Raw genomic sequence first — 72,089 nt, 5'->3', positions numbered from 1 at the left:
TATGCCTACTTATGATCACTGGGAATTGTCTTGTTGACTCGTTATGTTGTTTCTTTAAGAGGTTTTCTTCTTGTTAAATTAGTGTTTTTCATCAGCATATGGCCATTGTTTCTGCATTTGATGCTCCTTTCAGTTCAATCTCTTATTCCCCTATTAATGTTTGATTTGCGTTTAATGCCATTATATTCAAAAGCCTTATATCCACCCAATCAGCATCTGTCACCTTACATTATCTTTTCTGTTAGTCGATTAAATGTGTGTAACAGTCTTGTCATTTAACTAATCTTCTAATTATGTTTTGTTCGTTGTAATATGTTCATCTTATCACATTTTCGTTCCTGTGCATCTTCTTGATCACATATTAACGTGATTATTCATCGCAGGTTTTTTTTTTCTTAGTACAACTTTCATGTAGAAATTTGGAGCAAATTTACCTTCAGTCTATTCTTGTTTACTTTTTTTTTGTGTTGGATGGAGTTATATATTTTTTCTTCTTCTTTCAAAATATCTTAGTAGCAAGATGATAAGTCGTTGGTGCTTGGAAGGACATAGGTACCAAGAAAGAGTAACCTGAGCCCAAATTTGGATGACTTTGCTAAGTGGGCAGGTAATCCCTGGTTCTGCAAAATTTAACGCTTTACCCACAGGAGGCTGAAGACGTTGATCATCCTCTCAGGCATATCATCTAATGGAATGATCAATCCACCAGTCTTGGATTGGGGTCCTAATCATCAGCTTTCCCCTTTTGCTTCTTTCTTGACTATCATCGTAGCACAACCCAACAAACAAATGAACCGATCTTTTTGTGCCTCTATGGAGTTCCTAAGTACACGATCTCCAGCATACCATTTATTGCTTTTCCTTAAAGGCCTGTGATCTACAGGTTTTGGCTTGAAAGAAGGTGGTTGTTCCAGAGGAGTATCAATGCATGTTGGGATATAAGGACCATAGAAATCCAAATTTAAGCTTTGTTTAACGTAAGATATTTTTGCAGTTTTAATCTGATGAATGGGTTGAATGATAGAATTTTAGCTCATTTCTTTTGTGCCCATGCTGGTAGAAAATTGACATTGGACTCATTCTTTTGTTTTCTTTAAGGCATTTGTGCTGATATTCTGGAACAAAATGTTTGTAGTATACAATGGACAGGCAACTAATGCTATTGAGAATGGAGGCCAGTAGCTTGTAATTGAATGCATGAAGTGATCACTCTAAAACATCCCTGATGTCACGAGTGGTCATGAGCCCAGAGGTCTTCCTGTGGTATAAATTTCTTCTTTTTTTTGTATATCTGTTCCAGATTAGCCTGAATCTCTTTAAGTTATTTGTATATTGCTCATCCTCATATAGACTATAAAAAACAAATACGCGTTGTTGTCCTACAGTGTGAGTTGCACAGTAAATGCAATAATGACACCTTCCAAAATTTTAACTGGTTCGCCAAAGAGGAGGTGGTGTTCTAAAAAAAAACGATAGGAATATTGCCTATCGTATAGGGGTTTCATTAATATCTCTGTCAAAACCAGGAAAATCAATGCCGCTTCTTGCATATGTTTCCTAATTGCCTTTAAACTGAAAGCCTAACATCATCATTTCTAATTTTTCTTTTCATTTACCTCGTTTAAATTTCCTTTAAAGTTTTTAGGATCATAAGGAAGGATCTTGCAGTAGATAGTCCCATCTTCTGGCCTTTTTGTTGTTTTGCTTTTCTTTGGATTTTCATATTAAGCAATTCTATCTCTCTTCAGTTGGTTAAAAGATGATTCTTATTTGAGTTATATCTTGGTTCTCTACTTTATTGATTACAGGAATACATTGGAATAAAGCATTATACATATATAAATTTTTTTTTTACATGTGTCACTGCTGGTACTGTAGGAATTCTGATTATTGGAAGTTATGTTTTAAACATTTCTTTCTCATGTTTCTGTTCCTTCCACGAACTAGTCTGATTTTTTTTAGGAAGGTTGACAGTTGACATAGATTTTAGGTTCCAGTTTTGAGATTGCAGGGCCAGCTACAGCCCACAATCCTGCTCAAGCAGAGTTTTCTGCATCTTCACACTTTATACCTATGCACCCTTTACTGCTATATCCCCATGTCACCTTTGATCTACCACCTATGGACTCCATCTGTATTTCCACATATCATGGCAGGTACCCATTCCATTATCCCTTTTTCAGCTGGCATTCCATCATGCTTTACACAGTACCTACGTACAATACCATCACAATACCTTCACAACAATCATATAGCACCCATTCATCTTTTCACTCACCTAACACCATTCCCTATACCTCCCATTTACTGCTGCAAGCATTCACAGCAGTTTACAACTGCTGTGCATTCACCCATTACTTCACTTTACACTAGTACCCACTTACTTGCTGTGACTTTTGTGCTTCCTGCCACCTACCTACATACCCAAAAGAGATAGAGTAAGAGACTGTCTTACGAAGGCTGCCTCACCAAGTATTCATCATTGCAATCTCCTCTTTAGTAAAACAGCTCCATTCCATGTGTTCTGCATCTCCTATGTTTCATTGCATTTCCCTCTTTAAGTTTAGAGGAGGTTTAGTAAGAACCATTGGCTGCAGTTTTCATTAGCATCAGTCTGTATAAAATAGTTGAATTTGGTGGTTATTGTCGTGATCACCGACCTCCAGTCCCTCTTATAAAATCTGAAGATCGAGGCTTGTCTAGAAGCGTGTTTTAAAACTTTAGTCCAGAATTGACTATTTTAAATGCAGATGATATGGGACCATACCACCTACTTTCAGCCACTCTACACAACACATTTTCATTTCTTTTCCCTCTGCTAAAATTTTCTGTATAACTCATTACATCCACCACTTGCACCTTCAGCACCAACCCCTCGTTCCACAGCCCATTACTCCACTGTCAACACACAGCTACTACACCTATTTTATCCCCTGTCACGGCACCCAGCCACTTAACTCCAGCCTTTCCACTTACCGTGTGCTTACACCCCACCAACATCGTTTGGTGTATCCCCTTTCACTACCACTGCACTGGCAGCGGCACACAGTATTGTCATCATATTAGCACAGCACCCTTCATCTTGCTGCATAATCAATGCATTCACCATGTCCATCTCCACCATGTGCTACTTACAGCTATTACAGCAAATTCACTTTTCCCAGCAACCCTTGCTGTCACCATTGCCACAAACCAGCACCATCTTCCATTAGTAGGAGCTAGTTCACTGATGAACTAGTCTTCATCAAACCACCATTATAGTTCATTCTAATACCCACTATGCGCCAACCTTGCACATTTTCAACAGTATCACCTTGTATTGGTTGCTGCCACATTGGTTGCACCCCTGTATTGACACCTTATACCTATGTGCACAGTTGTAACACCCATACTAACCCCAATTCTCATCTTTCTTATTTCACAAGGTATTGTATATGTCATATATGTATATATATACATGTATATACATACCTGTATGTATATATATATATATATGCATATATGCATATATACATAGGCATGTATATAAGTATATATATCATTTTTTTATCTTTTCATCATAAATATCTTGACATATGAGCATTTCACCATTGGCATCTTTGAAATCCATATATGAGCAATTCTTTTCTATATTCATATTAACTAAGTGTTCTTACAAGAAATATGTGGAAAATGTCATTACTTGGGATTTGTATTTTCAATTTTAAGTATTGTAATAAGTTAGGTCTTAATGAGAATTTACGTTTCCAGCTTTTAGATAGAATGAATGAGCATAGTCAATGTCATGAATTTCTTGTTTTCATGCTTTTTGCCTTTATTTTCCAAAATCTCACAATGGTGAAACACGAATGGCACGTTCACCATTTTATAGAAGGTGATTAATCCTAAGTTGATGATTTACATCAATGGCCATAGTCAGGATGTAAACAAAACTTAGGATTTTCATCTTTTATGGAATAACACTGGACCCACACTGGATCCTCTTCAAAATTCATTATATTTTCTTTAAATACTTTCCTCTTTTATCAGAGTTTACTTTAAAATTAATTCAATACATATATCAATGGCCATAGTCAGGATATATTGAGAGTTAATTTCATTTTAAACTCTATAAAAGCACCAAAATATATTTTATTCTTCACTTTATGATTATTATATAATGCATTCAATGACCATAGTCAGGGATGTATTATATCTTTAATCTTATCTTTAATTCATTTAAAAAATGAAATACGCTTTTCAAATCCAATTTCACATTCTTTAGATTCATTCATCATTTAGAATAGAATTACATCATATTTTCAAAAGTCTTTTTTTTTTCAAAAATCCAAGTGATTTCCTTCAGATATCTTCTTCACTTTTCAAATCAATTTTCAAACTTCTGTAAATTCAAATACCATCTTCAGATTCTAACTTTAAATTCGAAGTCCAATTTGACTTTGAAATTCATTTTTGTATATCCCACAATTCAAATTCTAATCAAATTTCAAAGTTCGATTAAATCTGAAATTTTCGATTCATCTTCTGATTCAAAATCAAGTTTATTTTCTTATCTTCAAATTCAAAGTTTGAGATTAATTCTGAATCTCAAAACTTGACCCTTCCTAAATTTTAAATTCAATCTAGGTTTTCAAAACCTAGATCCATCTTCAAAAGTCCCATTTGGACTTTCAAAATCCAAATCCAAAGTTAGATCCAAATTACACTTTGGATTCCAGATTTTGGATCTAATTCACATTTAGGATTCTAGATCCTGAATTCAACTTCATCTTGGATCTCAGACTTCAGATCCAAAATCCATTTTAGGACCCGGAATCAAATTTCATCTTGGATCTTAGACTTCAGATCCAAAAAAACCCTTTTAGGATCCAGAAACCAATTTCATCTTGGATCTCATATTTCAGATCCAAAATCCATTTAGGATCCAGAATCCAACTCCATCTTGGATCTCAGACTTCAGATCCAAAATCCATTTTAGGATCCAGAATCCAATTCCATCTTAGATCTCAGACTTCAGATCCAAATTCCATTTAGGATCCAGAATTCAATTCATCTCAGATTTCAGATCCAAATTCCATTCCAAATTTTGGATCCAATTCCATCTTGGATCTCAGATTTCAGATTCAAATTCCATTTTAAGATTCAGACTATGGATTCAAATTCTATCTTGATTTCCGGATTTCAAATCCAATTCCACTTTCAAATCCCATCTGGACTTCTTAAATCTATTTTTATTTTTAAATTCTATTTGGATTGCTCAAGTCCAAATTTCATCCTGATTTCAAACCTTAAATCTAGAATTCAATTATACTTTAAATATTCATTTCCTCTCATAAATCTAAGTTTAAAATTCAAATTCAAAGTCCATTTCTGACTTTGAAGCTTCATTTCCTTTTCACTCATTCTTTTCAAATTCAAAAATTTATTTTTCCAACTCTGATCATTTTAAAGACCTAGAACTTCAAAATATCCTTCCTAATCTATCTCAAGTTCTAAGTTAGATTCAATCATTCAGAAATCGTTTCTTCACTCCATTATCAAGTTCATCTTAGAAAACTTAGAAATTTGCAAAACATTTTTCTCAAAAGAGCATACATCCTTGCATTGCACAAGCATGATTCTTTGTGCATTTAGACTTAAGATAAATTCTTAGATAATATTTAGGCAAAGCAAAAAGGCAAAAATTCGATCCTTTGTTTGATTACCCCTGGTAAAGGCGCCAGGAACGGTCGAATCTCGTACCGACGAGCAAATCCCGTCTCTCCATTTTTCCGCAAAATATTTTCAAAACGGAGGCGAGTAATTTCTCTAAATATTTTCAAATCAAGGTCAAGTGAGACCTTCGCAAAAAGGGTTCATCTCTCTCTTCTTTCTTTTTTTTTTCTCTTCTCCCTTATTTTCTGTCTTTTATTTTTCTCCTTTCAAAAAGGAGGAAATAGGGATTAGAAAGGAAAAGAGAAGGAAGAGAGAGAAAGAAACACCAAGAGAGGAAAAATTTGCGATGATCACACTGTCACAGCAGCAAAGCTATATAACGATGTATGGTCACTTTTAATTCTTTGATGCCCCATCAGTAATGTGACAAATGCCATGATGTTTCAAGTATAGTGTCATGCTTTCTTGTTTTTAAGGCACCAAGATTTACCTCAGATATTTATACTTTTATTTTAAAATTTTGTTGTTTTTTCTTTTGTTTATACTCTTTCATATAATAGTCATTTGTTAAGTATTGACCGAGAATAGTTTTGAGCTTGTTACACTTTGAGATAGCTTATGTTGTGAAACTGCACAGTGTGGCCAGGCTTGCTCCTTCACAACCGGTAGGATCTTCTTTCTTCCATGTCCAAAGATTCATTTGCAGTTTGCATTTGATAATCTGTATGTGCCTAGTTCTTACCATATTTTTTCGCTTTGGATGTTTGCCAACTTGGATATTCTTTTGTGTGTACTAGAAGTCCCTCGAATTATATCTGGGATGTTTCATTGACATTTGGCATGCTTCGGAGTAGTACTTTGATTTTTATTTTCATCTAGTTTAGGAATCACCATTTTGAATCGCTTTGAGAGGTTTGTTTAACTATTTGATACATTGTTTTGCATCTAAGAATGACCAGTGAGGCTTGGTCTTTATTTATGTCATCATTTCACTGTGTAAGGATTTTTGTTGCCTTTCCCTTTTTAATTGGCTTGAACTTTTATCCTTTTTTAGCACGACATGCCAAAGTTTAGTGTTTGTGATATACCACGTTCAATAAATACTAATAGGTATTTCCAAACATTAGATTAACTATTTTTTATTTAACTAGATAACATATGGTTCATGAGCATATATCATAGTGAAAGACGTATCAATTCTTATTTAACTAGATAACTGGGCATGTATCCTCTTGTATTATTTTTTGTTTATTTATTGTCAGATTATTTGATGGGGGGTCCACACCAATGTTGATATTATTTCTTTCATATACACGTCATACAGGATGTGTGAAAGGTATTTTAAGATTTAAGGATCCTCAAGGATGTTTATGGGCATGTGTTCACAGGCTGTATTCACAAACCTGCAAAATTTGCATTGATGTATTTATAGCAGTGGTTGATGTACCCTATACATAGGGCATGTTTGCAATGCCCTGTGATTCTTGGATTTTCTTAAGTAGAGAAGATGTCGGATGCTTTAATTTCAATTCAGGTTTTTCCCTTTTTATCTTTTTATGTGAATGTGATTTGATGATTTATGCCCTTATTTTTTGCTATTCTTGCAAATATAATATCAATTCTGTTTCTGACTATCTTCAGTTGCACTCTATTTTATGCACAATGCACATTCTCAATGCCTTAAGCCTATTGAAGGTCGACTATTCTGATTGGGTATTTCCATAGTGCAATGCTGGTATGGTCGTCCACCTTAACTATGTATTCTGATTGGGAAGCTATTAGTCTTGTGATAATGCAGAAGGCTATGGACTGCTGAGATTTTTATTATATTATGATTGTTATAGTTGTAGGTCTTGCTACTGATGAATCACTCATCTTGCAAATTCAAATATATATAAAAAAAAATTTGGAAACTAATTTTTTTTTTTTTGTTTGAAGGTTTATAGCCTATAACGGCGAGATCCACGTCTCGTCACTATAGGTGAGATCCATGTCCCGCCATTATAGCTTATAACAGTGAGTTAATTATAGCTTATAACGGCGAGAATAGTCTCGTATAACCTATAGGTAGCCTATAATGGCAGGCTCGGGATATCGCCGTTATATCTTATCACACTGTTAAAAATTGCAACGCCATTATTGATGTTCCCAATTCCGATGAGATTCTTTATTGGTGTTGGTCCACTCTTTAACGGTGAGCTATAAATATCATCGTTATTACTCAACAAAGGTTAGTTTCTTTTTTGTGACTTATTATCAAGAATTCTCGCCGTTATAGGCCTATAGCAGTGACAAATAGAGCAATAGTGGCGAGATATATCACCGCTATTGACCTGCATCCTTGTAGTGCCTGTGCTATAATTCAAATACAAATGAATCAGACCTTGACTAGATTCATACTTAAATTAGGCACTTGAGTTTGAGAAACTAACACAGATCTTGTTGATTAATGAATCAAGTCACTATAAGTCCACAAAACCCGGTTGAGTGAGTTCTGGTCTACTAAGAATCTCAATCATTCATATTTCTTGACGGATTGGAAGCGAAAGAATTACACTCATAAGTAGCATTTGTCAATAGTAGAGAGTCGCGTACGACTCTAATGGAGGAGGTTGATTCTTGGTAAAGCTCATCTCCAACAACATTCAGAGTCTCAAGAAAACTGGAATCATCACTTGTTGAAACCGTCCAAAGAGGCTCCTATTATATCTCAATCTCTTCAGTGTAATCCTCATGGAGTAGGTCACGTTGACCGAACTACGTAAAATTGTGTGTGTTTTGTGCTTTTGTTGTTAAAAACTATGGATGCGCATGAAACGATAGAACAAAAGCACAAAACACACGATTTTACATGGTTCGGTCAAAGTGACATCCATGAGCTCTCTCTCTCTCTCTAGACAATTTTAGAGAGAGGTTTCTTGCATTAAATACCAGTTACATCAATGAGAGTCCTTGAAAGACAAAGTTTATCTTGAGAGCATACAATCTGGCTTAGGACTCCATGAGGATTACACTGAAGAGATTGAGATAGAATAGGAGTTTATTTGAATGGTTTCAACAAGAGATGACTCCTATTTTCTTAAGACTCTAAATGTTGTTGATGAGTTTGCCAAGATAAGGTTTAACAACCTTATCTGGTTTATTTTCAAAGGGATCGAAATCCTCCATTAGAGTCCTACCTACGTGACTCTGTTCTTGACATTCCCCCTTAAGTCAATCTCCACGAGATTGAGCTTGTCTCTTAAATGAGTGAATCTCAGCCCGACCAGGGATTTAGTGAGAACATCTACAACTTGATCTTGAGTTGAAATAAATTGAACTTTAATTTCACCATTTGCGACTTTTTTCCAAACAAAATGATAGTCAAACACCGAGTTCACTGCAAGATATGTGGCTCTAAGATTATCGCACCATTAAGTAGGAGGTCCACATGAAGGGACATTGAGCTCTCTTGCCAATTGTTTGAGACAAACTAACTCAGCAATTGTTCTAACTCTAGATTTATATTTGGCTTTTGTACTTGACCTGGCCATAGTTCACTCTTTGGTTGAGTTCTAAGATAAGAGATTTGAACCCAGGAATGTTAAATAGCCTCCTATGGACTTTCTATCATCTGGACATCCAGCCCAGTCAGCATCAGATACGTACTCAACTGCAAGGAATTGGATTTCTTAATTTGTAAACCCATATTTATTGTTCTTTTTAAATATCGAAGAATCCGCTTAACATAAACCCAGTGACTTTGATTTGTTTCATGCATGAACTGACATGATTTATTAACTACATATGCTATGTCAGGTCAAGTAAATGTGACATATTGCAGACCTCCAACAATGCTTATGTACTCAGTGGCATTTTCTAACAAGATTTCTTTGTGTTTGGATAACACCACATTTGGTGCAGCAGGGATGATTATAGGCTTGCAATCGATCATACGTGTTTTAGTTAGAATATCTAAAATATATTTTCTTTGACATAGAGCCATTCCACTAGTAGAGTTAGAAATATAACTTCAATTTCAAGAAAATAATGTAATGGACTCAGATCTTTGATAGAAAATTCGAATGCAAAGTTCTGTATTATACGATTGACCTCATCCTAAGAATTTTCTGTAATCATAATGTCATCAACATAAATCAAGATAAACATGTGAAGTTGATTGGTGTGGCAGACAAATAAGGATGGATCAACTTTGGATTCAGTAAAACCTAGTTTTTTCAAATACAAGCAAAGTCTTTCAAACCAGGTTCTTAGAACTTATTTTAGACCATATAGAGTCTGCAAGTTTACAAACATAGTGGAGATGACTTTTGTCATCAAATCCTTGCGGTTGAGACTTGTATACTTCTTCTTTAAGGTTGTCATAACGAAAAGCAGTATTGACATCTAATTGATGAATTGGCCATCCTAAACTAACAACAATAAATAGAACCATTCTCACAAATGTTGGTTAAGCATCACTACTGGTAACAGAAGTGACAAAACTCTCATAATCCCTCGGGAGACTGTTCAAAGTGTAATGAACAAGGTTCTCATCATAAACAGGTTCACAGATGGCACATAAAGAATCTGATAGAAATTTTATATGGTTAAAGTGGTACGGATCCAACTCAAGGCAAGTTGATTTGCTCTCTCCCATATCAGGAACTCGAGATTTGGTTTTGTTTCATCCCCTTCTTTAACGAATTGATCGGAAGCAGGAAATGATCCATCAGCATATTTGAACAGATCTTGGGAGATCCATAGTTTTTAGCATTCAAATGTTCGGATTTGATTTAGGTGTAGCTTTTCTGAATCCAACTTAATCAGTTATCAACTTGAATTTAGAGCCAGATTTAGATGAAGAAAATTAATACCAAATCCAAATCTGACTAGTTTAAATATCTTATTGGATATACTTTTTTATGTAATCAGATTGGAATATCTATCGGATTTCTAGAATCCTATGGTTAATTTGGATCTGATTCGGCTATTGTGTGGTTTACTGAATCAAGCATAACTAATCGCATTCAGTCAGATATCTCATTCAAATCTGACCCTTTGATATTCACTTACATGCAAATATGGATGTAAGTGGGTTGGTACATTAGATCAAAGCCCCAAAAAAGGAACAAGCTTAGATATGACGAGAACCAATTTTTGGAGTGACAGATTGGTTGGATCCAAAATCAAGATCAAGAACATGTGTTAGTAAATTATAAAAAAAAATGTAAAAAATAATACAAATATGGTCTTTATTGCATTAGTATCATGATAAAAACATGTCACTTTTAAAGTAGTTGATATTTTAAATACATCACATTTTTCAGTGTTATATAATAGATCCAGGTGAGATCTTGTCCCAAACTCTACTGAGCAGGCTTCAGCACTTTGGTCACGATCTTCGTCAGCTTTCATATGTTAAAGTCTAAATACTACTTGTACATGCCTACAAGGGCTACACTTATCTAATACGAGCGACTTGTGCATGTTACCAAGTCGATGGGATGTCACAAGTTCAAAATCCAGAACGAGTGGCATCCCTTGCTGCAAGGTCAAAGTTGGGTGTACTTCCTGGTAAGCAAGGGATAATTCAGGAAATTCTCGCACCAATATTTTACCAAATTAAGCTTAGAAGTCAAAACTCAGACCTCGAACTGGTCATTTTCAAAATCTTCGATCATAGATTGAATCATTTTCTAAACCCAGTCTCAAACAATGGTCATTTTCAAAATCTTCAATCTTAAATCAAACCCTTCCAGTCCTCACACTGGTGATTTTCAAAAATTCAATTTTCAGATTTAATGATATCCAACTTTCGAGTTGGTGTAGTTTTCCTTCAGAAATCAGAGTTCTGATTGTTAGTCCAAGATTGGACGAAACATCAGAATATAACAAACAGAATACATATTTTGTTCGTTCTATAACAATTATAGTAAGATGCACTCTACCAAAGTACGTTGAGTGGTGAACCAAATTTCTTAGAAAAGTTCTCTATCAAATGCTTCATGTAAAATCCAACATAACATTTAGGTCATGTGTAGAGGACAATATACTTTAAACCTGGATGCATATCTAACATAATTGTCAATATTCTTCTCTCTAAATTTTTTGAAGTGTATGAATTCGTTTTTTAATACCTCTAAAAACCATGTTCATCAATCTTTGAACTCCTTATCAACAACTGCAAATGCTACCGAAAACATTTCACCAAAAGGATCAATATTATGGGCCGACAACAATATACTAACATATCTTCTTTTTAGGAATGTGTCATTTACCATAAGAATCGGTGGGCATCCTTTCAAAAATTCATTGATACTTTGCCGAAAAGATAAGAACATGTACTTAAATCAATCTTTTAATCAGTCTTAATATGCCCTAGCAATCCTCGGTTAGCATTTATCAAATAATCCAAATAGTGAAAATCATTTTTAAGAATTGTTTGAATGAACCATATAATGTAGTCTTAGTGTGTTCTCATCCACGTCATGCTTGTTTATAAGTAACATTCACACCTTCCTTGTGACTGATGTCATCCATGATTTATCTTGAAGTTATCTTGGGGTTATTATACATGTGTATTAATAACACTTAAAATCTTCTTGGAAATCACTTTCTCCACTACAAGACTGTTCAGTGATCCACCACATGTATGCTTGCTATCATACATCTTCACTTAAAGAAGCTTACTCTGTGTACCTTTGTGCAATGAATCTTCTAAGAATAATCAATCGTCATATGAGCGTTCTTCCTCATGCATATGATAATGACTGTTATTGCAACTCTTTAAGAATTTTACTTTATAGTTATTCCTAATTACAAAAACTCGCGACAATGTTGGAGATCATTAAACCTTTTGCCCAAAGCAATGTCATGATCGTTGGAGTGTGTTGATAGACATTGGAATTATTCACAATCATTAAGCCTTTCATTACGCAATTGCTCATACAAATCAGATGTCTCTGCTTCAATTACTTTCAATTGTTCTTCATTTTATGAGAACCCATTAAACGAGAACTAAGGGTTCACATTTTCTAATGTCATTGTATATTCATCATCATCAATATCATATGATTCTGCATTATCAATATAATCGTTGTTATCATTAATTGATTGTTCGTTTGCACAAATTACAGAAAAATTCATTGTATCTATCACTTCATTTGCTTCATCATCCCTGCATCTCCAACATTCAAGATTAACCATCAAAATATCATATTCATAACCACCTACATCTCAACCATAATTTATATCAAACTTACAACTTATACCTAGTATTGTTGTAGGCCCAAAAAGTCTGCATGTCATTCAAATTATTGTGATGAAGTTCAGTGGCATTTCTTTCCAAACATGGTTCTATATCCTTTGCAGTGATCTGTTAATCGTATACAACATCAATATCATCCACTGATTGAGACAATTGGATAATCAATAAAGACTCAGATCGATAGATGGTGCTTGCGATAAATATACATTCTCCATGGGATTCACATCATTCAATTGATCAATTACTTTTTTAATTGCTCTTTCATTAACTTTGTATACTTCCAAGTAAACAGTTATTGATTCTATATCATCTTCATCCTTAACATCTATCCACATTTTTTTCTTGTTTGAAGAATAACTATATCGGAGGCTTAAAGCCGCATATCCAGTTTTGCGAGGCATCAAAACTATAAAATTCCTTAAAAGTAATATGTTTAGAGACCATTATAGATTTTAATTAGTGTAATCAGGCCTATAGTAGTGTACATTAGCCTTTTTAGATGCCATCATTAACTGCCTACAACAACCATGATAGTGTACTTTAGCCATTTTAATGCTTGTGCACAGTGAAGCCTAGCCCCATTACACCAATAAAAGAACAACAAATATTAACTAAAGGACAAGAAAATAATCATAAATCATCTACATCAATATATATTTTTATGAAAAAATTTGTAAACATAGTAAACCTTAAATAGAAATCGATCACAAGGATGATATTGCAACCATCTCGAAATTTGCATAGGGATACACAGGTATATATTGTATGGAACTCACCTTTCGAACTTGTAGATGGGGAAGTCGATCACAAGGATGATTCTGCGACCTCATCGGAATACAAGAATCGTCACAAGGGTTCTACAAAGAAGTTCTTTAAAGACAAACGAAAAAAAGAAACCCTAGAACAAAAATGAATATATACATGATTCAACAAAATTGCAACTATTAAGAAAAATTACATATAATAAAATTTTCATAAATATGTAAATAGCATATTTGTGATTTTGTTGGTTCCTTTTTAAGTGGAGTTCCACACATAAATTTATTTGATTGCAAGATATATATGAAGCAATATGTTATTTTCGAGAGGTTTTTTGTAGATATTTTTATGCAAAATTTTTTATTATATGTGAAAGAATATGATATTTGAGATTTTGGTGGTTTCAGTTTCACCGAGATTTCAAAAATAATTTTATGTGAGTTAGTGAGGTCTAAATTCGCATAAAAAAATCTGCAATTCTTAATTTAAGTGGGGTGTTGGAGATAGTCGAGGAGCGGTACAATTTTATCCCAAGGGTAAAAGGGTCCTAATGATTTCAGATATTTACAATTTTGGATATCAGAAGAATATTGGAAAATGTAGGGTTTTTAGATAATCGGGCCAAATTACGCACATAGTACAATCATTTTTCCGTAAATTCTTCACCTGAATCAGCCGCTAGCCTAGAGTAAAAGTCATGTTCTTTTGTAGAAAAATTCACCCTCTTTAGTGATACAGACTTTGGAAGCAGTTTAATAATAGGCTCACCATCAAGAAGTGTTCATAAATCATCTCAACTAACAAAGTATAAATAGATCAAATACTAACGCCACTAAACATGACATGAGCGGCATGGATACATGAACAATCATAACCCGCCAATCTAAGCAAAAGGAAGGAAACAAAAAAACAAGAAAATAAATTGCATTATGGTCAGCAAAAAGAACGCATCCACGAGGAAAAAATCCTGAAAAAAAAAATATCCTAAAGGAGAAACTAGCAGCAAAAACATGATCAGTGAGCATCTTCACTGTGGAAATGTAATTCTCTGAATTGGCTTCACACTAGACTTATAAAATGACCAATTAAACAAGCTTTTATTCTGTAGCTCACGCACATGATATAGATCATAGATAAAATCAGAGTTACTGATCAGATACACCAACACCAAAATGGCGCTTTGCAGATTGAAATCAGAGTTATAGATCACATATGTAAAATCACACATATAAAATGGGAGTTACAGATATAATATCACAGATCAGAGTTATAGATCACAGATATAAAATAAGAGTTACGGAGTTACATATCAGTTACAGACCATGGAAAGAAAACGACGAAGGACAACATACCTCTTTGCAAATTGAAAATGACAATAACAACGTTGAAGGGCCTAGCAAATGCAGCGTAAAGGATAGTCAGAATATATAAACCAACGAGGTACGAGGCACAGTAGATAGAGCATTTACTGTAGTAAAATGTTGTGAAATTTTTGAAACACACGATTTTTAGGGGACTCACCGGAATCCTTGTGAACCCAGTAATAGCAAATACGTCTTCCTTTCTAAGGGGAGTTCAAATGTGTATTTTAAAGGAGTTGAGTCGATTGATTCCCAGCCAAAAATCTCGCCTCCCTCCAACGCCTTCTCCCAAACGTCAGCCAAATCCTTATCTTCAGTGCCACGTCTGATGGCTGTCCCTGATTACATCCCAACTCCTTCGGTGCCCTGCTCCCAAACAGAGCCTTAAGTCATCCCGGAATACTATGCTGACCATGACATACACCTTTCCACTCACCCATAAGAGCCATTGATCACAACCTTTAGGATACCAAACTGAAGATGAAGTAAGATACTTGCATTTGATTAGGCGGGCCCAGGGTTTTGATCTCTCCTGCAACACTTAACCCAACTTCGCTAAACATGCAGAGTTGTGATCTCTAAGGTGTTTAATCCCCGAACCCCCTTCCTCCTTGTGTAAACACACCTTATCCCAAGCCAGAAGATGGAAATGAGGCTTAGATGGGGAATCAAACCGCAAGAAATTATTAAGCCCTCATTTGACCAACATTAAAATGTTGGGGCCCTAATTTCTCTCTCTCTCTCTCTCTCTCTCTCTCTCTCTCTCTCTCTCTCTCTCTCTCTCTCTCTCTCTCTCCTCCATATCGCCAAAAGCAGTCACGATGCCGGCAGCCCTTGCCAGACCCCAGGTAACCCGACCCCCCTCATTTTTTCCTCTCTTCAATCTCTCCATCAGGCGGTTCGATTTATTCTAGCAGGCAGGGGCCAAGGCCCCTGCTGATTGTGGTCCCTGTCAGGCAGTGCCCAATTGCCATTTATTGTTTTAAGCAAGGCTCAAGAAAAAAACAGGCAGGAGCGGGGACCTGCACCGGGGGGAGCCCCCGAGCCCCCTCCCTAAAAGGGCAAAAACTTTGAATCAGGCTCTACTTTATATTTTTTAAGTTAAAAAAAAAATAGGCTTAAGCTTTACGCCTCGCTTCAGATTTTGGTGGAACGCCTCGCTACGCCTCAACGCTTTTCACAACACTGGATGGATGTGATGACTCAACCTCTCCATAATAAGTAAGAAAATGAATGGGGATAAGGGATCCCCCCAACGCACCCCTCTGCTACTACGAAACACCGGACTCCGCTCGCCATTAATCACCACCGAGAAATTTGGAGTGGACACACAACTCAAGATACGATGGATCCACAGATCCGAAAACCCAAAGCGTGGAAGGGCATCTTACAGAAAAGACCACTTAAGCCACGGAAGATGCTTAAGTCATTGGCCGAAAGAATATTCTTCTGAATATTGTGCCCCTTAAAAAAATTCCATAATTTTCTGAAATGTTTCTCTGGAGAATGGGTATCATTTGATTCACCATTAGCTTGATAATAATTTTGTACAAAAAGTTACACAAGCTAATAGGAAGAAATTTAGAAAGAGAATGAGCACCTTACTCTTTGGGAATGAGAATAATATGGGAGGAATTAATGCTTTTAAGGATTTCTTTGGCAAAAAAATCCTGAATGGCACTAATAATAACATCATGGGAAATGATAGATCATAAGGCACTAAAAAACTACCTGAAAATCCATCTGGACTTGGAGCACTATCACCATCATGACTGGACCGCCTTAGTCACCTCCTCTGCTGAAACGGGAGAGCAAAGATAAGCATTTTACTCAGTGGATACAAGTGGAGTCAAAACTCCATCCAAACCGTTATGATTCACTGAAGAACTGGAGAACAACTTAGAGAAATAATTTGTCGCTTAGTTAAACATAATCTCCCTTCCCACTGCACTGGAACCATCCTTCTTTTGGAGCCATAGAATATGCTTATGTTGCATGTTGTGAATGGCCATAAGATGAAAGAAAGTATTGTGGTCTCCCGCTTTTAGCCAATGACATCATGATTTATGTTTCCACTTTAGAATATTTGAGAGTTTATCTTGAAAATGGTGTTCTCTAACAATCACTGCAGATACTCCCTGGTCAATTGAATGTTGCAAGTTTTCTATTTCATCACCAATCTGCCTTTTACGATACTCCAGCTCCTCTATCACATTCTTCTTCCACTCTTTCAATTGAACACGAACCAACCCTAATTTGGAGGTTACCCGAAACATAGGGCAACCTACAACCTTAGTAAGCCATGCTTGTCTGACAACCAGGAACTTCTACCCACGACGAGAAATTTTTGAAAGGCCGAAGGCCCATGGGTCTGTGATTGGTGGCAAGAATCAAAGAGTGTGATCAAACACTAATTTGAGCAGGAACATTAATCAAAGTTAGGGAACCTGAACATCTAATGATCGTTAACAAAACAACGATCAATTTCGCATGCTCGATAATTAGCCCCTGCCTGTTTATTATGCCATGTGAACCTGACAGAAGAATCAAGTTCCATAAGCCCTGATGAATCAAGAAATCGGTTAAACTCTTCCGATCCCTGGTGACTTGCATTAGATTCTACTTGATGGCTCCGAAGCTACTGTCATAGGGAACGACGGTTCAAATATGAACTGCCAATAGCATAATGTCCGAACCTATTCCCAACAATACCATAACCTCTGACCCATCTTCTGACAACACTGTTAATATCTGATCTGAAACCCACATGACCTCCAAACTGATACAACTAGGAAACCATAGACATAGAATTCGACTAGAACCTGAATTATCAAAACTTCCCACAATACGATACTTGGGAAAGCTAGCTTGGATCGAAGGAAAGGCACCCAACGAAATTTTGTTTCCAACAAAAGTACAATGTCCGTTTGGTGCTGCAGCAAGGTCTCAAAAATTTGACGTCGAGCCCACGTTCGGCGGCCGAGCCTGCGAATGTTCCAGAACAGGACCTTCATGGAAATTTTACAGGTTTTGGTTTGAAGTCATAGGTCTGACCTCAGGCAACGTAGTCTCTCTCTCTCTCTCTCTCTCTCTCTCTCTCTCTCTCTCTCTCTCTCTCAAATGGTCGCACGTGCCATTGTGTTCAATTTGCATTATTTTATAAACCATGATAAATTAAATTAAAAACCATATTTAATCCTTAATTCTTTTAATTGTAGAAAATTATTGGAGAGAGTGTGTCTCCCCCCAACAGAAAAAGAACTATTATGAATTTACGATGAATACAACTCATTTGTTAAACCTAACGAGTAAGGAAATCATGCACTTACCAAAGGGGGACTCCACGTGGTTGGTAGGAGCTGTCAGTACACGTCTCCCTGTGGTGGGACGTTGCAGGTTCAAAACACCAGTGGTACGTTGAATAATAACTGGTGGGGTCAGCCTAACCCCAGCTTGCCTTTGAAAATAAAAAAAACATACACTTGCCCCCAAGTTTTCCCCCAATATGTTCCTCGAGGTTTCGTGTCAATATCATATGAATCCCCAAAGTCATGCCCATGCGAATTATGCAGATTAGAAACATGACATTTCCGCATTCTCATTATGCCAATCCACATAATTGACGTTCAGCAAACCTCTGAACTTAACCCCACAATCAGAAACAGAAAAAAGCTGAATTAAACGAATACGTTCCCACATAAATAAGCTCTCTTACCGTAACGACAATAGTGTCATAAAGTGTTCAGCAACAAAACTTAGTATGATCATACTTTCAATGAGGAAATTGAATTATACAAACAGTAGCCCCCAAGAAATGCATTCAAGAATGAACACAAACATACCTTTTCAGTGAATAAAAGAATAAGCTATGGGTCAAAAAGAAAAGGGAAAATTGAAAAACAGACGATCTCTTTCCCTCCCTACTTGGCCCAAGCAACGCTATCAATCTCAGCTTGGGCACTCCGATATAGCTCAAGCCTCTTGGCAAGAGATGAACGACGCTCCATAATTGCTGGATCTTCATCTAATAATGACCCAAGCTGCTTTTGCTGCAAAAGAGCGAGAAAAATGAGCAATTAGGCAATCTTTTTAAATTTCATTCTTCAATCGCCTCCAAGACAAACTTTTGCAACCCTTAAGCAGCAAACAGTAATGGCAGCGAGAGAAAGGGATATTCACTCTACACTTTGGTTACACTACAAATGAGAACAAATACGAGGACAGGCAATTGTGATATCACCATTACTACAATTAACAAGGAGTATTTCCAAGGATCGCTAATAGCAACCAAGATCCCATTCAATCCATGGCTCATCATCTCAATAAGGAAAAAAAAAAGATATCCATGGGTCAGAGAAATTGTCAGACTCAACAAGGAGTTGCCGGCAACAGTACCCTCACAGAGCACAATCAAGTTGAATCAGTACACTAGGCTGAAGCAAGAATCCCACCATAATGGCCCAAGTCTCCAACCCAACCTATACTAAGGTGTCACCAAAGAACGGGACCAGGTAGGTGCACCTTATCAACTGAGGGTCTACATGGTTTTGATCCCACAGATTGCCCTCAGATTGAATACCTTGATTTCTTGAAACCAAAACTTAGACTACACCGCCTAGACACAAAACTCAATGAAAGATGCAAAAGCCTACAAACTTTTTTGCAGAGAATTGAAAGGGAGAAGAATGCTTACATCTCTCTGGCCAAGGTCAGTAAAGAAATGGTCAAGGAGTGAGCGCTTTGCTTCACGGACCTGGCAATAGACAATAGACTTGGGAACGGAGTTCCGCAGGCCCGCACAAACCATATTCACATAAGACAGCACAGTTGATCCTGCTCCATAGAAGAGAAAATTTGTTAAAAAATTATTCCTGCACATTCACTGGATAGTACTTATCATGATCAGCCACAGACTTCATAGGTGAACTGCCCTGGAAGCAATTCTCTCCAGCCATTAATGACAGTGGGGACATCTATACCTGCAGGTCCTTCATAATCTGCCTGCCTAAGTCAGGCACTTGATTTCACATCAACGATCGAGCAGCCAATTGAGCATCTTTGACAAACACCAAACCAGAAAGTATGCTTTTCTAGATGATTTGGTCTAAGATCAAGCATCATAGTCAGTATTAAATCAACATGCTCAATTCACTGGGTTGACATTATATCAAACATATAACAACGAAATTAAGAACAATCCTACAAAAATTTCAGAACTGCCTTGATATCTCTGACCGGTGACTGGTCAGTTATACTGCTTTGAAATACGAACGACTTTGCTATTTTACTTCATCATATGGCCCCTGACAACTCATTGTGTGGCTGCTATCCAATTCATAAGTTTTCTATTTAGAATTTCAATAGATCAAAGTTTATAATGAGGAAACAAAATTGGAGCCAAGTGGAGGGGTCCAGCGTTTCTAGAAAAACACTGCAAAAGTGCCAATATGATCCCATCACGAAATTCAAGCAGCTTCACAGTTCACACAGGTCAATCAGTTTTTCTTTCTGAAAAAGGTAAGGAGATGAAATTTACCAACTCGTCTGAGATAAGAATCATTGTATCTGTCAAAGATAGAATGTGTTGGATTCCCGCCCTTCTCTACATCTTGTGGAAGCTTCCGGAAGAAATCAACTGTCAGATAACTAGACTCCATGTCTACCAGTTTAAGAGTTGCTTTTCGGCTTTCTTCACGCAGTCTGTCCAATTGTTCAAAAGCAGCACTTCCTACTTCCACACGCAGAGTAGGATATTGCTTCAATTCCTGCATACAGCAGGCAAGGAATGACCATAAATCGCAGGAATTATTTGCATCCATAGGTCATAGCTAGCCAAACCAAGGAATCAAGAGCCCATGCCTGAGTTTCAATAGCTGATAAACAAAGACTCATAAGTTTGCAAGTCAGCACTGTTATATCAAACTCCTAATCAACAAGGTCAGAAAGATTGCATATTTAAGAAGGAAAAAGTACCATTGTCTCAGAGATAGCCTTATGAACCAACTCCTTCAATATCGAATGAACCTGTCAACATGAGCGAGTGGAAGTGAATCAAGTTATACATGACCAACAAAAATGAATGAAGATTATATACTTGAAATTTAAAACAGCAATATCTAAGATCTAACACTAGTCCATATCCAAAAGGGAACACCTAAATTTGAGTGTCTCTATCCTATATCAAGGTACCTTTCTTAAGATGCTGCCATTAAAAGGCATTCAACTATGCAAGGTATTCAATGTGCCATACCAATGACAGGTATCTATGAACACAAGCACTCCAAACTGAGTTATTCTAATATACTTCCATTAAGATCGATAACTGTCTTTATTTTTTTTATGATACACTGCATATGTTTTTAGAATGAAACGGCATAGCATGTCAAATACTGAGCTTATACCATATTCATTTGAACATATCATACAGCAAACAGTCAAAATTATGCGAAAAGTCTTGAATTTGATAGGAAACTCAAGACTACCTTTTCATGCCATCCATTACAGATTTAACTCAAACTTGTGAATAACAGACACATCATTATTACAAAGAAAAAACCTTTGGGAAAACAAATGGAAAGGAACTATCTCCATATTTGCAAAACCATGTGTTGGTGAAATACATGACACATTGTGTGAGAAATGTCATCTAAACACACATCCTTAACATTCATCACAAAGATGGTTGTGCTAGGTATCTTAAAGGATGGAAAAGTTTGATAAGTTGATGCCGAAGGTATGAACTAACTTCAAGTTCAATTATTTATATCTGGAACTTCTTACTTCAAGATACCAACAATAAGAAAATGGCCAGCCACAAGTTCCTACATGCTTTATGTTGCAAAGGTTTAGAATTTACTTGAAAAGGATTTTATAACAAAGCAGCAAGTTAATTCTGTATTGACAGGCATGAAGATAGCACGTCTGGACTCAAATATCCAAGAATTTGGGGTTGCCAATATGATAACCTTCTGGCCAAGGAGAGAGAGGTCCCGTGAACATAAAACAGGTGGTAGGCTGTTAGGGAAGGTAAAAGTCATCCAGAATAGAACTAGTGATGGGCAATAGGCTGGGCTTGGGCCTATAAATTAGACCCAAGCTCCCCACAAAGCGGGCCGACAAGGCCAAGCCCGCGTGTGTGTGTGTGTGTGTGTGTAGAGAGAGAGAGAGAAATGGGTCTGTGACTCTGTGCTAAATGAAATGGGCTAAATGGGTTTTTCTGCCCATCCGGTGTTTTTTTCGCAGTTCTGACCCCATAAATGTGTTGGGCACGGTCAATTTATGAGGAATCCACACCTGGATCATGTGTTTTTGATGAAAAAAATGATATTTGGAGCCTCGAACATTTAAAAGATTTGAGCCTCAAACACTTCAAGAGCTGATCCCTATAAAATCAAGTACATAGATCACATCTGTATGGTCAGAATTTAAAAATAAAACAAAAAATACCTGAAAAACACATTTAGCACGTTTCATTTAGCATATTTCATTTAGCACGGACCCATTACTATATATATGGCTACTAGAATATGTTAACTGGAAATATGTGAACTAGAGTATGAATTGAGATTTTCATGGGGTTTTTTATGTTTTTCTTAAATTTCACCATATGTGATCTAGATGATTGGTTTTATAGAAACAGACTCTCGGATCTCCCATTACAAAGCATGAGAAGGTCCTTTTAAGGCTTGAAAGTTAACGACTCAAAATTTTAGTAAATATTCAAGCATCCAGAAATCGTATTTTTCATCGAAAATACATGATCCAACAATCGATTTCTAGCAAATGGACCACGTCAAATGCATCTGCCAGGTTGGATTTGCAAAAAAAAAGTGTCGGAAATGCCTAGTTCACACTCTGGTTCACATATTTCCAATTAATATATTTTAGTGACCATATATATATAGAAAGAGAGAGTAATGGGTACGTGCTAAATGAAATATGCTAAATGAAACGTGTTAAATGAGTTTTTCATGGTTTTTTCGTTTTATTTTTAAATTTTGACCATACAGATGTGATCTATGTACTTGATTTTATAGGGATCAGCTCTTGAAGTGTTCAATTCCGACGCATGGGTGCGTTTTTATAACGTTTGAAAAATCAACGGTCCAAAATTTTTGTAAATTTTTTAGGCTCCAAATATCATTTTTTTCATCGAAAACACATGATCCAGGCGTGGATTCCTCGTAAATCGACCATGCCCAACACATTCATGGGGTCGGAACTGTGAAAAAACACCGGAAGAGCAGAAAACCCCATTTAGCATGTTTCATCTCTCTCTCTCTCTCTCTCTCTCTCTCTCTCTCTCTCTCTCTCTCTCTCTCTCTATATATATATATATATATATATATATATATATATATATATATATATATATATATCAGCCCTGCCCAGCCCAACTAGGCCCATTAGGTGAGCCGAGATTTTCTTAATGGGACAGCCCGAACTGGGCCTGTCAATTGATGGGCCGGCATTTGACTGGGCCAGCTCGGTCAACAGCCCAGTGGGCCCGGTCCATTAATGGGCCCGGCCAGCCCCTTGGCCACCACTAAATAGAACGAGGTGAACAAAATAAAAAGTGTCATCTATAAGGGGTACATAGAAATATGATAAACATCAAGATGCATATTTTAAAAGCAATAATGAAATAGACAAGGTGAACTGAAAAGTATCTTGACTTCAGAATGTGGCTTTTGTGGGCTTGGACTTGCATAATGCTATTTATGTTAGTAATAGAAATGAATCTTTACTTGGTTACACTAGGCCCTGGACCCCATGTCACAACTAAAGCAGAGAATCCAGTAAAGTCATTCAAAAAAGAAACATTAGAAGAATGTTGGCCCTATATCCTGGAATCAACAGCTCCATTAAATTAATCAATGTCTTATTTGACCAAGATGACACAGACATACCGCATCAACACAAGCCTCTGCAGGACCTCTAATAGTCATCAATGAAGATTCAATTAGACGACGATACCCTTGCTCAGGGGCGATTAAATGTGGTTGGTAGCCATCAGCTTCGGTGATAATCTTCCTCACATTCTCCATAGAGAGTTGCTTATCAAATTGTAGCCTTTTTAGTGCAGCAGGGAGCTGATTGTCAAAAACGTTGTAAATCTTATCACCACCTGGACGTCTGCAGGAATTGTTAGGTTGATCAGTTCATCCGTCTAGGTTTCAGCAGAATGATGCAATATCATAAAAGTCACTGATGTCCGATAACCAAATAAGATGAATTATCTAGTGATAAATTTGTCCATAAACTTCATACTTGAAGGTCTGGAAATATCTTAAAAAGTACCCAAACCCATTGTAGCAAAAGGTTCACTAAAGAACCAAAGAGATTTTGAAAAAAAAAATGGTAGCACATATACAGCAACCTAATCCTAATGAATAATGAAGAAATAAACTCCAGCTAATATGCACAATACATAAACAAACTCATACACATTTAAAGACACCTTGCACTGATAACCATAAGATTCTAAAATATCTAGATTATTTGTCATGTCTCTGAAAATATTTCTGTCATCTGTCAGCCGAGTATTCTCACTGGTCGAGTGCTCTGTCATCATCTACATATATTAGCTGAGCGGTGTTTTGTTTTTCATACCTAAGTGTCAGTTCAAACATATTCATCAAATGGATTTTACTCATGGGAATTCATGTCTGTCCTCAAGTTTTCTTGGCCAACTAGTCTCTGAAAAACTGAATAACTGCAACTTCTTAACCTGGAAAAGACAGATCATCCCGTTTATAAAGAGTCAGGACCTCTCTGGTCATCTGGATGGATCGATTCCACCACCTCCAGAATTCCTTTCGCAAGAAAAAGCCGACGATAAAGGAGAACAATCTGTTGTTCTTCACAAGAATCCAGAATATGTTGCTTGGATGAAGAGGGATCAATCGCTAGTGGCATACATCACTTCCACTCTCTCACAGAAGGTCCTTATTGCTCTTCCTGATGATTGTTCGGCAAAAGAGCTATGGGATACGTTAGTTCAAACATATTCTCAAATTTCTGAGGCAAGGATTATGTTTCTTAAGCGAGAGTTTCAAATGTTGAAGAAAGATTCCATGTCCATTATGGAATACCTGAATAAAATGAAAGGCATCACAGATCAGCTGGCCGTTGTTGGGTGCCTTGTCAGTGAAAAAGATAAAGTACAACAAACCTTGAGTGGATTGGGGCCAGACTACCATGTCATGACGACAACCTTACTATGTTTACCAGAACTTCCAAAGTTTGAAGATCTTCGTGCGAAATTATTGCAATATGAGATGACTCTGAAAGGATCTTCTGAAGACTCTCATAGGAATTCAGGAACACAAGATGTGCTGGCTATGGGAATGAGTTATGGTCGAGGACGAGGAAGTTTTTTTCGAGGAAAAGGAGGTCAAGGAAGAAATAACTATGGAGGTCGTGGCATACTTCCAACACCCAATATGCAGGGACAAAGACCTATTCCCACCTGCTTCCTATGCAACAAGAAAGGTCACATTAAAGCAAATTGCTGGTTTAATCCTCAAAACAAAGGGAAAGCTCCACAAGCAGAGGCTAGGAAGGATGGAGAAGTAAAAGAGTTGTTGTTGGCAGCTTTGGCAGGATTGAATATGAAGCAAAATGACAAAGGAATTTAGTATGTCGACTCCGGAGCAGCTACTCATGTTACGGGTGATGTAGGTAAACTCTTGACTCTTACTCCTTATGTTGGAAAGAATAGCATAGTCACAGGAGATGGATCCCATCATGCAATCTCACATACTGGAAATGCCATTATACACATGTTAAAGTCCTCTCTTAAACTTCCAAGTGTCATCCATGCACCTAATATTCAAAAGAACATTGTTTCTGTCTCAAAACTTGTTGATGATGCTAATGTTTCAGTTGAATTTACTCCCTCTTCTGTTTATGTCAAGGATCTTCGCACGAGGAAGACATTCGCTGAAGGAAAACGATGGGGCAACATGTACATCTTTCAAGAAGATCATTCCTCCATTCATTCCAACTATTCATCCTTGAAGCCTCACCAACGTCAAGTTTTAGATTCTGATTTTATATTTACTATTTCTGAAAGTAATAAGCCAAGACTTTGGCATAGTCGTCTTGGTCATTGTGGTCGCCATTTCATTGAAAAACTTGTCTTGAATAATCTTATTCCTAAGTCCAGTTTGAGTTCAGAAGTCGTTGATACAAAATGTTCTAGTTGTCATTTATGTAAGACTCATGCTTTACCTTTTGCTTCTATTAATAAAAGAGCTTCAAGGCCATTTGAGGTCATTTGTTCAGATGTCTGGGATCCTGCTCCAATTACTTTTTTTCTGGCAGTAAATACTATCTTATTTTCATTGATAGTTACTCACGTTATACTTGGATATTTTTTATGAAGCACAAATCAGAAGTCTTTGGATTGTTCCAGAAATTTCACTCTTTTGTTCAAAATCATTTCTCTACCAACATTCTTAATTTCCAATGTGATGGAGGAGGTGAATTCTCCTCGAGTGACTTTGTTAATTTCCTTCAACATAATGGGATAAAGAGAAGAGTGTCTTGCCCTCATACACCTCAACAAAATGGGATTGCTGAGAGGAAGCATCGACATATTGTTGAGACTGCAATGAGCATGATGCACGGGAGCAATCTTCCTGTATCATTATGGACTGAGGCCTTCCACTCCACAGTTCATGTGATAAATCGATTGCCCATGAGTATCTTAGAAAATAAGTCACCATACTTCTCTCTTTTTGGCATACAACCTGATTACCATGAATTACGTGTGTTTGGGTCTATTTGCTATGTTCACATTGACAGCTCACTCAGGCACAAGTTCCAAGATAAGGCCTTAAAATGCAGGTTTGTAGGATATGCAGAAGATTATAAAGGGTACAGGTGTTATGATCCCCTGAGTAAGCGTGTCAAAATATCAAGGAATGTAATTTTTGATGAAATGAACTTTGCTGATCAGGATACTAATTCAACTATGGTGGATACTGATAACTCAAGCTCCAGCATTGAGGTATACTACCCATGGTTAAATTCAGAACTCTTCGCCAATGGTAAAGTAGACTGTCCAGAAAATTGCAGTCAGAAGGAACCACATGAGGATTCAGCCAATGAGACTCAAACGGAGGAGACTGTTACATATGACTTGGAGCCAACAAGGTATAAGGGTATTGTGTACACCCGACGAGAGAAAGAGCCCTCATTCATTTCTTGTACGAATACGGATCCATCTAGATCACCCACTTCGCAGCAAATGGATATCAAAAGATCCTCACGAATTCGACATCCACTTGACAGGTGGGTAAGTTATAAAATTTTTCATTGGATTTTCAGTTATTCTTGACATCCATAAGTAAAGAGGAAGAGCCTCTCATGTTCTATCAAACTGCGAGCTCTAGAAGATGGGTAGAAGCAATGAATGAAGAAATGGAGGCCTTACATGAATGTGGGACATGAGAGATTGTACCTAGACCACTGAACAAAAATGTTGTTGGGTCAAAATGGGTATACAAAATAAAGTATAAACCAGACGGGAGCATCGAAAGGTACAAGGCTCGACTTGTAGCCAAGGGATTCACACAAGAGGAAGGCCAAGACTTTGATGAAACCTTTAGTCCTGTGGTTAAAATGGGGACCATTCGCATTGTGTTGAGTCTATCCATTAAACATGGATGGACATTGAGCCAGCTGGATGTAAAAAATGCTTTTCTGCACGGGGATTTAAAAGAAGAGGTCTACATGGAACAACCCACTGGATATGCAGAACAAGACGCAAAAAAATATGTATGCAAGTTAAAGAGAGCACTCTATGGTTTGAAACAAGCTTCTCGTTCCTGGTTCGACAGTTTTTCTCTAGAAATACAACGGCATGGATTCTCTCGGTCTCTTTTGGATCACTCATTATTTATTCACAATGAACAAGGAGTCACTACTCTTCTGTTGATATATGTTGATGACATCATCATCACAGGGAACTGTAAAAGTCACATTGAGCAGGTGAAGAAGTTATTAAATCAGAGATTTAAGATGAAAGATTTGGGAGAGCTGCGATATTTCCTTGGAGTAGAAGTTGATAACAGAAATGATACCCTTATCCTCACTCAACACAAATATACGTTGGACATTCTCGGCAGAGCAGGCATGACAGATTGTAAGCCGTTAACAACTCCAAGTGTCATTCATCAGAAATTGAGTTCACAGGAAGGGGATATATATGGAGATCCCACTAAGTATCGCAGCTTAGTTGGCATGTTGCAATACCTGACTTTTACTAGACCCGACATAGTATATTCGGTTAATCAAGTATCCCAGTTTATGCATGAACCTCGTATGTCACATATGGAGGCAGTCAAACGTATACTTCGCTACCTGAAGGGTACAGTTGGTGATGGGTTGGTATACAAGAAAAGAGAATTAGATCCAGGCGGGGGCCATGAGGGTCATGAGATCGTCACTTATGTTGATGCTGATTGGGCGGGTGATCCAGACGAACGACGATCAGTATCCGGTTATTGCAGCTTCATTGGGCCAAACTTGGTATCCTGGAGTAGTAGAAAACAAAAGGCGGTTGCTAGATCAAGCACTGAGGCTGAATACAGATCGATGGCCACTGCCACGGCCGAGGGCACATGGATTAGACATCTCCTGACAGAAATGGGAGAACCGATTGCTCGGTCACTGTTGTTGTGTGACAATCAAAGTGCCATCAACATGTCATTCAATCCCATCCACCATAGTCGAGCAAAGCACATTGAAATAGATCAACATTTTATTAGGAAAAAGGTTGAAGACAAGGAGATTGAGCCTATGTATGTGCCAACTAAAGAACAGGTTGTTGACATCCTCACTAAAGGCTTGACAAAGGATAGATTTTGGTTTCTGAAGAACAAGTTGTTCATGGTCCAACACCATGCACAACTTGAGGGAGGCTGAAAAGAAGACATCATTTGTATAAGTCTGACCTGATCCATTTATATAATGGATCGGGTCCAGACCCAATTCGTAAGGGGTATTTTCGTACCCTAGTTTATACATTAATTATATTAATAGAATGAGAGGGCAGTCACGATCGACTGCCCCCCCCCTTTCCTCTGGAACTTCTCTCTCTCTCTCTCTCTCTCTCTCTCTCTCTCTCTCTCTCTCTCTCTCTCTCTCTCTCTCTCTCTCTGCCGATGACAGGTCTGTGCTGAATAACGAGCGTTCCTTCTTACAATGTCCTCTATGTCCCAGAACATATAGCAGAATGGACTCAAAGTATGAACCCAAGCACCAAAAGAAACTGATCTAAGCCGCTACCAATATTGTTGTTACATGGGCATGGTGTGCCCTTGCAGATCTGCAGCTAGGTTTATACTCTTATATCATTGTACTTGGATTTACTTGTGCACAAGTACAAAGTTTTTGAAACTTTTAAAACTTTTCATAATCTTTTAAAAAAACTACTTAAAAGTAATATTTGTATCTTCTATTCTGATACATGGAGAAAAATTATGTCAAATGACTTTAAAAACTATTTAGAAAATCAGGGCATCTTGCACCAAAGATCTTGTGCAAATACACCCCAACAAAATGGTTTGGACGAAAGAAAACATAGACATATAGTAAAAACCACTAGAACCTTGCTTATTTCGAAACGTGTTCCAAAACAATTTTAGACAGAACCTACACTTACTTTTGTTTACCTCATAAATAAACTTCCTTCAACTAAACTTCAAAATATTTCTCCTTATGAAAAACTTTATAAAACTTCCCTTGAATATTTTAGATTAAAGACTTTTGGATGTAAATGTTTTGTTCTCACAAATAAAGCTGACAAACTTTCACCCAGAGTCATTCCTTATATTTTTCTTGGTCATGGTAAAAGCCAAAAAGGATTTAGATGTTATGATTTTGAACATGATAAACTCTATATTTCAAGGAATGTTACCTTTATAAAGCAAGAAAGTTTCTTTGATTTAAAAGTGCCTATGAAACAAAATGATTATTCTTTTCTGGAATTAGTTTCTAAATGCAATGATGAATTGTTGAATGACATTGTTGATGTTGATGTTGATAATGAACCTCAATCCAATATCCAATGTGGTGAGTCTCATGACATTGATGGTGAACTTTTAGTGATCCAATATAGGAGAAGGTGATAAGCATTCCAATGCTTTAGAAAAATATTCTAGCATAGAAAACCATGAACCAAGCATTCTCAAAAAATCAGAAAGAACACACAATCAAGATGGTACCTTGCACAAGCTCGCCCTTATAGGTATGTGCAAGAGTTCAGCAAATTTTACAGAAATAAAAGAATGAGTGGCACCGCAATCAAAAAGTATAAAAGTTGCTTGGTTAGCAATCAAGATGGTACCTTGCACGAGCTCACACTTGGTCAGTTGTTCGACCGTGAGCTCACACTTGGTCAGTTGTTCGACCGTGACGGCATAGACGCGTCCTAGCGCCTTCTTGTGGCCACTAGACTGTGATTGTTGCGACTGGTAGGAATGTTGTTGTTGTTGCGGTGGTCGGGGGAGCAAAGGTGCTTCGTCATTTCGTCTTAGGTTGTCGGGCGCCTTCTTACGGCACTCGCGTGCGAAGTGGCCCATTTTGCCACAGTACAGGCATCTGCCTGTAACAAGAGGGCAGGTCTACACAGCGTGAGATCGTCCGCATTTGGGGCAAACATCACCTGCCTGCTGCCCGGCAGAAGGGTTGCCCTTCCACCGCTGACGTTTTGAAGGAGGATATTGCTTCCTTCCTCCTTCCTTCATGAAAAAGGGCGGCCGCTTGACTTGGCCGCCAGAGGGATTTTTCTTTTGATAGCCAACCGTAGCAGGTAACTTGTTGCTTTGGGTGCTCTTAGATCACTCCCAATCCTCACTCAAGAGGGTGGCTGCAGCAACGGCTGCGGAGAGGGTCGATGGCATGCTGGTAAGAACCCTAGGTCGGAGTCCTTTCAATCCGCGGACGAATTTCTCTGCCCGCTTGCGATCATCCTTGAATAAGTTGGGGCAATATCGCTCCAACTTCTGGAATTTGGCGATGTAATTTGTCAAACTTGGTGTGCCTTGGCAGAGTTTCAAAAACTCCATCTTCGTCTCCCTTGCATGAGGAGGAGAGTAGTTCCCCAAGAAAGCCCTTCTGAAGATCTCCCAAGGAATAAACGAAGTTGTCGGGAAATGCATGTCCTGGGTCGTGTCCCACCAGTGGCTGGCATCATCCTTTAGTCTGAAAGTCCCATAAAGTGTCTTCTTGTCGTCTAGGACTAACAAAACTTGAAAGACTCATTGCACTTCCAAAACCCAGTTTTCAGCCATATCTGGGTCGGGCTTGCCGGCGAAGGACGGGGAATCGAGTTTCAAAAAAATTTCATACGACAGTGTCGTATGCGGGCTTGGCTCAGAAAAGGGCGCTTGATCCCTTTGTGAATGAACCTGGGTCTGTATTGCCTCAGCTAGTGTACACAGAGAATCCATCACGAATCCCTGTTGCTCTGCCCATTCGTCAACAAAATCTTCATTGGAGTTCCTCTCCTTCCTTGAAGTAAACAACAGATACAAGAAATCGGAAATTTGAGGAACTTGAGATACAAGCCAAAAGCATTTGTAATATTCATACGTAACATGAGTAGTAACAAAAAAACCAACGATGATGGTAGAAGGAAGATCCTTTTAAAAAGCAAAAGAACATGCAAACTTTAGGTATAAAAACCAACGAGCTCTATCCCTTTTTAAGGACGGCGAGAGTACTTTTTCAAGTACTCTCTTGCGACACCAGTGCGCCTTATCCCGCGCAAACGGAGAGAAGGATATAAGTCTTCATTCGGGACTCTTTGCCTGTGAAGAGGGGTCGTAGGGGTGTAATGCGGCGAGGCATTCGATGCATAAGGCGGCGAAGCCGGAGTGTACACTGGAGAATCCGGTATATACTATGGCGAGTCTAGAGTGTAGTATAGAGAGTCAGGTGAAGGCGTGTAAGTAGGCGAAACATTGCCTGGAAGACCTTCCGAGGGAGGTAGTAGCTCGTCAGTCCCGGAAAGTACTATAGCACCCTGGACTGAGGAAGTTGTGTCCTCCAGGTCTTGTGATGCAGACGCCTTTTTGTCGTATGATTCCTTGAATTGGCAGTTACTCATTGCGTGCCCTTCTTCGCCACAAAAAACACTCCATCTGGTCTTGCCAGGGAGACTACCTCAGAGGATTCCCGCGTGGCATGTTGGTTAATCAACACATGTGATGGTACTCGACCATCCTCTCAAAAGTGCATTGTTGCTCAAGTCGTGGCTAGCGGTGCTTGGTAAGCATCTGGAAGCGTAAAGCCCCAAGAATCAGTGAAGGTGGGTGGGGGCGGTCCTTTCGTCCAGTATTCTGACCAAGTAGTCAGATGACCATGTCATTCCGCCACAGGGCCCCTACCCGAAACTGAGCGACAACGCATTCTCCATGCGCCTCTTTTTTGTCCCAATTCCGCACCATCAGAAGGGTCCATGTTCTTTAAGCAAGAAAACCCCAAATACCCATGTAAGGTATGCTTTAGTCTAATAGTACAGTAAAAACACAAAATAGGAAATTAATTTACTTATAGTGCGATGCGGATGCTCGATGACCAAGAACCACTGTTTCCTTCTGCTCTGATACCAAGTTGTAACGGCTCAAAATTTTGAACTTTATAAGCCTTTTGAAATAGTTGGAAAATTTATTTTCTTTACAAAAATGAGCGAAAACGATTTCTTTAAAAGAAAAAAGGGGCAAGTTTGATAACTTTGGGCACGTTAGCGAGAGAACAAAGATTTACCATGAACGATTTGCAATTATACTTAGGAAACCATTTCTTCTATTAAAAAAAGTGTTAAGTTTGTAAAAAATTCGGATTTTCTTCAAGGGAAAACCGTAACAAAAACCCAAAATGTCCAGGAGAAGAACTACGAGCAGAAACAGTTGATCCTGAGGCCATCTCGCAGTCGCGTCATCGCCTGTTATGTACCTATTCATCATCTGTACCCATAAAATAGGTTAGTTTCGCGAAAAACTAGTAGGTGAGCATATGAACAGAAATAACTGAATAAGGCATAAATAATTAATGCAGCAAGTAGTAACTAAGCAGTTAAATATCTGAGGCTAACATAGACATACATATCAGGTGAAGAACTAGCAAGAATATGCAACAATGATCATAATCAGGTAGTAAGCTGAAAACTACTGAACAAACAATCAAATCTTGTGCTAAAATTAACACAAGAATTTATCAAGAAGTGTGAATAAGTTAATTTAAGTTTTGATATTGGCTAGCTTGCGGTATGCGCAGACGCGAATCGTAAAAACAACTGAGACTAATTCGGGCGTCTGTTATTCCATGTATTTTGAATAACCCGAATAGCTAGTTGAGTCTGCTCCAAAGGATACGACTTTCAGCCGAGAGAGGATTCCCCAAAAACTGAAAAATGGCAACGGATGCATCCTACTTCTACAGAAGTCTATGTGATCTACTACCTAGGATAATGTCTGGTAGTCCCATCCCCTAACTCCAATGACTGGGGAAGTCGGATCTTTGCTCGTGGGTGGTTGTTAACCTGTCCATTGGAGTGTGCGTACTGATCCGTCCTCTCTCTTGACAGACTACAAGCGAATGAGTCAATGAGGAGTAAATTAACTGACGACCCATTCTATATGCTCTGGTCATTTGACCAAATGAGCATCTTGCCTGTGAAGGCGATCCCATTTTATGCGTTTTCAGCAATGTGCGCAAACCACTAATCGAGGTCATAAGACCATATTCTCCAATCGTCGTAGTACTAACATGCCTCGTATGTCCAAGAGTACGCTACGAGGAAAGGGATATAGATCCTCAATAGGAGCCTCAACAGTGTGTTTCGCAAAGATAAAATGTTTTAAAAACTTATTTTAACATTCTAAATCTTTCGAAACGAACAACAACTTGCCTACCTATGGCATGTGATTTTCTCGAATCACACATTCGATAACGCAGTGTCTGCATGCTACGCAAGTCTTGACACTGGTCTCGATAAACGAGTTCTATAAAATAAACCCTTGCCCATCAACTTGATCTTACCCCAGATCAAGGATTCCCTAAAACATATCGGGTATACGAACTAGTACAAAAGGTACTCCTCTTAAATACGCTGAGTAGGGGAGGCTTAGATGCAATATCGCATCACACAAAAAAGGGGGGCTCAAACTTTACCGGCAGAACTGCTCAATCGAAGAACTGGGAACCTCGCAAAGGACCCAATTAACTTCGAGGTTAAGTCGTTTAAGCCTCAAATCCACCACGGTTGCGAGAGCGAGAGTGGTGGAGGCCGAAGCACATCTCATGAGGTCATAACCATGGAATTCTACGTGAAGAATGCAACAAGGAAAAGCATGTGTGATGGCAAGGCGAAAACGAAAGACAATAATGCGAAAAGCAAGAGCATGAGCGTAAAGCGCGACGGCAAAGCAAAATGACAAAAACAGAAAGTGTAAAAAAAAAAGGACAAGGATCGCGAAACCTCGTCCTTGAACAAAATACAGAAAGAAATAAATGCAAAAGCAAAAGCCTAGGCGCAAAGCGCAGCGGCAAACAGGAAACAGGAAATGTGAAAGCAAAGGACAAAGATCGTGAAACCGCGTCCTTGAGCAAAAGACAGAAAGCAGTAAATGCGAAAGCAAAAGCCTGGGCGCAAAACGCGATAGCAAACAGGAAACAAGAAATGCGAAAACAAAAGAAAAGGATCGTGAAACCGCATCCTTGAATTAAATCCGTACTTATATACGTATATGTATATAAATATATAATTAAGTGATTTCGATCTTTAATTATTTAAGCTCAATTCAATTATTTAAGTTCTTGTGCAACTTCCCCTACCTCGAAGTATCACGAGAAAGAAGACGGTTGCGAGCGTAAGTGATCGTCGATTCGGTCGCGAGGGCACGAACGGGCTCCGTTGTGCAACTGCAAATGCGCGAAGATTAGCAATCTATGAAACGAGGAACAGAGAGCTGGGAGAAGGCTTGGCCTCTCAAAAATACAAGGCAGGGGCCAATGGTCCCTGCCAACCTTAAAAAAGAACGGGGCAAGGGCCGATGGCCCCCTGTCGGTTTTTTAAAAGGAATGGGGCAGGAGTCGATGGCTCCTGCCAGTTTATAAAAGAGGGGGCAGGGGTCGATGTCCCCTGCCGGTTTTTTTTTAAAAAGAGGGGCAGGGGCATCGACCCCTGCCTGAAATAAAAAGAGGGGCAGGGGTCGATGGCCCCTACACGATCGAGAAGAAAGGGGGGCGCAGGGGCCAAAGGCCCCTGCGGCTCTTAAAAAGGAGGCAAGAGCCAATGGCCCCTGTCATCCTTGAAAGGAATCGGGGCAGGGGCCAATGGCCCCTACCAACTTCAAAAGAAAATCAGGGCAGGGGCCATTGGCCCCTGCCGGATTCTGAAAAACGAAGCAGGGGCCAAAGGCCCCTGCCGAAAACTCCAAAACAAGCGGAAAGGGGTGGGGGGTCCCGACCCCTTCCGTCGGCCCGCTGAGTGACAAAGGGCAGAACCAGAGAGAGATGAGGAGAAAGAAGAAGGGAAGGGAGGAGACGTACCTGGGGGAGGAGGTCACCGGTGTCGGTGTCGGTGTCGACATCGACAGCAAGGTTTTAAAACCCGTGACTCGGAACTCGACTCGTTCTTTATTGACTCGTGACTCGGCGGGTCAACTCGGTGACTCGGACCGGGTTTTGTTAACTTTTGATTTTAAAAGAAAAACAATATATAATTTGTCTGAAACCATGTTTTTGAGTAAACATAGTCTCCAAATGTTTGTAAGAATATAAAAACAACTGCAAAGAGCTATAGAGGTTTGCTTGAATAATTGAATTTGATATCTATACAAGCACTTTGACTAATTCATGACTTGAATTAGAGGATTTGGTCACCATGAGTTCAATCTGCTACTACCTAAGGTTCCTAAAATGGCCAATCATATATGCTAGCTTGTTTTAAAAGTTTTAATTCCCTCTCTAACAAATCCATAAATGTAAAACAGGGATATATGTGCATATTGAAAGTTTACAGAATGCCCAATATCAACATAAATAAGCAATTTTCTCTCATGTATAAAACTATGCAGGAAATATATTAATGGCACAACTATAAAAAGACTACTAATATTTGAATATGTACAATGCTTGTTCACATAACAAATGGATGATGAAACCTAAATGTGACTTCCCATAGGCACAGTTGACCTGCCATATATAGTGAGAATCATTTCTTTAAAATATTTTGCTAGAATAAGTTGATAACAGAGGGCGAACAGTAGTTCGAACAACATGGTGATTTTATTCTATGGATTTAAATGCTTTTTATCTTTAAATGCTTTTTATTTTCTTTTTTATACAAAATCTGGGGGTAACCCTTGTTAAAATATATGTACTTATATATTTCGAAACTGTAATTTGAAACTCAAAAAACAAATTTCAAACATCCCAAAACTCGCCTGAGTCAGGCCGAGTCAAGCCCGAGTTTTGGCAAACCGAGTTTGCCTTGCCGGGTTGACTCGCTGGAGGGCCGAGCCGAGCCGAGTCAACGAGTTGACTCGGCGAGTTTTAAAACACTGGTCGACAGACGATCAAGAGGGAAGGAGAGAGGAGACAGGGGAAAAGGGGGCGTTGTCGGAGGGAGGCTCGCAGGGAAGGGAGCTCGCCGGGAAGGAGGAGGTGAGAGGCGGAGCAGAGCGGGAAAGAGAGAGGAGGCGGTGGGGAAGCTTTGAATGCCCCCCCCCCTTGCGTCTTGTTAAAGACGAAATGTAACACCCCGAAATTTTAACCCAAATTTAAGAGGATTTTTTTTTTCCAGCGGAAACAAGAAATAATATAGGGTTAAGTATTTCGAGACATTACGGTGGAGAGAAAACCCAACACATTTATTTCATTCCATTTATCAATGAAAATCATCAGAGTTAAAATTATAAGAAGAACTCAAACTATCCCTGGAACAATAAATCCAAAAATCTCGATCCGATGCCTCATCCCGCAGTCGCTCAAAAACCTTATTCTTTACCTGAAAAATTAGTAGATTGATTGGAATTAGACTACCACGTCTAAGTAGGAATTACTGTAAATTTGGCAAATATACTAAGTAACAAGTATGCAAGGGATTTGTTTAATTATGGACAATAAAACATAGCATGAGAATATAAACATTACTAAACTACTGCACATTGTTAATTTAAGTTTCTAGCTAGAATATATAAACACTACCAAGACCAAATCAACCATTGCAGGAGTACAGAATTCATCTCATGATAAGGTAATATCATTTGCAGCATTTAAATATATCATGGCCACCGATTCCATTGAATGCTTAAAAGTAAGTGAAGCAGACTATGCAACAACTATAACAGACATATACCTAAGCAAGTAAAGCGGATTATGCAACAACAGCAACATGCATAACAGTCATGTAACAACCACAATATGAATTCAATTATCTCATATTTACACCCTTCAGTATTTCATTTCATCACAAGCTCAGAACATGCTGGAAGAATATAAACATGTCTCCCTAAAACTCCACTCACTGTGATACCTAGAATGTTCTGATTGATGTTTATCTTTTCTTATCTTATCTTATCCCCCGGGTACACACGGGCCGAGGCAACCATCACAGAAGAGAACGTTCAGGGGTATATTATTCAAAGTTGTTTTATTAACCCGAACATTCTAACTGTGACTGAAATCCCAAGGGAGCGGCCAATGACCGAGAGAAACTCCCAAAGGCCAAAACCAAAACAGGATGCATCCCTAACTTCTGCAGAAGAACATGAAACTACCACCTAGGACACATTTGGTAGTCCGGGTCCCCCAACCCTGAGGACTGGGACTAACGAGTCGCTTTACGCTCGAAACTAAACACATGTCCCCAGAGTTTTGTACCACCTACCCTCTCCAAGGTAAGCCCGAATCTGAGTGGGTTAATCTTTTCATTTAATTATTTTCCCGAAGTATGGGCATTTCCCCAACCTCTTTCTACTATCATAGTAGTAGAAATCTCAACCTTAGTCATTTTACCAAGGTGCATAGAACAGTTCCCATCCTTTGTCATATCGATTGCATAACCCACTCAAAGTGCTCCGGTGCCTTTAAACCAGTCGAGCAACAAGAATTAAATTTAAGTTCTTATCAGTATTATGATCATTATTCTAAATGCTTTGGTACTTTTAAACCAATCGGACACAAATGCCCCGGTATCTTTCAACCAGTCAGGCTCACAGAAGTTAACCTTTAATTTTTCTCCCCAATGTTATTGACATTGAGTACACGTTCATTAACAAAAGTACCTGCATCAGGTACCCAATCCATATTGCCCAATTAGGCATGATTCCCAAACTCCCTATCATTCATTTTGAATTCTTAGTGGACAAGGGAAAACAATTCACATAACTTGACTGCATGCAACAAACAATTTCAATAAATGACATTTCATTAATATGTCTCATAGCTCTTCTACAGAAAGCAGTCAAAACTCAGACATTTCCATATTTGAATGTCAGCAGTTTATATAAAAAAAAATCCAGATAAAACCAAATTGCACATACACCCATTTCTATATCAAGTTACAATTCGATTTATTACTAAAGTGTAAAACATAGTGTTTCACAAATAGGTCGCATCACATATATCCAACTACAAGTAGAAAGCCCACCCACAATCTCATAACGAATTACAATTCTTAATGGCAATTTAAAAACACTGTTGGTTTGTTTGTTTGTTTGTTTGTTTGTTTGTTTTTCAGGTATCTAATATCACCCACGTGCCAGCAATAACCGACCCAAAGGTTTGGTCAGGAGTTTATTATTTAGAGGGTTTCAGTTAGGTTCCCTTTTCAAGTATCTCACAAAGGATCGAGTATACGGCTTCATATAAGTATTCATTTCATCAAGCACCATTGTGTTATTATCCAAACCTAATCCTACTACTTCATGTAGACAGTGTACAGGCATCACCAAAATGTGAAATAGAAGTATAATAAGAATTGAGTGAAAGAACATGTAATTTAGAAGTGTGCAGGAATCATAATCATCAATATTAAAATTTCTGGTATTACCCCTTTTTAAGCACCTGTAATCAGTAAATATCATGTATTAGTTCTGACATGGCAGTTCAAAAATTAAAAATCCATATTATCATGGTATGAGGATCGACACCCACAACATTCATTTCGTGTAACAAACTGCTAGCATTATTCATGCACTTACAGACTCTATCTGTGTTATGTAGTTAGCAAGGCAATCATTATAGTCTTGATTTTCTTCTGAGTTTAGTGAGAGCTCTGATTTAAAGTTTGAAAAGTAGTTCACCCAAGTACTAGTGAACAGACTCTGTGTCCGTATAACAGTGTAAATGGGCATCACATAATTTATCAAAATCAGAAGTTACTGCAATGTTCATATGGGCTGAACACTGATGCCCTACTCATAACCGAGTAACGTACACAGGCTTTTCCAGTAACAGCAAATCAATGAGCACCAGGGACCCCTAATTAATTGATATAAGAATAAAACACAGTACAAGCTACAACAGTTGAACCTTACAGTGGAATTACAACTTATGCAACAAAAGAAAACCATGAGACTTATCCCATATTACAGTTTATTGTGTTATATAAGTATACTTCTAAAACCATCTACCAAAAAAAAGATTACTAGGTTCAGTTATATAATCAAATCTATATGAGTATTAACATCCACAGAATGTTTGTGCTTATAAGGAATAACATAACATGCTGTATATTAACTGAATGGGTGGACTATAATGTACATATTACATGATCTAATCTAACGTTGCAAACCATATTGTTTTTTTACTTTAAGACCCAACAATCAGATCAGAGTATATGATAAGGGTGAGCATTAGCAACCCCAAAAGGTCTTTAATTTCAGGCATAATAATGATAACTTCTAAGTTATTATTATTCATCTCTTCACCGACAACAACTAAAACAAAACACAGAACTGCAGCCTACTAGAAACAACAGAATATGCAAGTCCCAAAAAAAAAATGGAGTAATCGATGTTCTGAATAAAAGACCAGATAGCTTGGATCATTAAGATATAAATAACATTTGCAGGAAAGAAAAATAACACACCCATTCAGTATAGACAGAACAGAACTACAAATCCCCATTTTTTTTTTTTGAACTGGTCTATTAAAAGAAAGTCGAATGTAGCCATAACCATAAAGGGTCTTGACTACTTTAGATTTCAGTGGGCACACGCCTGATCATATATCATGCAAGGTCCAGCACGATCCAATAGAATGGACAGAGGATTAAAAGAATTGGGATTTCCAAAAATCAGTATATGAAAAAAAAAAACCTTTACGATAATCAGTAACCACACAGAACCAAGGTTTTGCACAGCTTCAGTCCACTCATAGGGATTGTATTGCAAACCATTACCTCTTTGGAACAAATACCCGATAAAATCACGATAGACCCTACAAAATCGTTGCCAATCCTACCGTCGAAAATTCCAAAATCCCCAAATCGAAGATTTGGGATTTTCGGCAAACCAAATCCCAATTTTTTTTTTTGATTTGGGATTCACGACAAATCCAACACATACTAGTAACTTAATACATATGCGAAAAGCATAGTAAAAACCTACCTCGGCAATGCGAAATCCCCAACTTTGTGCGATTGTTTCTCCCTAGCCGCTGTGAAGCCAAGCCCTCCTCACGCCGACTCCACGAACACGAACGAGAGAGATGGAAAAACCGAAGTAACCTCGCTGCCGTGCTCGTGTGAGTCGTGCGTTCTCCACCGGCTGGTGTAAGAAAGAAAGGAAATTGGGAGGGAGAGGAAAAGAGAAACGGAAGGGAGTTGAGGGAGACCGAGAGAGAGAGAGAGTTCGGCTAAATGGGAGAGGAAGGAGGCGAGATATGGAAGGGTGCCACGAAGATCGGAAGGGGATCTGCTACCCTCCCCTTCACACGGCGGCTGCGCATCCCCCTTCCTCAGCTTCCTTACTTCCACGCTGTGTTAGGGTTCAAAAACGAACCCTAACACTCGTTTTTATCGGGTAGGGCTTTTGCTTTGTTTTTTTTTATTTTATTTTACTTGGTTTTAACGTGTTGTCGGGTGCCTGTTTGGTTCGGCTGAACCCGAACCCGAACCCGCCACAGCTGGGTCCAAGTCTTGGGCATATCCGGATCCATCTGAGGATCCAGACCCACATCTAAATATTTAACTTATTAAATGTTGAGTATAACACGAATTAAAAATGTTGTGGATCCAATTACATTATTATAAATATCTACTAACTTACTATGAATCCGGGGTCCATTGTGCTTGATACACTCTTTAAATAAATTTGGATCCAAGGATCCAGATTAATATTTGAAGTTCTGATATCGAAGATCCAAATGCAATATTGTGGATCTGAACCTCGCCTTAAGCTATACCAATTCCCACTAAAGTGTTGTGGAAATTGTCTCATAAAAAAATCCGATTTATTTCCAGGATCCAAATAGGTTATTTAAGATCCAATTACGAATAAATAATTTAAAACCATAAAATATTCGTGTATTACCTTAATGACTTAAAATCTACATTTATTTATCTGATAAAAATCATGGGTATTACACGAAAGGGGGGCAGGCGCCCACCGATAGGCCCCCGACGGCCCACCATCAGCCCATGACAGGCTTGGATCCGGGTCGGATCTGGATCTGACCCGAGTCCGTAATTTTTTTTACTAGGTTTCACATCCTACCGTCCTTAAAATAATTTCGTCCTAAAAAATTTATTAAATTCATTGCTCAAAGTACAAGTCAGGGTATTTTTTCCTTATATCAGAATCAGGCTCCCAAGTACATTCCTCTATCCCATGGTGCTTCCAACGCACCTTTACAAGAGATATCGTCTTTGATCTAAGTACTTGATCTCGACGATCAACGTTCTCGACAGGTCTTTCCTCGAAAGTCATAATTGATGATGTGTGAGTCTTTTTGTAGCTTAAGAGAGTAACAGGTAGTTTTAGGTATTTCATGTGTTTTGAGAGTTATGTAGTGAGGAATTTATGTAATTTTTTATTTGTGTTCTTTATTAATAAAGATATTCATTTATATTCAATGTGTTTCACCTTTGTTGTTATGGTCTTGTTCAAATGCATTATGTAACACTTAGAGCTCTTTTGGAGTGCATCAGGATCTGTGCTATTTCATGACATTGTCAACCCGCGACACAATAAGCACATGCACATGCAAACTAGAATATGAACTGTACACCACAGTTTGAACACCCAGTGGATTGTGAATCGATTTATTCATTGTTGACTTTGACCTATGCCGATATTGCTAACTTCTATTTTTATATATAGAAAGAGTATATATATATATATATATTACACAATGGAAAAAAATTGCACACTATGCAGCAATATCTGACACCAGAAACTCAATGTGCAAGTAACAATTAAGTAATATTTAATGATGTATCTAATATTTAAGTATAGATATGAATTATAGAGAGAAAATTCATCATATTTATGAGTTGCCAAACTAGTATAATGAGCATCATAATCAACTAATTACTACAATGCATAAAATATTCAATTCAATAGCTATTTGTCGTAAAGAGAACTAGAGAACATAGTTGTGAACTAGTCAAAGTAATAAAGTAATAAAATTTCAATGTAAAAGAATATCACAAATATGAAACAGAAAATAATGCAATTAGAATAGCAAGAATGCTATATATTGATGAAAACTAAAACAAGAAAAAGTTATGTACAAATAAAAGGAATAGAACTTTATTTCTATCATCACATTTCCTGTATATGACATCAATCACGTGTAATAGATATGTGCAGACTGGGTCAACAAACTGTGTTCACCCAATAGACGGTTGACAACAGTTAAACCCACAGGATCTTCAAACTATGTTATGCACGCATTACAGCTGACATAACCTACGAAGCACATTTTTATATTTTTTCCATATGAAGAATCCTCCGAAAACTAAAATGCTGTAATGCCGTCTGTAGGAATGAAATATTGTCCAGATCAAATCGCTTAAGCACAGGAACCTACAAAATGCAGCCACATTCTCTAACATAGTGGATGGAACACATCCCAGATAAAAGATAGCAGTTGATCTTGCAAAAATCAATGAAAGGTCCAGAAAGGATAAGAGTACAAGCAAACATACACTCCATCAAGATGTTCTTTGTATATCTGGTCAAAACCACGGCAAATCTCCATAATCATATATAACTTTCCCTGTACAAAGTACAATATTTTCAGTATCAATGATTCGAAATATAATTTAATATACAACTTGCAGAGTAAAACCATCAAATATTGTAAAAAGAAATGTCCGAGAATAACAAACAGGAAAAGCATCATACAGCAAAAACCACATGTTTCACATGATTATTACAAGTTCATTACGCAGACAAACCATCTAGAACAGCTAGTAAAGGCATGCCTATATTTCTATGTGTGGATCTTCTTGGAAGAAGAGAAGTTGGTCTAGTTGTTCATAATTAGTGCCTAAACCACTTCAACTCGGTTCATATAAGGAATCTCACTATCAGGATTTTATTAGAAAGGGATATTTAGGGCAAATTTAAAGGTTAATTTCTTAAAGAATTATTTAAAAAAATGAACAGGAAAAAAATATCAAAACAGAAAGTGGCAGATTAATTGGATTTTCGCCTTACCTTTTGTAACATGGGTACCTATACCCGAAGTACCCAAGTACTCGGGTATAGGTAAACAGGGGTTTGGACTTGACTCGACCCAATTTGTATATTTTATCATCTGGTCAACATTTAGTCAACACTCGGGAACAAAAATCATCCAATGTTATCTATATTTTTTTTACTATCATTGTAAGTTAATCATACAACTTTGATATATTTTAGACTTCTAGTTCAACTTCATAGTCTACAACTCTATGGTACCTGGAAACTCCATTTTGCCCTCTGTACCTGTGTTGGCATGCGTCGATACCTGGACATGCCATTTTACCCTCCGTACATACAAGTTTGTATTCAATTTATAATTTATAATTATATTTTCAGTTTATAACTTTATATTTTTAGTATACAATATATATTTTAGATATAGCATATATATTTAGATTATATACAGTTTATTTTAAATTTATATATATATAGCCTTGTCCCCGTATCCACATTTTTTGGAATTGTCGTGTCGTGCCCTTTGAAACCGTACCCAGGTGACATAGCTACAACTTCATATGTAAAGTAACATATAGTTTTGCATTTTCCTTTGTACCCACACACATTCGCACAAATACACACACGCATACACACATAGTAGGGCATAGGTGTGAACTACGTGTAAACAGATATTTTCAGGATTTTGTATTCTTCTGAAATCTGACCATGCGGACGTGATCTACAAGTTTTATTTTATAGGAATCAACTTTTGGGTCTTCCATTTCTGGCATATGAGTAGGTTTTTATAGGGTTCCAAAATCAATGGCCCAAGATTTTCACAAATATTTAAGGCTCCAAAAAATCATATCTTTTCATCGAAGAAACACAGTACAAGTGTTGATTATTAGGAAATGGGCCATGCTGAATACATCTGTGGATCAGATTTGAAAATAACACACCATAAGTGCCTTTTCAATCCTATATACACACACACACACACACACACACCCATATCCATCCTTTTAGAAATTCTTGTGTCATACCCTGTGCCAACAACCGCATATATGTGACATAGGTACCTTCACCATTAAAAGTTTTAGGTCAACATTATAATAACTTCATATAACATGACAGTATTAGGATAACATCATGATAATTTAAATTATTGAGCATTTTAAAACAATTGAGATGCTTTTTATATTTTCCATTTTTTAACTATGTTATGATATTTTTCAGAAATATTAGAGCATTATGACAGATGTGTGTTCCAATAACCAATTATAGATGACCTCCAAAAAATTAAAACAACAAATCAACACTATCAAAGAAATACAGTAGTAAGATACCAGTTGGTGAAATTATAGTATTGAATTTTTTGTGAACATGTTAAATGACTAACATCACATTCAAAGCATATTCAATGCAGCAAATTTCATCTATTTGGTTCAATGAAGGCTTAGTCTCGAACCAAAAGAAATTTCTGAGCATGTACAACCCTAGTAAAAGGTATTATATTAGAGCAAGAGTTTGAATCTGAATCGGTTACTATCTGATTAGATCTTCTAAGCCATGTTCAAAACAACAAAAAACTGTTTACATTGCTATCCTTATTCCAAAAAGATGACATGGTGAGAATAAGCTCTTATTTATCACCCTCAATTCTTAGGAATTTTATGATAATGTAATAAAACAGATGCGTAGTGTTTTTGAGTAACTGCCTGTAAGCATAACCTATGGTGCATTTTGCAAGTTGAAAATTTTGTTGCACTTATGTCCAGTGGGACTCAAAGCAGCAACTCTTCCATCTTGAAAAAAAAGGACTTGGACCAAAAGAAGAAATCTAGCCTATCTGGAACAAGCAAAAGCAATAACTTTCCATAGAATAAGCTCTCTTTAGCCACCAGAGAGAATCAATACTTTGTCGAAAATGCAAGAAATCATCAGCATGATGCCTACATTCTTCAAAGGGAAAGGACTGATGCTGAGATGCAAAGTCCTCAGACACTCAAATCTTAAATAGTCCATCCATAAAGAACTCGTTGACTCTTCACCAGAAAGGGTAATGAACATTTGAAGCTTTGTTCGATTTCCATGTGCATGGTGATTAGACATAAGTATGCAGACGCACACAAACATATCCAGCATAATTTCCGATAATAAAAACAGACAGCTGAAAATTTATGAAATGTTTCCCATGCTACAGTTTAAAAATAAGAGAAAGGGCATAAGTGAACTAAAAATCGACAGATCAAAAATAAGGAAATAAAAGATTTTAAAAAAAAAATCTTACACCAGCATCTGCAGCAACGGGCTTTCCTAGACGAGCCAGTTCTGCTTCAAGTTCAACAATGCTCTTGTTAATTAGAGATTGAATACCAGGGATGCGTGACTTGATTACAGTTTCTAAGTGCTGCAAAATCATCAAAATTAATAGTTAAATTTATATCATTTTTTAGAGCCACAAAAAGATATCCTTCATGAAATCAATTTTAAATAGTAAAGTCCTAAGAAGTAACTGATACCTTTGAAAGCATCTTTGCCAAATGCTCAGAACCCATTCTATGAGCTAAATGCTTGTATTCTGGAGTATTTGCAAAGTATTCACGCTCCCTACGCCGAGCAGCAATCATGTCAACATTTTTGTTAATGTCAGCTTGAGACCGATTAACCACACCAATCCATGGAAACTGCAGCCTATATGATTTTCCTTCCAATATCTAGAAAATAACACAAAAATGGTGTGAACCATGAAAATGAATCTTTTCTTCGAAACTTCTTCCAAAGTGAACTACAGGACAAAATAAGAAAAATCAAATAATGCCCTTTTTGTTTCCTTTATACAAAAATTTTGAAGATATAAAACTTGGAAATCATATGTTATGGCATTCCCTGCATGGTAGAAGCATTTCATCAGAAAATCATTCAAGTGATTGCATTACGTGTATGGAGCCTTAAATGGCCAATGAGAGAATTCTTAACAACCCAAGGGAGGCAGATTCTTTGGTAAGTTTTCTATCTTTTTAAGGATTTACCACACAACTTTTAAGAATATTCCACACATCCCACATATGATAATCTTTTCTGTTACGACAACAAATAGAACAACCACAGTCGGATACCTCAGCATCAGAATTTTCTTGGCAAGGAAAAATCTTCTGACAAATTGAAATATTCTGTTTGTTTGTTTTTTTTTTTGTTTTTTTTTTTTTTTTTTGGGGGGGGGGGGGGGGGGGGCGGAATCTTGGAACATTGATTAGCAAGAAAAAAATTGTATAAACTAAAAATAGATATGAATAGACATAAAAACAATAAAAAATGTGATATAATCATTGATAAAGGCAATATTTGAAATTTACCACATTTTATTGAATTTTTAATGCCTTGTGAAATGTGAATTTATCACAATAAATTATTTAAAATATTAACAATATTTGTTGCATAATATAGTACATAACATTTTTTCTCAAAAAATATCAAATATCTCGCACTCATAAGATCCTCCCTGCTGAAGCCTGGAGGGCAAGTCGTTGCTAAAGTCAATATTCTTATGAGTGTGGTTCCATTAATATTGCCTATAATTATAAATGTTTTTTTTTAAAGTAGAATGTTATTCAGCAAGTGACATGAAGTCGCAGGTAGCAATTATAAGTGCTACCTTGAAAAGGATAAAAAAGTATTATCAGCATAAGCTTTGTATTTCTGTGATGCTAGCAAACTGTCAACATTAAAAGATATATTTAGACGAACTTCTTGATGCAGCATTCAGCAAAACACCAAATTGACATACCATGAATAGAAAGCAAAAAAGAAGTTATAACAGATTTACTGAGGGATACCTTAAAAAATTAAAAAAGTTTATAACAGTAAGGAGCATCAAATCAAGCAACCTTTCTGTTTTTCTTAACAAAAGATTTACTGAAAAAGCCATATCAGGATCATTTCATACAACATTGGCTGTTGTTTTAGAAATTAACAAACACTCACATCAACTGCATCAGTACCCTTGTCCATAAGATCAATTTTTGTCAGTACCCCTAACGTTCTTTCCCCTGAAATTATTAAGAAAAGAAGTGAAAACTAAGAAACATGAGCATCATAAATTAAACTTGTCCTACTGAGATAAACAATAATTGAATGCAATCCATGTTAAACGATAAGAGAGAACCATATTTATTAACATGTAAACATATCCACTGTGAGAAGACAACAGATTTTATTGTCTTGATGAGATTCAAATATGCTCCAAACTGGCACAAGAGCATGCCTAGTGGGAGCATGTGTATGGCAATATTTACTAGAATCTAGAGACCTAGGTTAGTAGATTCCCATTATCCTCTGAGCTAGATTTTACATCTCAAAGACTCTTACTACACACACACACACACACACGTACAACCTGATGCTCAGTCTTTCTTATTTCTTAACAAGGTTTTCAACTATCTAATGAGAATGTATCCCAATTCATAATTCTTGTTCTCCACAGCATACTGTTTAAGGGAATTTGCATGGCATAGAAAAAGCCGTATTCTGCAGATTTTGGCCCCCAACCTCTTTTCATTATTAAGAGTAGCAATATGGTTACCCAAATAATGGTTTCATAAGGCATATAAGTTTGGACCATACTATGTACTAAAAATAATGTGGTTGACAATGTATGCTACATGGCAAAAGCAATACACGCAAGCATGAACACGTACATATGCATATAAGAGAAAAAGCAACCAAATGTGTAAAGTAAATTAACCAGATGCCATAGTTTTCCTCAAGAAAATGTAACAAACTGAATATTAATCATGCAAAATATATAAAGCATGCACACATGCAACATGATTTTAAATAAAGAAAATAAAAGATGTAGTCATCATGAATGTGGCAATTTAGACGAAGGAATTATGGCAGTTTTGAGTTCAAGATCCAACAAAGATTATCATATGATTAGGAGATGAATTCAGTGCACCAATATGGCATACCTGAAGATTTTGTGCTATCGGTCACATGTTGGAGCCCCTTTAGTAATAATTTAAGTTCGAATTGAGTTTATATTTTCTCTTCCAGCTTGTGATTATTTTATGATATTTGTGTTTAAGCTTCTTTAGAACATGTTTAGAGATGTTTAGAACTTTATTTGGATCGAGTGCACACACCTATGTCACCTACAAAATACATTCTGAATATAATATATTATATACTGAAAATATAATATATAATATAATATAGGACATGCAAAATGGTGTGTCCGGTACCCATACCCATGTTGACACGGGTTCGCCACCTAAAGTGGTGTCCCGGTAACATAGGCACACACACAAGAAATCGTGGTGGTTCTGAACCACATTACACACAGTGGTACACACTCTTGTTTGTGTGGATCTAGGTGTACATAAAACATGCTAGCAATGCTAATAATCAAAAGGTCTGCCTGTCTTAGACAATGGTTGCACCTTTCGAGTTAAATTTTGTGCCCTTAATGCTTCCATTTTTTTTTCTGCTAGGCCAAGGGAAACCCCCCCCCCAATCATTGGCTGTCATCTGGTTGGTAAAACCCTCGAGGTCCCCCATGCCCACTGGGGAGTACACCCAGCTTCAACCTTGCTTCAAGGGAATTCCAACTTGTGACGTCCCATCAACTTGGTGACATTCACAAGTCGACCCTACCAGATGAGTGGAGCCCTTGTGGGCTAATGCTTTCAAGTGTTGTAGCATGACAAAGGCATGGATTTGGGACATCATGAAACTGCATTATATGAAAATTGTTCTAATCTTAAGCATTTAAAGGATGAAATTCATGCATAAAATCAAGCAAATTTGTGGCCCAGTAAAAGGCACTCAGGTACTGGATGCCCTTGATTCACAAAGGTGTAAGCTAGTTATTAGGGCATCATGGGCATATTACACCTCTTTTCCATCAAGCACTTCCTATTTCACCCATTATCTTTTAGATTTTTTGTCATCCTCTAGAGCAATTGATTTAGATATCCATAGCAATGTTATGCCACTTACACTGTTTTCCAAAGTTTCATGGCTCAAATTCAAACTTAATGGACAACGTTTGATTTAGGCATTCTTTTTTGCTTGTTTTTAAGAAAAGGCATTTGTAACTTATTCATCTAATCGAACATTATGCGGAATCGAAGAATTACACTATGACAGCTAAAAACATAATGTTAAAAATGCAGGAACTTACCTTTTGGATCAACTTCTCGTGATATCTTTATGGCATCAGACGTGGCAAGATCTTGGTTTGCTGGAGAGATTGCCAATATTATACAATTTGGCTGAAACAAAGATTAAAATTGAACTATTATGCATCAATATTCAGGATAGAAAGCAGAATTCCAACTTTGTAACTCTATTAAAGTTTGCAGAAATTAATAATGAGTGCCCTTAAAAAGAAATTTTAGAAAAAAAGTAGTAGCAGTAGCAGTAGCAGTAATATATAATGCAGTCTTTGCAGATAATAAAAAAAATATCCATCAAGAAGAGGAACTGAATGTGAGAAAAGAGAACGTTTTCCTGTTGCTTAGAGTCAAAGGTTAATAATGCATCCTTTCCATACAGGAAACAGCTAATACAATAAGCTTTATCCAACATGATTTTGATGATAAAAGGTCAGCCCATCTTATGCATGTTAACCGTAGCCCTGGTTAAAAGTTACATAAAAAACAAAGCAACATTATTAAGAAAGCATTATGATGAGTTCCACTAATCACTTGACTATGACATCCTAGACAGCTACCACAAGATATTCTAGAATTTTTGACATGGCGCTCACCTTGAGATTGTTCTTCTTTTTTACAGAGAAGACCAGGGAAAATATTATTAAAGATGAACAGAGCATATAAAAGAGAACAGAGCAGTGAACAATCATTAGAACCTGGCCCTAGGGAGGAACGGATTCTACAAAAGGGCCTCAATAGGGCAACAAGAGGGCATGCCTTAAACACAAATAGGTAAAGAAAAGGAAGGGGTGTGTAGTGTTGGGGAGAGAGAGAGTTGTCTTTCTCAAGGTTTTAAAACCCGTGACTCGGAACTCGACTCGTTCTTTATTGACTCGTGACTCGGCGGGTCAACTCGGTGACTCGGACCGGGTTTTGTTAACTTTTGATTTTAAAAGAAAAACAATATATAATTTGTCTGAAACCATGTTTTTGAGTAAACATAGTCTCCAAATGTTTGTAAGAATATAAAAACAACTGCAAAGAGCTATAGAGGTTTGCTTGAATAATTGAATTTGATATCTATACAAGCACTTTGACTAATTCATGACTTGAATTAGAGGATTTGGTCACCATGAGTTCAATCTGCTACTACCTAAGGTTCCTAAAATGGCCAATCATATATGCTAGCTTGTTTTAAAAGTTTTAATTCCCTCTCTAACAAATCCATAAATGTAAAACAGGGATATATGTGCATATTGAAAGTTTACAGAATGCCCAATATCAACATAAATAAGCAATTTTCTCTCATGTATAAAACTATGCAGGAAATATATTAATGGCACAACTATAAAAAGACTACTAATATTTGAATATGTACAATGCTTGTTCACATAACAAATGGATGATGAAACCTAAATGTGACTTCCCATAGGCACAGTTGACCTGCCATATATAGTGAGAATCATTTCTTTAAAATATTTTGCTAGAATAAGTTGATAACAGAGAGCGAACAGTAGTTCGAACAACATGGTGATTTTATTCTATGGATTTAAATGCTTTTTTATCTTTAAATGCTTTTTATTTTCTTTTTTATACAAAATCTGGGGGTAACCCTTGTTAAAATATATGTACTTATATATTTCGAAACTGTAATTTGAAACTCAAAAAACAAATTTCAAACATCCCAAAACTCGCCCGAGTCAGGCCGAGTCAGGCCGAGTCAAGCCGAGTCAGGCCGAGTCAAGGCCGAGTTTTGGCAAACCGAGTTTGCCTTGCCGGGTTGACTCGTTGGAGGGGCGAGTCGAGCCGAGTCAGCCGAGTCAACAAGTTGACTCGGCGAGTTTTAAAACACTGGTCTTTCTTGGTCGGCTACACAGGGAAGCATGAGGTGGATGGGGGGTCGACGACAAGGGAGGGAGAAAAGGCGTTCCCTCCGAGTTGATGACGGGCATGAAAGAGAGAATGGAGAAATATGTTGGGTAAGAGAATAGGAACCAATAACAAAGCCTAAAGAAATCTCTAAATAAACTTCACTAAAAAATACTTAAGCTAGGTACATCTGTTTATAGATTTACAAGAAGGAAAAATGGTAAAAATACACACGGCTCTCACCCTAGATAGGACTCTTGGGGGGTGTCCCACCAGAGTCACAGCCTGGGTAGGACTCTAGGCTGGACGGGTTTCTCTAGGAGTCCTGAGATAAAGAAAAACTCCTTCTACCCAGTTTCAGCTAGGCGAGACTCCATCTAAGCAGGTCCTGGCTGGGGTGGATCGGGTTAGTTAGAACCAAAGCAGGAAAGGGTCCCTAACAACATGTTAGGGGCACCTATGTCGAATGCATATGGATCATAATCACTGATATCACTGGATATTTCAAGGCCAGACAATATTTTACTAAGATTTTAAAAACATCATTTTGTATATATTTTAAGTATTTTATTTTGTTTCTTTTACATTTTTTAAACTTTTCTAATTGTTTCTTTATAATTTTAAAAGAATAATACTATAAAACCCAGAGTTACTAGAAGCACCATCGGACATGGAGAACCGTGTTTCGGAAGCACGAAATGTAACACTTCTGAAGCATGCTGGGAAGCGCCAAAAAAATTGGAAAGCGCGGTTCCCATTTAGGGGAAGCTCATTTCCCCTTCTTTTTTCATTTTTTTGTGTTTTCATTTTTTTTTCTTTCTTTTTTCTCTTTTTCGCTTTCCCCTCGCTTCCCCCTTCACTTCCTACGTCTCTTTTGGTTCACTTCCTATGTCTCTTCCAAGACAATTCCTAGTTCGCTTCTAAGTTGTCCCGCACTTTCCGCTTCCTAAAATTTTAGAAGTACCTTGCTTCCCGCTTTCGCTTCCCCAACTGGCAACTCTGATAAAACCTGTTATATTTTATCTTTTTATTATTATTTATATCTTTCAATTTTCAAATTCTAATATTTTACCAAGAAAAATAACTTTTGAAAAAACTTTCGAGAAATTGCCAAGAACGAATTAGTGACCATGATACACACAGATATATAGATAGAGAGAGAGAGAGGCACTATGATAAGGAATCACCTTCTCGATATACGAGCGAACCATATTTTCAATGTCTGCCACAATGCTATCAGGTTGGCCCTCTTAAAAAACAGGAGTTAATGGTCAGTTTTGTAGGCAAGGAGAAAGAAGCATATAATAGAAAGTAGAAACAAAAGTTTGAATACCATATGAACCATCTAAGGAGGAAAGAAAAAACTTACCAACAGCAACCTTTGTAAGCCCAGGAAGATCGATCAATGTCAAGTTAACAACTGCCAATCCAATAACAGAATGAAAAATAGAAGATAAAAGCATGAAAACTGAAGGAAGCTTAACACAAAATATAGACCAAACACGACAAAAATAGCCTGCATTCCATCAAAGCCACATAAGGGCATGTTTGATTGTGCAAACAGCGGTGTCCGCCGTCCGTGTATAGCATGGGGCCTAAGCGCCCACACAGATGTGCGGGACACAAAGTCCCGCACGTCCCTTTGGGATGCTTTTTGAAGTCTGGGGGAGTTCTGCCCTCCCCCCTGGAACTGGGGAAGACAAGACACCCGTGGACACCTTTGGAAAAAAAACAAAAAAAAGTGTCGCCGGACAGCCTTGGATATGGACATGGTGTCTTTGTCCATGGCAGTCCGCAAATCAAACGCCCCCTAAGGTATCATAACCTAGAAAATCATTAAGATTAGCAGTACAGTGAATCTTCTTCAGTACAGTGACGACAATAACATTTAAAAGTCCATGAATAAGTCAGTGCTTTCAAATATAACAAATAATAGAGATCTTTAAAAAGTTACAGTAATAGCTCCTTTATGACATATAACAAAATAATAGGTTCATAACAGATCATTAACTTAGGAAGTTGCATGCTTATTATGTCTTGACCAGTTGGTAACAAACTAACACAAGCACAACTTCAATTTTACCAGAGATCAATTCAAAATTGAAGATATTAGTTGTTGCATAATAAAGCATATGCAAAAGATGTTTATTAAGAAGAGACATTGACATCCTTATAGGATTGACTAGCCTAAGTATGTCTTTTGACTTTTCTAATTGTACATAATGAGGATGTAGGAGAGCATTATGGTCATTCTTTGTAATTCACTAACCTAATTCTTAAAAGAGAGAAATTCACCAAAAGCCCCACACACTTCCCTTTGATTCTTATTCTACTTCTGTAACGCCCCAAAATTTCAAACTTTCAAACCTTTCAGAAAACAGGAAAGAGACTAGAAGAAAATCTCTTTCCTTTAAGAGTTTGTTTATGAAATCAACGGAAGATAATTCTTTTGTTGAATTTAGAAAGGCAAGCTACCAACTTTGGGCACGTTAGCTAAAAGAACTAAAACTCATAATCCATGTTACTTGCAAAACACTTGGAAAAGCTACTTTCATTAAAAGGAGTACCCAAATAGTACAAAATTCGGATATCCAAAGGAAAATCCGTAACAAAACCCAAAAACATCCAGGACGCGAGCTAAGAGCAGGAAAAAAAAATCTTGAAGTCATCATGTCATCGCGCCATCGCCCATGGTGTACCTAATCATCACCTTACCCATAGAATGGGTTAGTTTCGCGAAAAACTAGTAGGTGCACAAGTGAAACTACAGGAAACTGAATTAAAAGCATTTAATTCAGCATGCTAAGCAGTTTAAAGCAGATCAACAGTTAAATAGGTAAGCAGTTCAAAGCAAATAAGCAGTGCAACTGTCAAACGAAGCATGACGATTCATTTGATCGTAAGTTGTGAACTACCACGCAACAAGCAAGTCTCATGACCCATCAACTAATGTGAACAGACTTTATGTTTCGATATTACTGGTCTGCGGGTACGCGCAGACAAGTCGTAGAAACAACTGACACTAGTTCGGGCGTCTGTTATTCTATGTATTTTCAATAACCTGAATAGCTAGTTGAATCTGCTTCTAAAGGGACGGCTTTAGCTGAGAGAGGATTCCCCAAAGAGAAGTACTTGGCAACGGATGCATCCAACTTTCTGCAGAAGTCCATGGGATCTACCACCTATAATAATGGCTGGTAGTCACTTCCCCTAACTCCAATGACAGGGGAGGCCGGATCTTTTCCTGTGGGGTGGTTGTTAACAGCCTGTCCATTGAAGTTTTGTACTGATTCATCATCTCCCTTAACAGAAACACAAGGGCGAATGAGTGTGTCAGGGGTAAATTAACTGACAACTCATTTTATATACTCTGATCTTTTGATCTAATGAGCATCTTACCTGTGAAGGCGATCCCATTTTTATGTGTTTACAACATTGTGCATTTAGCATTGTTCTAGGTCGCACGACTGTCTCATTCGATCATCGCAGTACTAGCGTGTAGTAAACGACTACAAGTACTCTAGGATGAAAGGAGTATAGTCCCTCAATAAGAGCCTCAACAAAAGTGTTTCACAAAGATGTAATGTTTCTCAAACTTTACTTTTGACATTCTTTATCTTTTGAAACAGACAACAGCTTGTGCCAACATTTGACATGCGATTTTCTAGAATCTCATCCGCTATCGGGGTATCTACATGTCTCGCATGACTCGATACTAGCATCGATAAACGGGATACGGGTTTCTCAACAAAACCCCCGTTAAGAAGTTCGCTCATGTAACGCCCCAAAATCCAGAACTTGTAACTTTTAGAATAGTTTAGAAAGCTTTGAGAATCATACGATTATCAGAGTTTAAATAGTACTTCAGCGAAAAATGATATTTTTAAAACCACAAGTCAATGGACCTTGAGCGCCTTACAGAGTAAACTTTTCTTTGTTGAATTTCGCACAACTATTGAAATCAAATGGTTTCAAAATGCATTTTCAATAATTGAGAATTTGTTCATGAGATTTTACAACTCATTATGTTTGTTAAACCCAAAAAGAAGTTTACTAAAACAGTTTTAGTAACTCAAGGTTTAATTAAAAGAGAATTTTTGAAATACACTTCATACCAATTTTACCAACATGTCCTCAGGAGCGAAACGTCAGGGAAAGAGCTCTATCTTGATCTCATCACGCCATCGTGCCATCGCAGACTGTAATACATATTCATTACCTGCCCATAAAATGGGTCAGTTTCACTAAAAACTGGTAGGTGCACATACAAGACAATATAGAACATAGTTAAGCAGAATAATTTAATATGTCAAGTAGACAGGCAATTATATAGCAATTTAATTTCAACATATTCATGGAACAACTAGCATAAGCACAATACGAAGATTACTACAAGCATTTCACTAGCACCAGTAGGCTAACTATTATAAGCAAAGAACTGCATAAGCAATTTACCTAGCAAAATACAATGTTACATCAACCACACACACAATTCCATAAGTATTGAACTTGTTATACACTATAACTTTTATATGGGCATAACTCAACAAATTGTGTGATCAGATTTAAATTATGTTTCGATATTAACTGGCCAAGTGGGTACGCACAAAGCACGACTCTAGAAACAGTCTAAACTGATCCAAGAGTTTATTATGTTGTGTATTTTATGATAACTCGGATAGCTGACTGAGTCCGCACCCAAGGGGACGGTCGGTGACCAAGAGAGAAATCCCCAAAGCAGCATAAACAATGGATGCATCCCGAACATGGAGAGTGGTATGGTAGTCCCCTTCCCCTAACTCTGATGACTGGGGAACTCGAGTCTTTTGCTCGTAACTGTCATTAATGGCTTGTCCATCGAAGTTTTTTTACCTTCCCATCCTCTCTCCAGACAGAAGTCAGCGGTTCGAATGAGTACATCAGGGTAGTTAACTGAAGACCCATTCTACATACTCTGGTCTTTCGACCGAACTCGAGTATCTTGCCGGTGAAGGCAGAATCATCACCTATTTAGATGATCTTAGCATTTTGTTATTTGCACTCGTCGAGGTTGCCACAACCTACTCATCCAATCATCGCAACGTAAGAATACGTACTTGTCAAAAAGTACGGTCATACTTGTCAAAAGTACGACTACGATGAAAGGGAAATGGTTCCACAAAAGAAACCCCAACAGATATTATCTACAACAGAATTAATACAACACAGTTTGGCAAGATAAGTCTTGAAATCATTTCAACAATATTTTGCATATTTCATGATGCAAGGTCATCTCGGATCTCTCGTCCGATCAACAAAGTACTTAACATGTTGTGCATGTCTAAAAGTACGCTATACTGAACAAGGGAGGTGCGTGGACTTCTCAAAAGGAACACCCAACACACAACTTCATAACGATCCAAAGAATATAGGAGTGCTCATTTGGCACGATTCATCCTTAAAAACCATAATGCCACATTAAATCATTCACGCAAGGCACAACACTATCAATCTTGCATCCAAAATTTATCTTAGTATCGACATGTGGCACTAGATTGATAAATGAAGAATGGGTCCTTCAACAGAACCCCACTCATTCATAGGCTCATGCCCCTGATCGGGGTTATTCGAATTGGGTCGCAACTCGAATCGGGGTTATAAAACATTTCTCCCAAGTGTGGACTTAGGAGGGCCCAAATGTGACTTCGCAATCCTGCGAGACTTAAAACTTAACTTTGCAAAAGCTGTGCAAATTGAAGAGCACTGGGTTGGCAGAAAGAAACTCGCTTTTAAAGAACTGCAATGCACAAGCATAACTTCTAGTGTTTTGAAAACAAGCGATAACAGGATAGGCACAAGACTACATTTATGTAAGTACATATTTACCATAAATGTGAGCATATGCAGGTTATAACATGACAACAAGCAACTCTCGACTTGTGATGCCGCACATCGAGCGAAAAGCACATAAGTAACACATGATGTACCATAACCATACCTTGACCACTTAGATAGGCAAACACATAAGGTCATAAGTAATACATGAGACACGAAGTCGTACCTCACTCAAAGGAAACGTGCAGGCAAAAATATATGCAAGCAAACAAGGGCATAGGTATTGCACGAAGTACGAAACCACACATCAAACTCTAAGCAACTATGCAAAATAATGATCGAAGAATGAAACTGTACCTCCACCCATGAGCATGCAAACAAGAAAATACGCAATGCATAAGCAATATAACTCTAAGCATGTCTAGCATGGGCATCTTAATTATTTCAACTTAAATAGGTTCATTTATTGCCTTTTGTGCGACTTTACCCTACCTCAGAATGTTATGAGGTTGTGTCGCTGCGAGCGTTTGAGAGTATAGGCGATGCGGGGGCTCGGGTCGCAGGGTACGAGTGGAATCTGTCGCGGAATCTGCAGGAAACCCAATGTTAGTATGAAAGTGACCAAAGAAGGGGCAGGAAGTAGGAGGCCAGGCTCGACCCTCAGGCCATGCATATCCTTGATCTTCAAGGAGGCTACGAGGAGTGGTGGGCTCGGCTGTCAGGCCGAGCCCGACACTAGGTTGTAGGGTACCCAATTCAGGGAGGGAGGCAGAAGAGGGAGACAGAGAGGGGCATGGCATCACCCCTGCCGACCAAGCCAAAGGCGACTGGGGCCTTGCCCCTATCTGCCGATGAAAGACACAAAGGGCAGGGGTGAAGCCCCTGCCGAGAAGGTAAAGGTGGCAGGGGCTTGGCCCCTTCGGTCTGTCGAAAAGAGGCGCCAGGGCCATCGTCATGTCGGCCTGTCAGAGAAAACGAAGGTAGCAAGGGCTCGGCCCCTGCCGAGCCATCGAAAGAAGGGTCCAGGTGACAGGGGTTCGGCCCCTGCCAACCTGTCGGAGGGCGAGTGAAAAAGAAATCGGCAGGGGCACAGACCAAGGGAAAGCATGGTGTTGGGGTCGCAGCCGCCCGCAAGGAGCCGATGGCATCGGGGGTTGCGAGGTTGGGACGCCGGCGAAAGGGGCTCCGGCGGTTCGCAGAGGCGTCAGTGCGAGGAGAAGGAGGCTCGAGAGGGAGGCATGCCCCCTCTGCCCTTCTGCGATGCTTTTAAAGAGCTCGTGGGGGGGGCGAAATTTAGCGAAACACTCAAGGGTTTCCCTTATCTGCCGAGGGGGTGGAGCGGCGCACAGGGGAGGGTTTTGTTTTAAAACCCTCACCCTGCGTCGGGTTTTAAAACCCCAATGAGGGCGGGCCTGGGTCGGGTCCCGACCCGACCCGGGTCCGATAAAAAATTTTTTTTTAACGTGGGTTTTACAGCTCAAGCCCCCAATTCGGGGTTACCCGAGATATGTCGAATAGACGAACAGAACCAGCCAATCACATCTTTCCAAAATACTTCGATTTGGGCAGTCATTGATGCTTTTGCGCAGCTTCCTAAATTCTCAAGTCTACGTTGCAGAACCGCTCACTCGAAAAGCCAAGATCCCTGCTAGAGATCTCTCTCCTTAGACGAGGATGTATCGTTAAGCTCTCGACTCAACTCTTGTCACAAAAGAGAGAGTGGTAAATGCCGCTTGCATCCTCCACGAGGATGCCTTTATAGCACATGCAATGAGCGAAAACCTGAGTGTCATCTGCAATGGCAAGGCAGTAACGAAACATTTGCAAAAGCAAGAGCCTGGGCACAAAGCGCGGCGACAAAAGAAAGATTGAAAGCAGGAATGCGTAAACGAAGCCTAGGCGTAAAGCGCGGCGACAAACGAAAGACATGACAGAAAGTAAAGGACAAGGATCGCAAAACCGCGTCTTTGAGTTAATTGTGTACTCGTATAAATATGTATATGTATATATATTTATTTAATTGTCCTTTTTAGTTAATTGAACTCAATTCAATTGTCCAAGTCCTCCGTACAATCTTCCCCTATCTTGGGGAGTTGCGAGCTTGCTGGCGTCTGCGGGTGTATGCGATTGACGGCTCGAGCCGCGGAGCGCGAGCGGGATCTGTCGTACGAGCTGCAAAAGCGGCGATCTTAGCAAGCTAATACCAAAAATAGAAGGTCAGGGGCACTATCGTTGTCTTGACGTGAAGGAAGCAGAGACAGGGGCATCATGCCCTTGCGCACCTGCTATAAGCGCAAGCAGGGGCAGGGGCTGCGAGCCCCTGCTGACCTGTTGTCGGCAAACCCGTCAACAACGAAGGGGAGGCAGGGGACTTCGCCCCTGTCTGTCGAGCATGCAAGGAGGCAGGGACTTGTCCCCTACCTGACGAGTATGCGAACAGGCAGAGGGCGAAGCCCCTGCCTGATGTCGGGGAAGAGGAAGGGGGCTCTGCCCCTGCCAGCCGAAAAGCAAAGAGGCAGGGGCTAGGCCCTTGCCCGTTAGCCACAAAGGGGGAGGCAAGAGGCTTTGCCCCTGCCTGCCGAATACGCAAAGAGGCAGGGGCCTGACCCCTGCCTGACGAACACGCGAACAGGCAGGGGGTGAAGCCCCTGCCTGATGCTAGAGAAGAGGGAGTAGAGAGGGGGCTCAACCCCTCCCCTGAACAACGGGGGTGCAGGGAGGGGCTTGACCCCTCCCTTGCCAGAAAAAGGGGAGCAGGGAGGAGCTTGACCCCCTCTCCTGCCGTCAAAGGGAGCAGGGAGGGGCTTGACCCCTCCCCTGCCGTAACAGGGAGCAAGGAGGGGCTCGACCCCTCCCCTATTGTAAAAGGGAGCAGGGAGGAGGTTGGGCCCCTCCCCTGCTAAAGATGGTGCAAGGAGGAGGTTTGACCCCTCCCTTGGCCGTAGGGAGCACAGGGAGGGCTCAGCCCCTCCCCTGCCGGAAGGAGACACAGGGAGGGGGCTCGACCCCTCCCCTGCCTACAGAGGGCATCAGGAGGGGGCTCGGCCCCTCGCAAAACACATAACAGGGAGGGGGCTCTGCCCCTCCCCTACGATTTAAGGCAGCAAGGAGGGGTCTTTGCCCCTCCCTTGCGATTGAGGGAGGTAGGGAGGTGGCTCAGCCCCTCCCTGCGCAAACGGAGAGTGAGGGAAAGAGAGACGGAAAGAAAAAGAGAAGGACGAGGGGAGCGTACCTGGGGGTTGTCGAAGGGAGGGTCACCGACGTGCGAGCGTCGTCGATGGCGTAGTAGTCAGGAGGTCATCGACGAGATGACGAGAGAGAGAAAGAGTCAGGGGTGAGAGAGAGTGCAGAGAGAACCGAGAGAGCGAGAACGGGAGAGCAAAGGAGAAGGAGGTTTCGAGAAACCTCCCCCCTTTGCCTCGCTGTCTTTAAAAGGCGTGAGGGCGGCGGTGCCTCCATTGGGTTCGGTCGGGTCCGGATCCGACCCGAATCCAAGTTATTATTTTTTTTCAGGTTTTACATCTTCTGCCTCTCCTCTTTGTGGCACGTTCTTCCTTTAATCCTTTCCTACAAGTGCTCTTGGATAATGGACAGATGCAACAATAATTGTTTTAAAGAAATTTGTACATAGCACACATACTTTTACGTCTATTTTGAGACATATGGCAAATTACATTTAGAATGACTTTTGAAAAATATTTCACCGTTTATCTGCTTTTATTGCATTTCTTTTTTTTATTACTGGCGTTCTCCTATCTGAAGCATAGCTGTGGTCTAGGCAAAAGAAAGATGTGGACCCAAACCACAGCTAACCCATTTGACTAAATAAGTCCTTAAAATGACAAAAAAATTCAAACTAAGTTAAGGCCAAAATTCTTTTTTGACATTTATTGAATGGTCTGTGTTGATCACTAGCATTAGTCCACAGGGTCAACCCTATTCTAACAAGATAAATAAGATTAACCTCCGTCATGTCTGACGAAAAGTCCTTCAAGAGGACAAGCAGAAGATCCGTTTCTACCTATTTACAACATTTAGAGCCTTTGCTAGGACATTCTTTAAACTTTCGGCAAGCCTGTGAGTAGCTTAGGCATGATCTCACTTGGATTTCTTGACAGATGAACCATGGACATGCAGCTACAGTACATGAGCTGACTGCAAGCATATGTCCAGCCACCCGTTCACTTCACATGTGCGCTAACCAGCACAGAATCACCAAGATCATGTAAAGGAAGAATTTTGAAGAAAAGGAAACTCCAAACAAACACCTAATTAATCACAATTAGACAAGAAATTCAATTTGATGTACTCCAGAGAAAGTACTTAACTAGAATGTTTTCTTACAAATACATAGGGCTCCTAAATGAGCCGAACAAGCCCATCTTGGCCTGTTCAAGTTGGCCAATTTTGGCTGAACCGATCTCAAGCTCAGGCTCAAGCTTGTGGCAAGCAAAGCCAACCACAAGCTCCAGCCTGAGATCGTGATAAGCCAATCTCGATCTAGCGCTTTATATATATATATATATATATATATATATATATATATATATATATATATATATAGAGAGAGAGAGAGAGAGAAAAAGACCCAACCACCTCTTTCTAAGCTGCATACCTCAACCTGTCAACCAACTGTGCTACACTATCATATGTAACATAAAGGGTGTAAGAGACTACATGAGCATAGAAACCATCACAAGTAGCTTGTGGCTTGGATATCCAAGCCTGTTCTATGAACCCAAATGAGCTGCTAATGAGCCAAGACTAAGCCAAACCAGAGCTTCTCATCTTGTTTCTAACCCAAATCATAGACCATGTCAACTTAGTGCACATTAAGGTGTCAAAAGTGTGATAATGACACATACAAATTTCAAAAATAAGCATCTTAGTTTGTGTACATGTAAACAAACAGACTAGATGTCCTTTCTTCTTTCTCAAACTGGTTTTCTATTTATTTCACCAATTTACAAAATTACCTTGCACTTCAAACTGTATGCATAGCTAAAAACCCCTGGAGCTTTAGAATATTTTGGGAAAAGAGAGAATATCCCATAACAAATATAACCAGTTCTACGGGTAGTGTAAATTCTGCCCCTTCCCTAACTTGAAGGTTTAAGCTATGGGAATGTGCAACTCTTTGCCCATGACCTCAGAAAATATCCCCTAAAATACTTGTATAGATGTGGTGCAAATGTCAACCAGTACAGTAAGGATCTGACCCCTTTAACATTACAGTCCATATTTGCCAAAGTTTTCAATATCACAAATAATATTAGTGGAAATCCACCAAGAAGATTGAAAGAAAACAGACTTTCTCTCTCACCATTAGGAGAATAAATGCTAAGATGAATAGGGACAGGGGAGATCTGTTTAGAGCGTCCTGTTTCTCGATCAGTTTCATCTGAAATCTCCTTCCTTACAGCAGCTGGAATAATGAAAAAAAATCAAATGAAGTGAAAAACATACAAAGAAACAAGAAACTGAAATATTTAAACCAAGCTGATAAACTTAAACAAAAAAATCAAACATTGAAAAAGCCAATCAAGTCAATGCTTATGCATAGTATCCTCATGAGGATAAAATAGGATACAATTGCAAACATATAGACATCAATAAAATAAAAATATGACACCCCTCCATGTCATCCCTTCTCACAAAGGAAAATAAACCCAGCAGTGATAGCAATGCATTATATAGAGAGTCCTCATACATGAACTGGAATTTTCACATGCTTCCGTGCAATATATTTTTTGAGGGACTAAAAAGAATTTTTAAGGGAAGCATCCATGCAATATCATTTATACTTACATGTTATATGTATGTAGACATATACACATACATACATATATGTGCATGTATGAGAAAGATAGGTTTAGCATGTTATGGAAGTAACTATGTCTCAAGTTGCATACATCATGCAAAAGAGGTCTGTTCTATCCTTTTCTCTCAAACAACTGTGACAGAGTGGACATTTTGAAGAATCAAAAAGAGATCCCAAAATCGCAGTCAAAATCAAAAGCTAGAAGAATATCATAAAAGCTAACAGATTCATCCACTATAAGAACATAGAAAGTACCAAAATCTGTGAACTTCTTCCTTGGAAGGTGAAGAAACTCTGCGTATTCCCTTCCATCTTCAATCTTATGAAGTTGTAACACAAGGGGTCGCCTAGTGACAATCCCTGCAAAATGTAAGCAAGCATAAGTAATATATGTTATCAGAATACTGATCTAGGGTATCCATACATGAAATTCTTGATCAGCTATTTAAAAATAGCACAAATTCACATGTATTAAAGCATCAATATTTGATGAATCACCTGATCCACGTGGTAAGAAATCCTTTCCAACAATGCTCTCCAACACTGACGACTTACCAGAACTCTGTAAAACATTTTGAATTTGAATATACAGAGATTCAAACAGCACTAACAATGAAAATGCATTGAAAATAATTATTTTTATAAACAGTAGAAAGCATCTTTAAGCAGCAAAAGAATAGATTGCATTTCCAGCTAAAATCAATTAAGGATTATAAATAGAAAAGGCAAAACAAGTAGAAGTAATGCAAAATAGAAAAATATTAGTTTCACAACTTAGATGCATATGAACAAGCAAACAACAATAGCTAATATGGAAATTTTACTGGCAGATTTAATGGCATTAGGCTCCATTACAGTTACCAACAAGCCAACTTCAATAACACATTGTCTTTAATGCTTCCTATAATTGTCAAATATAATGACCTTATGACACTTTGTCTCATAAGCCTCTGTAAATCTTGGAATTCCTTATTAAGTAGCAAGAAAAATATCAAGGATGCTCAACTGTTCCAACATTAGATAAAGCTACATAAGGGGATGTTCCCTCAAGGGAAAAGTTTCGCTACTCTATGCCTGAGGAGGAGAGACAAAGCTTGGATGAGAACTGGACAGCAGCATTAGCTTGGCCTGTTTGTATGCCTATAAAAATATGTGCAAGCATGAAACTTCATGACCAACTAAAGTAACAGTTTCTACTCTAATAGAAATCCACCCTTCAGTTCAAGTACAGATTTTCAAAGGGGCCAATGGAGACAACCATCAATTTCTTTATTATGAAATAAAAAACGAAAAAAAAAAGCAGTTCAGTATATGTACAAAGAAACTGTGAAGATCAAGGGAAATGATATGTCAAGCATCACTGCAGTTCAGTAGCATCTCAACAATGACCTTGTAGATCTAACAAAATAACTGATAAGACTCGTGTAGGGAAGCTGGGAATAAGCTCCGGCAGGATTAGCATCCCAGATGCACAGAAACATGCACCATGCATATATGCACAAAAGCTCTGAAAGCAGGTCAATTTTATGGGCCCAATTAATTGAGCGGATATTGGCTAACAGCTTGAAGAAGTATCTAAACCGGCAAATTTTGAGAACAATATCTACTAAAATTATAAACAAAAGTTATCAGAAGTGGCAAACATATAAAATAAATTTCATTCAAAATATCACACAATAACTAACAAAGTTCAACAGAATTTGAACACATATGAAACAGAAAAAAACGAAAAAAAGTAGAAATATGATTAGAAACAGAAAAATATAAGCTTCATTATTTGGAACAAGAATAAACGCATCATAAACTGGGAAATTTTAGTTATTAATTGGCAGAGATCTATAAGGAACTGAAATGAATTGTGCAAATCAATGAAAATTGGTCACACACCAATTGAGAGAACACGATATCACGAAAAGTCAAAGGTGAATTGAAATTTCATGACAAGAAAACTACCGAGTGCAAGATAATGAATCAACAAAAATACATGACATAAAAACTCGAAGCAAAAAAATAAAAAACAAGTGCACAAGATCTTAATAATGTAGGCAATGGTTGCCTTGGAATCCAAGCAAATTAGACGGAATGGAGAAGAATCGGCAATTAAAAACACAACTTTGAGAAATAAATTGTTTTTTCAAATAGAAATTTGCAAAGAAAGGCGATAAGATTGCAAAAATCAGCTGAAAGATCACATAGCAGATACAAAACCATAAGACTTTGTCATTCACGTAATGAATAAAAAAATACAAAAAAAAATCTCTTTCTCGTCAGCTCGACCAGAAGAGTTCCGGGAACCAGAACTCATCAAAGATCTCCAAGAGAAACAAGAAAAAAATGCGAAACCGATGGAAATATCGAAAAGAGATTGCGCATCAAACAACGTCAAAAAAAGATCACGCGATTTATCGGCAAAAGATCCACGAGAAATCATCGAATACGAAGAAAATCGAAGGGCGATCCAAGAGGCAAGGAAAAGAAGGAAGAGATCAGACCTGGCCTCCGACGACGGCGATGGCGGGCAACGAGTCCCAGAGGGTTGGTAAGGCGCTTTCCTCACCGTGGTCGCCTAGGGCCGTGCAAGCCCTCTGTAGCTTGTTCACTAGGGAGATCAAACTCTCCATCTCGCACCTTTTCTATGTGTCTCTCCCTCCCTCCCTCTGAGAGAAGATCAAAGATCAGATCTCTCTCGCTCGCTCGCTCACTCGCTCTCGCGGATTCAGGTTAGTTGAGCAAATGGCGTTTAGATTCAGATGGGAAAATATTTATAGCAACGCAAATCCGACGGAGAGAGATCGGATACGGAAGGGACCGGCGGAAGAGAGAGACCGATATCCTCCTCTCTCTCTCTCCTCCTTTCTCCCTTTCTCTCTCCACACGTAAAGAAGAGAGAGACGCGATTCAAACACTCGGTCAATGACTAAAGTAGCCCTACAGTGTACACCTCGCTACCGACACACTAACGCGACTCGGTTCGTTTTCGACGGTTCGGGTTTGGTTTGAACGTTGGATATCGAACCAACGACTCCCGCTCAATTGGATTTGGTGAATCCCTATTAATTAAACAGGCGGGTTCCGTTTTAGGATTGTTGCGCAATCCAACTTGAATTTGAATCCGTATCCGACTAACATCGAGTATGGATTCATATAAAAGTCCGAGAATCCATACATGGGTCTGAATGTTGAATCTTGGCATAGATTAGTATGGTCAAATGACTCTCACATGAAATCCAATGCCTTAGTGTGCTATTGAGATTTGTACCACCAAGATCATGAGGCTCATTACACATTTGATTCTCAGCATATTTGAGAATCCAATGAAACAGTGAGGCGAGATAACGGTTACTCAGAAGAAGTTAAATTTTTCAGTCCCTAGCCCCTGCTTTTGCAAATCAATTGATGAGGTGGATGCAAGCCGTCAATCAACTTCACAATCATCTTCTCTTTTCCTCGAGTCCTCTATGTACACACCCCGATCTTAAATCTAACAGTGATATTTGCGAGTGTACGAGTTTTGCAATGAAGTCAGCCTTTATGAATCATTTGTAATCAAGGCCTAATATGAATCATATCTAGGTCTGGATCCAACTGGGCTATGATAGCTTATCAGGTCAAGGCTGCGGTCTGCAAGTGCGGTTCAAGTGCAATGTTATTGCACACATTTAGTGCTGCTTCACCTTATCACCCTTTATCTTTGGATAATACAGTCTGTCATATGTGAGGCTCAAGCAATGATTTAGGGTATTTTGCATACTAAAATGTGCAATTACATTGCTCATCTTGCTTGTCCTTAGGGTTGGCAGTGGATCGGGGAAAACGGAGCCCTGCGCTGCTTCGCCCCATTTGGAGTACATGAAGCGGAGTTGAAGGTGGCGATGAAGGTTAAAATCAAAACTTGTGCTGGGACGGAGGCGGGGATGGACTTATGCTTTCCCCGGACCCACCCCATCCCCACCTTGCTTTGCCCCATCCCCATTCCCATTCCTTCTTTGAGGATGGCAATGGACAAGGGAGAAACGGTGTCCCATCCCGCCTTTCCCCGTTTAGACCGGAGATGGAGGGCATGAAACGGAGATGGAGGTTAAAATCAAAACCTGTGCAGGGATGAAAGCGAAAATGGAGGGCAGTATTGGTCTCCACCCCCACCCCCAAAATGGAAGGCAGTATTGGTCTCCACCCCCACCCCTACTTGTCCTTCAGTTAGTGCATGTGACCTGTTGGGACGTTGCAAGTTCTAATCCCAATGGTACTCTTGTATAACTGGTAGGCGTCTGCTTAACCCCAGTCTAAAAAAAAAATACAGGTTACACCATCTTTGTATAACTTTTTTTTATTGAGAATCGTATGAAGGAGTCACTACGAGAAAGTAAGTGGGAGCCGACGCAACATTTTGGATATTCATGGCCACTCTTGACCTGATTGGCTCTCATGAAAAATTGGCATTACTCTATATTGCATGTCAAAACATAAAAGTACATGGCTGTCCAATTACTGTACTAGTGAAAAAATCACTATCAGGTTAAGATGTCAACTTGGTGACTCAGTTGACATAACCCCACTTGCTGTCTAAGCTACATTGACAGACCTGCACAAACTGCAGGATGCTGACCTAGTCCTGACCTTATCTAAATTTGGACTATTTATCTAAAAACCAATTTCGGTGGACTTTTTTTGGGATAAGTTGGGATATTGTATTGTAGTGTAGAGCAAAATGAACCTGATTATTTAGAAAAGGTAGGATAAGCTGAACATTACATTTTGGGGCATGTTTTGCAATGATTCTTGATTTTTCTTAATATCTTGTGATTTAAATTCATAACTCTTTCTCAGGGCTAGTGAAACATGAAAAATATAGTTGTCAACTGTTTTTATTCCTGACTTTGAATCTTGTAAAAGTTTGTTACAAGATTGACCCTATAACCACCAATCACAGCTTCTACATTCCTTGTTATAACCAGATGTGGCCAGAGCAAACATGCCTTAAATGCCTCTAATAGGATCCAGGATGCACTTCATGGTCCACTGTACCCGTCCCCAGTTGGACACCATTCAGCTCGGATCCAGGATCCATATCCTGACCTGGGCTAGAACAATTTATGTACAAAAGAACTTTCCCCTATCCAAAGAGCTGGCATTTCGTAGACATCTGAAGTGGTGAGATCCAGCATGGTCCATCTGGGTTCTAATACCGACTCAATCGTATCCAATCCATTGGATTTGTGACACAGACAATTTTTGGGATTGCATTTTGCACGACCCTAAAAATGTAGGGTCCAATCCATGAGATCACAGCCGGACCTCATTTACCAATTTCCTATAATGCTTTTGGCCTTCGTTCAAATGGTTGGTATTGGATATGGACATCTGAACTTAAACTGGTTAAAATCTTAACTAAAAGGCAAATATGGTTGGTAGGGTTAGGCATCAGACAGGCTCTTCTGTTATCCGATAAGGGACGGCTGAGTGTAGATGACATTGTCCTATCCTCTGTAACAAATATCGCTCGATTTATAAAAATCTCATGATAATATCGCGAGAAATTGCCTGAAAGTTTAAAACCGTAATTTCTCGCAAGATTTTTAATCCGTGACAAATATCTCAATATTTTACCATTTTAGCAGGTATTTATCATGAGATTTCCATTTTAAAATGTGTTTTATTTATATTTTCCTATAAAAATTATCTTTTTATATTATTTAATTTATTTTTTATTGCCAAGATTTTACCAAAAAAATGCTAGATTTATGAAAAATCTTCCGAGTTTTTTATTCCCGAGAATTTTGCCATTTTTAACTTGTGTCACTATGGTCCTATCTCCATAGTCATAAATCTCAGTATGGGGGGTTTTCAATAAACACAATTTTATGAAATTTTGAAATAAATGTTTTTTAGTAAACATGAAATATTGGCATGCTTAAATTATACAAATAAAAAACTCAGAGGAACCGCTATCTTTTAAGTTGTAAAATTATAAGAAATTAAATCTGACTGGGTTCAGTTTGTACTATTGTTAATTGGACCTGGGTCAAGTTGTGCCTGGTCCAGGTTCAATCGGACCTGGATTGGGACACACTCGTCCTCTACTGTGCTTCGGCATCAGTTTAGCTTTTGTGCACAACAACACACAGAAGTGCAACATGTCTTCACCCTCATGTTGAGTTTGAAGAACAAGATTATGCAATATTCTGCTGCCATGTGTCAATTTGCTTCACCGAACCTAGGGGTTGACTGGTGATGCACCATGGATCCTGAGGACTCCGAAAATCTACACTATTCTACTCCTACGCACGGAAATCAAAGTTAACAAGAAATAAATTAGCGCACAAATTTCAGAAAACTAACAAGAGTTCATTCATCAACTCCCTAATAATCCATATAATGAGTATTTCTAAAAAACTAAAAACCCTAATTCTAAGTTGGACCTTAGATAGATCCACAGAATAAAAAAAATCTAACTATAAATAAAAACCCAAATAAGAACATAAACTAAAAATTGGATTTAAATGGATCCTTCAGACTCGGATTGCATGCTCTGCTCCTGCATCAACTGGGGGCTTCTTATTCGAATACAACACTTTATTTTAAGGATGTGAATCATTAAACAAGATCCTAGAGGCATTTGGATTTACACGTTTAGGGTCATCTTTTAGATGCATATCAGTGTTTTACATTGGATTTATATTCCAGATATAAATTGATCCGTTTGCACATTTTTTTTTACATGTAAAAACCTTAATTTCCATCATCTTTTGCCGGATCCAATATCACCATGTACTCTTTGGATCTGGATTTATTCTTACATCATTTAATCTTATTCGGATTCAGACCTGTATTTGGAATTAGGATTAGGCGGGATCGGCTTGCATCCCTATATGTTGCAGCACTAACCAGAACCACCTGTTATTCCTATTAATTTCACAAGAGTCCCAAGCTTCTTTGGAGCAGGATGAATTCTCCATGAACCTAGCTTTTATTAAGTCTTTATGGTTTTACTATACTAAAAATTATAGGGCACGGTTGAAAACGAGAAAGACGTAGGAAAAGTGATGCAAAATAAAAAAATCCATACAGATTTTCTGACCCTTCCAAATGATAAAGACTTTTTGGTTGAGAGTTTTTTTAAAAGGTACAATTTTTTATAGGGAACATTCCTCCACCCCTTTCGCTGGAGGAATGTTGTCTACCAAGAGAAAATTTATTTTTACACTCCCCACCACTCCTCAACACCACCACCACCCACCATCTCACCACCCTCCTCCTCCTCCTCTCTCTCTCATTTTTTTTATGTTTTTCCACTTTGTTTTTTTTCATGTTATACAAATGAAAAACTTTCATTTGAAAAACTTCTCATATCAAAAACTCTCATAGGCAAAACTTTCATTTTCCATGAGAGTTTTTCTCTCTTTCAAACCTGCCCTAAGTTTGGGTCAAAGCCTAGAGAAGTGTAATATCAGAAAATTTCTAGATGAAATATTATAAATATTTTTTATGCATATTTCATGACTTTTGAGTATAAGAATGTGTTTGTATCAAAATTTTGAAAAAAAAAATGGTTTTTATTTTTGTCAAAAATATAGTTGAAACGAGTTCGGAACGTGCCCAACAAGTTTTGGTCGTAAAATAGTTATTTTTATAAAGTTACAGGGACAATTATGACCCAAGGGTCATAGTCATCCAAACCAGCATTGATCGACTAAGGGACAATCAGGGCATTAATTTTTGACTTAATGGCATTTTGATATTTTCTTTATGGTAGGGATTTATGTAAAAACATCATAATTATATCGATTGTTTTGGGACCTACTCATGTTAACTAAAATAAAATTTAGTTGGTAAAACTAAGACACTAACCAAACTAATTGTAGTTTAGACGTGGATTGGATCACAAGATCCAACCCATATCGAAAATCCACCCATGGTTTTCTTTCCACTCCTCCCACTTGTCTTAAAAAGGCTTGCCGTGTGTCAACCGCCCCCACTACTTGGCACTAACCCCTTCACCCATTTCTCGATAAATATCACCTCCTTCATGGGTTTCTCATTCACTTCCCTTACTCTCTCTCGTATACAAGTCTCTCTCTCTCTCTCTCTCTCAACATCCCGCTTTACTCATCAGCCCAACCCTCAACATTGATGTCGCCACTTGTAACCGACCTCTTCGTCAGATTTTTGCCACCGTTATTGGACTTGCGTCAAGACCGTGCTCGTACTCGGGTCTATAGCACTATCCAAGTTGCGCACTTTGGAGGAAAAATCCTCAGGAACATTTTGGGATCTTTTGCTTCTCATAAATCCACACACATTACGAGGTAGGTTTACAGTGACTTAGTATATGTGCATAGATGTAGGTTGCTTAAAATTTTTCAATGCTTTCATATAGCATATATATATATATATAGCTATTTTCAAAAAATGGTTCAATTTGCATGATAAATTAACTGTTGAGTCGACTCATCAAACGAATGAGTCAACCTTTGTGTAGATTTTGAGTAAACTTCTTAATGGATGAGTTGACCCTTGCCAAGTTGTGAATTGAATCATCAATAGATAAGTTGACCCTTGCCATGCTTTGAGTCAACCTTGTATATCAAGAGTCGATTCCTGACTTCAACGAGTAGACCTTTGCTGAGTGGGGGTTGGCCCCTATTGCATAGAGTAGACTCTTGTGCCTAGAGAGTCGACCCTTGGGTAAGTTTGGGATTCTAGTGAATCACCTTAGGGACAGACCATAAGACATCTTCTTACTATGAT

The 72,089-nt window shown here is 38.4% G+C and overlaps 1 protein-coding gene across 1 annotated transcript; it reads right to left on the bottom strand.

The window, feature by feature from the left end:
- Positions 1–18,714: 18,714 nt before the first annotated feature.
- On the bottom strand, positions 18,715–66,235 carry LOC149843443 (dynamin-related protein 5A). Its single transcript, XM_089999798.1, has 16 exons — positions 65,834–66,235; positions 63,840–63,903; positions 63,597–63,701; positions 62,844–62,945; positions 53,076–53,126; positions 52,894–52,955; positions 49,864–49,954; positions 47,664–47,728; positions 46,202–46,396; positions 45,970–46,089; positions 43,202–43,272; positions 23,934–24,159; positions 20,998–21,048; positions 20,561–20,789; positions 19,718–19,857; positions 18,715–19,073 (listed from the first exon to the last, which is right to left on the bottom strand). The coding sequence occupies exons 1-16, from the start codon at positions 65,960–65,962 to the stop codon at positions 18,945–18,947; spliced, it is 1,830 nt and encodes a 609-aa protein (XP_089855924.1). The 5' UTR covers positions 65,963–66,235; the 3' UTR covers positions 18,715–18,944.
- Between the last annotated feature and the right edge of the window lie 5,854 nt (positions 66,236–72,089).

Source organism: Nuphar pumila, chromosome 3 (assembly GCF_984573655.1).
Source record: "Nuphar pumila chromosome 3, dmNupPumi1.hap1.1, whole genome shotgun sequence".
NCBI classification, from domain to species: domain Eukaryota; kingdom Viridiplantae; phylum Streptophyta; class Magnoliopsida; order Nymphaeales; family Nymphaeaceae; genus Nuphar; species Nuphar pumila.
This window is presented reverse-complemented; position numbering and strand designations above follow the sequence as displayed.

Coding starts and splice junctions, on each gene's coding strand:
- LOC149843443 (XM_089999798.1), bottom strand. CDS start 65,962: ATGGAGAGTTTGATCTCCCTAGTGAACAAGCTACAGAGGGCTTGCACG. Junction 20,790..20,997: donor AGGCTATCTCTGAGACAATG/GTACTTTTTCCT, acceptor TGCTGTATGCAG/GAATTGAAGCAATATCCTAC. Junction 19,074..19,717: donor CTGACCTTGGCCAGAGAGAT/GTAAGCATTCTT, acceptor GCTCTTTTGCAG/CAAAAGCAGCTTGGGTCATT.